At 33.7% G+C, this 51,435-nt stretch overlaps 6 protein-coding genes across 9 annotated transcripts; 5 read left to right on the plus strand and 1 right to left on the minus strand.

The window, feature by feature from the left end:
- The first annotated feature begins 5,210 nt into the window (after positions 1–5,210).
- LOC110695363 (RING-H2 finger protein ATL78-like) lies at positions 5,211–6,948 on the plus strand. Its single transcript, XM_021872608.1, has one exon. The coding sequence runs from the start codon at positions 5,689–5,691 to the stop codon at positions 6,457–6,459; it is 771 nt and encodes a 256-aa protein (XP_021728300.1). The 5' UTR covers positions 5,211–5,688; the 3' UTR covers positions 6,460–6,948.
- A 5,830-nt stretch (positions 6,949–12,778) lies between these two features.
- On the plus strand, positions 12,779–20,289 carry LOC110695194 (RING-H2 finger protein ATL78-like). The gene is made up of 2 exons (XM_021872413.1): positions 12,779–13,772; positions 20,058–20,289. Exon 1 carries the CDS (start codon positions 13,022–13,024, stop codon positions 13,769–13,771), a length of 750 nt encoding a protein of 249 aa, XP_021728105.1. The 5' UTR covers positions 12,779–13,021; the 3' UTR covers position 13,772; positions 20,058–20,289.
- Positions 19,144–20,245, plus strand: LOC110695193 (RING-H2 finger protein ATL78-like). Its single transcript, XM_021872412.1, has one exon. The coding sequence runs from the start codon at positions 19,295–19,297 to the stop codon at positions 20,054–20,056; it is 762 nt and encodes a 253-aa protein (XP_021728104.1). The 5' UTR covers positions 19,144–19,294; the 3' UTR covers positions 20,057–20,245.
- A 6,642-nt stretch (positions 20,290–26,931) lies between the features above and the next one.
- On the plus strand, positions 26,932–28,330 carry LOC110695329. The gene is made up of 3 exons (XM_021872583.1): positions 26,932–26,948; positions 27,005–27,126; positions 27,789–28,330. The coding sequence occupies exons 1-3, from the start codon at positions 26,932–26,934 to the stop codon at positions 28,328–28,330; spliced, it is 681 nt and encodes a 226-aa protein (XP_021728275.1).
- Positions 28,331–35,177: 6,847 nt separating this feature from the next.
- LOC110695195 (RING-H2 finger protein ATL78-like) lies at positions 35,178–36,496 on the plus strand. Its single transcript, XM_021872414.1, has one exon. It carries the CDS (start codon positions 35,442–35,444, stop codon positions 36,144–36,146), a length of 705 nt encoding a protein of 234 aa, XP_021728106.1. The 5' UTR covers positions 35,178–35,441; the 3' UTR covers positions 36,147–36,496.
- Positions 36,497–38,576: 2,080 nt separating this feature from the next.
- Positions 38,577–46,428, minus strand: LOC110695196. 4 transcript variants are annotated; one of them, XR_002506034.1, is made up of 6 exons: positions 45,755–46,428; positions 45,556–45,655; positions 44,312–44,997; positions 44,116–44,215; positions 43,093–43,459; positions 38,577–38,947 (listed from the first exon to the last, which is right to left on the minus strand). XR_002506034.1 is itself a non-coding variant. In XM_021872415.1 (5 exons), exons 1-5 carry the CDS (start codon positions 46,357–46,359, stop codon positions 43,166–43,168), a joined length of 1,785 nt encoding a protein of 594 aa, XP_021728107.1. In that variant the 5' UTR covers positions 46,360–46,428; the 3' UTR covers positions 42,852–43,165. The 4 variants fall into 4 exon arrangements, 1 of the variants encoding a protein (XP_021728107.1); XR_002506035.1 differs by lacking the exon at positions 38,577–38,947 and adding an exon at positions 39,037–39,360; XR_002506033.1 differs by lacking the exon at positions 38,577–38,947 and adding an exon at positions 39,772–41,608.
- Positions 46,429–51,435: the final 5,007 nt, after the last annotated feature.

Below are 51,435 nucleotides of genomic sequence, written 5' to 3' on the forward strand. Positions count from 1 at the left end.
ACAAATAACATTTGCTATCCGTAATGGCCGCATATGTAACGCCCGTCGCCCATTACGGATAGGCCCGTTTTGCCCGTTACGGATAGCATTTATTCCACTAGTGATCATAGTGTATATCATTATATTCTTTAAATGTATACGAGTAAAATGGTAACTTTATGCTACAATAAGATCACCAGCACAGGACACTTCATAATCCCCAAAAATATCCCCATCAAAAACCCTTGAGCAGGCAGAACACGGTGTCGAGACGGAGAACAAAGGAACACGCAACCGGTAGCAAAGAACACAACGGTAAGCCTTACCATTCATAGTCTAACTCAAACCCGAGATTAGGACTGCTCGCAAACATAGTGCCGAACATCACCCCCTGAATAAACATCTAATCCTCCATAAGCAAAAGGAAAGGTGGCAAGTCGCCATTGCCAATCACCAATACCAGGCCCCAAAGCAGTAGTAATGCGCTCTAAAGAAACCCGAAGGGTCACATCAAAAGATAGCTGGGCCGCTTCAAAAAGACGAGGGGGACAAGTGTGCATAACAAAGTAGAGTTTTGAAACCCCAATACACGCACGAAGTAGTAACAACTCACATTGGGGATCATCAAGCTTAGCGACAACATCCATTAGCACTATGATGTTCGACACTCTCTGCGAAACAAGCTCACCACAGAAAAAGGAATCCGCACTGATAGGACCACCTAGCAACTTAACACCATGCATAGGACGAGCAATATTAGGTGGAAAGACACCTATGAGACGACTATGTGGGTCCTCTATGGGCCAGAAAATTTCTGTTTTCTCTACGTTTACATGGAGGTCGAGACGAGGTCCCTCCACCAAAATCAACTCCATAACCTTTCCTACCACCAAGGTGTCACCAATAATAGTGCCGTCATCCAAATACCAAGCCTGCAAACATAAGTCAAAAGAATCCTTGATTCAACACACTAACGGATGGAGAACAAAGAAAAAATCAAAGGGCTAAGAGGATCACCCTATTGTACTCCTTGACATGAACATAAGGTATGATCCCCATAAAACAACCTGGCTGGATTAGAGTAATAGAATTCAACCCAACATGAGAGAGCTGGCAACAGAGACGAACCTTACGCAACAAAGCCGTACGATCAACCAAATTGAAGGCATTCTGGAAATCCACCAGCAACATAGAGAGGCCAACATCACCACCACGATCCCCAACCAAACGATTAACAACAAGCCTCATCGCCCGCCGGCACCCCACCCCAAACTGAAGAGCTCCTAAATAGCTTCCCAGACGTGGATCAATTAAAGCAGCCCCAACCTTTGAAACCAAACGCCTCCAAACGGTACTCACAGCAACAGGCCGAATACCACCACCAGGCTTAATTAACAAGTGGCGTGAGAGGAGCACTAGCAATATATTCTCCCAAGTCCTAACTCAGCAGGACATTTCCCAACGAGAAAGAGATTAACCACCTGCGTAATAGAGTCCACCAACTCATCTGAAACATCAACTGCAACACCACTCAAAGCAATCCATAAGGTGTTGAGCACGTAAGCCTACCACATGAAGTACCAAGCGGAAAACCCCTAATCTGGTCCAAAACAACAGCAGGAGTAGCAATAAGGTGATGATTAACGGGGATATCCGCTAAGGTAGAAGCTGGAAAGGCAGGGTGCTTAGCTTGTAAAACTGCAAGAGTAGCATCACTGTAAGGGGCAAGACCAGAAGACGAAAGAACCCTGACTGCAGCAGTGTAATGTCCGTCACAAATCTTTCTCTTACATTGCTTAATATTACGCTCAGACAAATCATGGTCCTCATCAGCATCCTATAAAGGTGGAGACAAATCAGCCAACGTGTCCCGCACAAGTTGAAAAGAACCACCAGGCTCACACCAAGAACGAACAGCAGTGGTGATACTCTCTTCTTGTCGTTGTCGCCTGATAGCCGAAGTACACTCACGGTTACTCCACAAAGAAAAGGTTTTAAGGACATAAAGAGGCAATGCAAGCAATTGAACCTAGCAAGAGATGTCATTCGGCTTGCAAATCACCTTATCAAGCGCTCCTTTGAGAACCCGAGAAAAATCTAAGCGATACTTAGGAGAGATAGATTTCACCGAACAAAACCGCTTAGATAGTAAACTATCAAGGAGAGCAACATTAAAAGCAAAATGAGGTCAAAGTTGATCAAATCCATCCGGTCCCTTGTACATAAAATTGCAAATGATTCTAAGATATCTAAACTTCCAATTTTCCTAATGTAACGGGTTTATTTTTAATCATCTCATTTTTATTGATGTTTAAAAAAAATCACTTCAAATTTTATTTAAGGGAAATTTTGCCAGCTAGGACAGGCTTTCACGGGGCCCAATCTTATGGGGTTTAAAACATTATTTCTCCACTTAAGTTGGTCTACAAAACAATGTGAATCAGCTAGCTGTTACACTTTTAATCCTTTTTTCTTATGATTCTCACATCCACAATCAATTATATACGAAGTACATATTTTTGTTGTTTTAAAAAAAAAAGTACATATTTTTGTTTGTTACCCTTTTTTTTTTTTTAAATTTTTTATTTATTTATTTTTTAAATATAAATATTCCAAATAAATAAAATATTACAATATTTTCTCAAAATGAATACACAAATTCTCGATTAATGCGGACTTTTATTGAGTTATTGTAAAACGGGTTAAAGTTACCCTAAAATATTAAGAGTTACCTTTATATGCTGTAAAAGTTACTATTTTTCTAACATTAATTTTACCCTTAAAAACACTTGTAATGTATTAGATTAATCATAATAGCCTTCATAACATGTATTTATTAGAAATTACACACTAAAATACAATAAAACCCATTACAAATTAAAAGTTACGGAGTACCATTAAAGGAATTAAAGTTAATATAAAAATTATTAAAATTACCCTTAAAATGACCGTCTTATAATAAAATTAACGTGAGTCCGTCTTATACAAGACTTAGTGCAACTAAGAAATAACCCGGCCATGGCCATACTATTTACTGTCCATGAACTGATAAATATCTTAATTTGTCTTGGAAAATATGATGATAAAATTTAAGAGCAATCGTACCAAGAAAAGGATCGTGCTTTTGGGAGCCCGCAGATTTGATGTCTTTAATTTTATTCCAAACACCAACCAAAACTTTGTACCTATAATCTTGTATAATGATTAATCATACTTGTTTGAATTGTTTAATGTTTCTTTAAGAGGGTGGTAAATTGCACTACTCTCTTAACTTGGCTAAATTTAATCATTTAATTCAGTAAATCAACAATTGAAGCTTAATACTTTATCCAGTACTTCTATCACTTTAAGATGGTTGATCTATAAATATCTTGTGATACGGAGTATTAGTGAAAGATATTAATAAGCTGCATGCTCTATTAATATATAAATATCTTATGATGCCGAGTACAAGTGCAAGATATTAAGCTGCTGATATAACTTTAATTTTACTACACAACTAGAAGATAAAATCATGTACATATATTAGTTTAAGATACGATCGTAAAACTTTATGAGAAGGGAGTTAATGGACAAGAAGAAAAGAGAAGCACGTTTTTGAGGGAAGATTGAGCTTTAAAAGTTCTTAACTACTGTATTAAATTTATTTAAAATGCCTCTAAAAGTAATTTGTAAAATGAATTTAAACAGATTTCAGCTAGTATATTGGATCGATTTTTCAGTTCGATTGGCTCATCTTTTGCTAATTTGGTTTTGGTCATCTTGTTTTAGACTTTTAGCTATGACTTGATTAATTGGGTAGTTTAAGTCAAGTCAATACCGTTTTGGGTTAATTTAAGTAATTTTACTTTGGATACAATTCAAATGTAGTCAACTAATTTCAATTTAGACCAATATTTGGTTCAATTCGGTTAAGTCAAGTAAGGTCAATTTAGACCGGCCCGGGCCAGCTTTGTCACATATGAGCTATAATAATAGTGGGTCTTAAGATTCATTGCTTGTTGACCTAGGTCAGCCGACTATTATTGTACTATTCCAATCTCTAAAATCTATACTATATTTTATGAGTCACTAATAATACTACTCATATAACGCTTGATGAATCTGAGTGTGTTTTTTGTTATTATAAATTAGATGGCCTTCATTTTATCATTTAACTAGTTTTTGGGTCCGGGCGATGCCTCAGATTATTACATGAAATTGATCGTTAATATACGTCATAATTTATGATTCAATTTTCTTGTAATTAAATTTGTTGTTCATATTGTCATTTGCTACACATTAATATTTTGTATTCAAAAGATTGTATAAAAAAATCACATATCTTGGTGGTAAGACACTTAGTTGTAGAATTAAATGTTGCAAGTTCAAATCTCGTGGAAAACTTTTTTTTAATTATAAGTGCATGACATATAATGAAAACAAATGGAAGGGGAGCCACTTGGCATTATGAGTAGTTGAGTGGGTGACGTAACATAGTGAGGAGAGTTTACGTGACACGTGAACGTTGTTAAAAACGCCTTTTAATATATTAGTATAGATTTTATACTCCTATCAACACTACGTTGAAAAACTCTTTTATCAAAGAAATACTCCCATTAGTATCTTCTAAAAATAAAGACCCCCCACTTAGCACTTTTTATATATAAACTTGTTAATATATCCAAACACTTGAAAAGGACTAACAAGGTGGTTGCTTACAATATAGGACGTATAGTTTGTATTAACAATAGCAAGTATTCTTAATTAATGTAATTAAGTATCCTATAAAAGAGCAGGCAAGTTGATAGGGTATAAGTAATTGTGAGATCCAGCTACTATTTGCATGGCTTAATGCAACGTCTTTTTGAATTGAACTTGTGGTGTAGGATGCAAGAATTAAATACGAGGTGATCTTTTGCTTTTACTCTTAAACACCATGTATAACCTAACATCTTATACTAGTAGATTTATATCAACTAGCTTGAAACTTGCTAGGCTTGTCACTCACTTTCATTTTCTTAACCACTAGATTTATACAATAACGGCAATAAGCTTATCATCACTTTTTCTAGATCATTGGATCGGACACGTACAATCAATTTCTCGTCGTGTAATAAAACTTATCTGATTGGAATAACTTGATTCTGATAAATAACATATATTAGAACGAAATTAAAATAAAATGAACATAAATTATTCAAAATAGTTTTTTTTTTTTTTTTTTTTTTTTTTTTTTTTTTTTTTTTTTTTGGGTCGATTCTCTTGTCCACAAAATTTTGTGAATGGTCAGTGTTGTAGTTCTAAGTTAAATAAATCAAGAAAGCACATAGCTATAGGAAGTACGAAGTAAAAATCTAGAGCCTTAAACCTGTTACGTAAGTAGAATTTCGATCACATCATCAACAACAATCTATAGCATGCCGATCATCAACTCGAATAAATATAACTTCCTACATACAAACTTATATATAACCAACTATTATACAACAAAGTACTTAATTACATAAAAAAAAGTATACAAAGTACTTAATTAAATAATAAGGTAAAGAATGCAAATAAGATATATATACTATATAGGATCTACAAAATCTATACTCCACTTTTTATAACTTTAGCCCTCTATATATTCATCTTCCAACACAACCACAATTCCACATCCAACTCTATCCTCATCTCCCACAACAATAATACATACATACTCTCTCTTTTCATTTGCAAACCAAAAACATGTTTCCTTCAACTTCCTTTTCTTCTACTCCCCAAGAAATCATTACTAACCTTCACTATTCTAGAAGATTACTACTTCACTCCCCATTCCACCCTTCACCACCTACAACAGAAGCACCAACACCAACCTACCAAGTCCTAGACCCGAGTTCAAGCCATGGCAACCCTGGCTTTGATTCTAACATAGTCATGATCCTTGCGGTCTTGGTGTGCGCATTAATATGTTCATTCTGCATAAACACCATCATAAGGTTTGTAATCAAGTGCTCTTTTATGATTACAGGAGAGCCTAGTTATTACCTAAACACAATTAATCATGATCAAAAGAAGAAAAGTTGCAATGGTTTGGACAAAAGGGCATTAAAGACATTTCCAGTGGTGAAGTACTCAAGTGAGGTGCAAATTCAAGGGTTGGGTACAGAGTGTGTGATATGTTTATCAGAGTTTAAGGGTGGAGAAAAAGTTAGGATATTACCAAAATGCCATCATGGTTTCCATGTTAAGTGCATTGATAAATGGCTTAGTTCTAACTCCTCTTGCCCTACTTGTAGACAATCTTTAGTTGAAACTTGTAAAAAGATTATTGGTGGTGATGATCATCAAACTGCCTCATCATCATCATCATCATCATCAACCACAGCTTCTTCATCATTATCGTCGTCGACATCAACAACAACACCATCGTCTAGGGAGATGATTGTAGTGAGCATTGTGCCACTTGAAAGGGAAGATTTGGTGAGAAATTACAGGAGTGAAGTTGCTCAAAGCTAGACAAATTCTGTAGTTCGTTTATTTTATAGATTTTTGTTAATTAAAAGAGTAAAAAATTAGGGAGATTTTAACAATTTTATGATTAATTAATCTGTTTAGTTGTGCACATTATAGATATTATTATAACGATGAGTAGTTCTTAATTATTGTTCATCTTGCAAGTGTACAAACAAAAGAGCGATAATTTATTTGTCCATAACCTCCTTTAAATAATTGTCAATATTATTGGCTTATTCCTTTTTCAAATTATAACTTGACTTGCCGTATCAATATTTCTAGTCACACCATTTACCAATATAATTATAATCTTCTCCTATGGTGAACTGTAACATATGAAATTTAACTTGAATTGAATGACCTTACATATATTGACGCACTAACTTATCCAATTCCTGATTCCTACACCCGGGTGAACCATGAGCATGGTGCACTTGGCCCAAAACGACACCCCTTTCTTCATTAAACGCAGGTCGCATTTAAACCTCAAAATAAAAAAAAATAAAAAAAAACGATGAATATTGTGTAGAAATAGGAAGAACGCGAGATTTTTAGGTATATTCATTAAATTTCAGAAAGGAATCAACCAAATCCCACATTAATTGATACAATCTTTTCAAAAAAATTAAGATTCCAGAATAATTTTTTTTTTCAAAATTATTTGCTTCAAAATATTTCAAGATTTTATTTTTAAAATTCAAATTCAAAATTCAAATTCAAAAAATCATTTTCATATTTAAAATTTCAGTTACCAATATTTTATTTGATTTTCTTAAATATAAAAAGTCTCTACCAAAATCAATCATATTCTTTCAACAATTTTTTTTTTATGTAATTATAATAATATTCGTTATAATAATAATGGTCATGTGTAATTCTGGTGATGTTCTTTATATATATATTATAATGTTCTTTATCAGAAAATATGATTTACTTTATTTTTGTATGTAAAGTACAATTAATTATTAGCACTATTTTTCTTCCATATGTCCACTATTAATTATGATCTTTATTAGATCTTTTGATAAAATATTTTAAATGTCCATGTTCTCTAACTGTAATTGTAATGTACATTTATTGTCACATAATATCCATTGCTTATTCTGAAAATGTTCTTTAAATTTTTGTTTGCACCATCCTTGTTAAATTTAAATATTTTAATTTAAGTAGTGCTTATTACATAATATAATCATGTTCTTTATAAATGTTATAGATGTTCTTTGGATCTGAAAACCAATCATCAATATATGATGTCCAAAAAGAATATCTCCATCAACCATCTTGATCCTGAAAAAAAAAAATGTACACACTTATTTAATGTTATTAACATAAAAAAATATAAATTTAAATAATATTGAAGACGGATAGTTTAATAATTAAAAATGACGTAAAAACTAATTTTCAAATATATGTGCTATATCACTCAATACCCAAAAGAACATAAGAGTTAAAACACACGAACATGAACATAGAAGACCATATTATTCATGTAAAAAGAACATAGTTCATATTATTGAAACACAAAGAACATTTTACCTTAAGGAACATAATTTGTAATATAAAGAAATACAGTTTAGACTCAAAGAACATATTAATTGGGCTTAAAGAACATATTCCATTACAATTAACAAATTGAATGCGTGATAAAGGAACATTCATCATAATTAGAAGAACATCATCTTCAACCTTTGAAAATAATACCAAAAAAAAAAAAAAAAAAAAAAACTCCAATTTCCTTTGATTATGAAATAATCCACAAATTAACAAATGAAAAGATAATCGATTAACCAATTTACCTTCATTTTCGTTTACGATATCCTCGAATTCACCTTCATTGTTGATATCATCATCATCATCACCAACAAATCTAGCATCAGAATCATGGCGAAATTTGGATTAATAAACCATTATTAACTTCTTCTACGGAGAATTCTATCGATCGGTCGACAAATTTCTCTTGTATTTTTCTCTCTCTGTAATTTTCTCTCTCTAAAATTTTAGAATCTCTGTAATGTTCTCTCTCTAAAATGTTTAAAAAATGAAAAATGTCAATTAAGGATAATTATCAAAAACTGAAAGCTATTTAAACGGAAAAAACTCCTTGAAATTAAGCTAGAATTTTTTTTTCCAATAATTTGATTCCAGCAATTTAGTTACGCCACATCATCAGGTGCACCATGAGCATGGTGCACCCTGGTGTATTATACAAATTTCACTAACCTATCTAATTTTATTTCCCTTTTAAATAATTTTTTACAAAATATGTTGTTTTGGGTAGATCAATCAATAAATCTGCACACTTCAATGGTCAAACTAAGCAAGCAATAATATGTAGCCAGGGAGAATTTCAAGCTACAACTACACCCAGGTTGTCTGAATCAATAATTGCTCATGTCTTCAATGACAATAACAAAGTCCCGTTGCTAATTTTAGATTTCATGTTAGTATAATTACTATGCCAATATGATCTAAATATACCAACAAGATTGTTGGTATTTTTTGACTTTATGTTGATACAATTACTATACCAACATGAGGTATAAATGTACCAACAGATACTTGTTATTATCATTCATAACAATAGTAATTATGGGCATGGACTTCCTCAACTGCACCTCTAGATCGGGGTTGTAATAGGTTACAACAATTATCAACAGTGTTCTTTATGAGTACAATGTAAATTTAATGCTACAATAAGATGTAGATTATGCTTAAGTATGGAATTGGACTATCAATGACATCAAATAGGTCATATATGAAAACTTGAAATGTTGCTTAATATATACTTCTATCTCATTCCACATAAAAAGCTAAGCTTTTATGTTGTGAGGGTGGGGGTGGCTTAATGGAACTTCTAGATCATTAATTCATACTATTACTAGCATTATTTAAGTTAAATAGATAAACAATCGCTTTTAAGACATCAATAGATATAAACTAATTTCAATAAAAAACAATGATCCTAATCAATTATACTGATAACATATACAAGTATTTTTTTTAAGAAAAAAGCATATCTGAGTTGAGTTAATTGTCTCACAATGAATTACGAGTAGTAAAAAATAATAACCAACATTTAAGTGTTGTGAGCTGCTTCACGTTTTAATATTAGCGGATTTCAGAATATGATGAAACTTTATTATGATTGTGTATTGCTAGATTGTTCAGGTGATTTTCCTCGAATAAGATGTTTCAAAATTCACACCCACTTTTCTATTTGTATTTGGAAATAAGAAATGTAATATTCCATAACAATTACTCAATTAACATTCAAAATACAATAAAATCTCAAAATAATATCCAAATCTAACGGGCTTCATATTTAAGGGCACTTTTGCCAACTAGACACACATGGGGCCCACCCCTAAGGCGCTTAAAAATGCAATTACATACAGTTATATTTTTCCACTTAAGTCGGTCTACAAAATAATGTAAATTAGCTAGCTGTTGAAGCCATACATCCACAATCAACTATCCTTTATCCTATTTTAATTTCAAAAATAAAAATATACATAAAAGTTGAGACAATTTTTTTCTTAAATCTAAAAAATAAAATTGTGACGGAATAAAATAAAATTAACCTATCACCAGTATGGAGTAGTAAAATAAGAAAATTTACTATCTGTAAACGAATAGAGGTCTTTCTCTGATAAAATATTTAAGAGCAATTGTACCAAGAATAGAATCAGGCTTTTGGGAACAGGCAGATTTGATGTCGTTAATTTTCTTCTAAACACCAATCAATACGCGACGCTGTAACTATAATCTTGTTTAATGATACTTGTTTGAATAGTTTAATGTTTCTTCAAGAGAGTTGTAAGTTGCACTCTCTTGTCTTGGCAATGAATAATGAGGCTTAATTTAATAGCTTATCCGGTACTTTATCACTTTAAGAGCGTTAATACATAAATATCTTTCTAATACGTTACGGTCCTTAATTAGTGCAAGATATTAATTAAGCTGCTTTTGATATATAAATATCTTATGATGACATTGAGTATTAGTGCAAGATATTAAGCTCCTGATAGGGCAGATACATATATAGATCTTACTACACAAATTGAAGATAAAATCATGAATATATATTAGTTTAAGATAGGAAAGTAAGATTTAGATGTCTTGATGATCGATATATAGATCTTACTACACTAAGCTTTAGAAGTTCTTGATGATTGAGTTTAAAATGCCTTAGCCTTTAAACTAATTTTTAAACATAAATTTAAATTATAGATGTCAGCTATACTATAATTTCAAGTTGGATCGGCTCGGGTTTGGTCAACTTTATTCTATCCATCTTATTTGTTGTATGGTTTGAGTGGAGTCAATTTACAATGAGCTTTCCTGTCAAAAAAAAAAAAAAAAAAAAAAAAAAATTTACAACGAGCTTGGTCAATTTCATTTCAATTTAGTTTGGGTCATCATCATCTTGTTTTGGTACAATTCAAGTTTGGTCATACCAATTTTAATTTGAGCCGCTTTTTGATTTATGTCAAGATAGGTTTAGGTCGTTTTCAATTATGTTCATTAGATAGATCAAGTCAATTTAGATTGGGTCAAATTAAATTTGCGTTATGATTATAAGCGGTATTCAAATTTTTTTTTTTCTTGCCGACCAAGGTCGTTTAACTATTACAATCTCTAAAACTATATAATTTTAACAGTGTATTTTATAAACCTCTAATATAAGTTGAATGTAATTACTCGAGAACGAATAGATATATAATTTCGTTGTCGCAAATTAGATGGCCTTCATTTTCTCGTATATCATTTGTACTTCAACACTATGTATAAAAACTCTTTTGTAAAAGCAATATATTTAATACTCCCACTTAGTAGTATTTTATCTGAAAATAAACTTATTAATATATCCAAACATTTGAAAAGGACTAACAAGATGCTTGCTTACAATATACTACGTATGTTTTATATCAAATCAATAGCAAGTATTCTTAATTAATGTAATTAAGTATATGTCTTAATTAAAAAAACCGCCAAGTTGATAGGGTACAACCGTACAAGTAATTGAATTGTGAGATCCAGCTACTAATTGCATGCCTTAATGCAACGTCTTTTTGAATCGAACTTGTGGTGTGGAATGCTAATTAGCTAGCAAATTAAATAAGAGGTGATCATTTGCTTTTACTCTTAAACATCTTGTTTAACCTACATGCATGTTATAGTTAGTTTATGTCAACTTGAAACTTGCTAAGCTTAATTATATTGTGAGTCACTTTAGTACTTAATTAACCACTGAATTGGACATTTGGATCAATAATCGTAAGAAGCTTATCTTCTCTTTTCAAGTAATATAACTGATCCAATCAGAATGATTCGTTTCGAACCAATAACATCTTTATTAGGACTATTACTCTTATAAATTGTCACCTTACTTGACCTTCATTTAGTAAAACTAGGGCTTGCATATATTTAAAGGAAAATTATAAGGTGAGGACAAATTGAAATTAAATTTTATAAAACTATGCATGGTATATAGAGATTTATTTTGATGATAGTGAAAAAGAGAATTAATACTACTACTATTACTACTAATAATAATAAGTATTGCAAGTAAGGTTGATGGAAGTGTAAATAATAATGAGAGGCTTATGTGGATCGACAGAAATATCTTATAACATTGTAACAATGTAACACTTATAATATTTATATCACTCAGATAGGTATGGATGTTGAAAATGTACTCGCTGTGGTATTTTTAGATGGGTATGAATATGATGGCCGTATGGAGAAGGGCTTATTTGCACCCACACTGTACCGTCCATTTGTCATCCTTACAAACAACTTATAAAATGAAACCGATTTCACTTTCGTTTGACCCGTCAAATAATAACTGCGTGTTTGGCCCGGTTAGAATGTTTAATTATACTATAATACCTACTTAAAGCTCGATTAACGACACAAGTGTATAGCATAATCTTAACTAAATTTTCTCATTTGTACTCGTGTCGGCCAGCCTACTAAACAAGTGTAAAGTACACACTCTCAGGTCAAAATGTCAAATTACATACCAACTATTCCACTATTGATCTACCACTTAGCAAACCGTTAGTGAAGCAGTGTTCTTGACTTCTGGTAGATATGAGTGTAAATTATTATTATAAATAACTAAAAAAATAATTCATATACCTGTAAAAACACAATATTTATATTGTACGTAAGAAGGTCCTATTAGACCAAATTTTAATTTCTCACACATGAGTCTGACACGACTTGTCTCTATCTCATTCTTTTTTCCTAGGTACAACTTATATATGACCAGCTAGTATTAAAAGTACTTAATTAACATCATAGTATACAAAATACTTAATTTAAATATTAGTAAAAGGTAAAGAAAGCCAAGGATAAAGTACATATCCTTGCCAACAACAAACACATAGAATGCAAATAAGATACAGGTAGAGGATCCACAAAATCTATACTTTTGTAACTTTAGGCCACTATATATTCATCTTCCAACACAACCACAATTGCACATTATCCAACTCTATCCACTCCTCCCACAACAATAGTACTCCCTCTTTTCTTTAGCAAAATCCAAAAAATAAACATGTTTCCTTCAACCTCCTTTTCTTCTATTCCCCAAGAAATCATTACTAACCTTCATTATTCTAGAAGATTACTACTTCACTCCCCCTTTCACCCTTCACCACCTACTATAGAAGCATCAACACCAACCTACCAAGTCCTAGACCCGAATTCGAGCCATGGCAACCCCGGCTTTGATGCTAACATAGTCATGATCCTCGCGGTCTTGATAAGCGCATTAATATGTTCCTTCTGTATAAACGCCTTCATTAGGTTTGTGATCAAGTGCTCAAGCAGGATAACCGGCGAGCCTAATTACTACCTAAACATAATTAGCCATGATCAAAAGAAGAAAAGTTGTAACGGTTTGGATAAGAAGGCATTAAAGACATTTCCAGTGGTGAAATACTCAAAGGAGGTAAAAATTCAAGGGTTGGACACTGAGTGTGTGATATGTTTATCGGAGTTTAAGGGTGGTGAAAAAGTTAGGATATTACCAAAATGCCATCATGGTTTCCATGTTAATTGCATTGATAAGTGGCTTAGTTCTAACTCCTCTTGCCCTACTTGTAGGCAATCTTTAGTTGAAACTTGTCAAAAGATTATTGGTTGTGGTGATGATCATCAAACTACCTCATCATCATCATTGTCGTCGTCTTCGACGTCATCAACAACATCATCATCATCTAGGGAGATGATAGTCGTGAGTATCGTGCCACTTGAAAGGGAAGATTTGGTGCGAAATTACAGGAGTGAAGTTGCTCAAAGTTAACCAAATTCTAGGAATACCGAGTAATTTTGTAGGATTTTCATGATTTAAAGAGTAGGGAGATTTTAACAAAATTTTTAACTTGTTTAGTAATGCACATGATAGATATTTCGGAGCGAGTAATTATTAATACTAATTAGATATTCCATGCTTTGGCCATTTGATCTGTCTTCAATTTACGTAATTAAAATAATTGTCTATATTATTGGATTAATCCTTTTTCGAGAGCATGTTCGATGATTAACTAAGATGGACCACTTATTACTTGACTTGTCATATCCACATTTCTAGCTACACCTTTTTTCAAATATAATTAATATTCTCTGATCCATTGTTAAGCTAGTATATACTTGTATAACACATGAAACATAAATGACGCTACATATATATATATTGATACATATTGTATGTGAGTTCGTTGGATAACATTATTGAGAAAGAAAAAAACTAACGAATTGAAATAAGTCTAGTGAATTGCTCCACTTATTATTAGCAGATTATATTTATGATATATTGATGAGATTGTGTATTACTAGATCGATAAAGGGTTTTATAAGTTAAAATGTGCAAATTTGAAATATCTAACCTTTTATATTTAATTAACGGGCTTAAATTCAATTTTATTTTATTTTATTTTTATAAAAGTGCTTATTTAATATAAGGGCACTTTTGCCAACTAGGAAATACTCACATGGGGCCTACCCTATGGGTTTAAAACAATGCAATTACAAGTAATAATTTTCCACTTAAGTTGGTCTACTTAATCGTAGTGAATTGGCTAGCTGTCGAAGCCGTGCTGTAGTTTCAATCCTTTTATATCTCTTAGATTCTCAGTCCTCAAACAAATATCCACTTCATTTTTTTTAATAGAGTTTTTAATTTTTTTTAAAATATTTTGTTTATTTTAAAATAATAGAGAAGCACTAAAATTACGGCAAATTTCTCTTAAAATCTAAAATATATGTACTACTCCGTATTTATGAACGGATAAAGAATTTTTTTTTTGCCAAGTAATAGCGATAATTAATAATAATGGAGAGATAATCGAAAACTGTTCGAATTACATGGATCCGTACACCATTCATGACTCATGAGGAGCTGAATCTTCTATTGATATCTGACATTGGACCAAAACAAGCAAAATATAAATGATAAGATGATAAGTAAAATGTCACTTTTTACTACAGTTGAGTTCTAATACATGCCCAACGTGTTATTTACATATATCAATTTCATTCGACTTTTGTTAGTAATGCATTTTCATGTGATTAAAGAACAAAACTTTCTTGTACCCATTAATTTCCCCTCCATTCACAAGCTATTGCTATTTGCGATGGCAAATTCTTTGTGCTTTCACTGCCCTACAACTTTCTATTTCGACACTAATAGGCCATATTATGTTAATGTGTTACTCTTTAAAGTATGCATTTTTCTTTATACTACTACATAATTTTCTTTTTATGTAACATGTAAGGCGGCTACATATCTAGACGTCTAGACTCAAAATTACTTCTGGAGCATTTTTTAGGGAAACTTTGTGAGCAACTTCTTACTATGAAGTACTTTTTCGTATTTGTTCACTCTTATGAACAAATATCTCTAAAAGTGTTTTTTTTCTTTTTTTTTTTTTTTTTTTGTCAGTTTTGAAAAACCTACTTAATTATTTCATATCTTGATTCTAAAATTTTATACTACCTTTTTGGATCCCTCTTACTATACACAATAATGTTGTGGCCTGGATAAATTTAGGGATATGATCTTTCATTTCCGTTTAATTAATTAAATGCGTTAAATATGTCTTCTAGAAAACATTCCCGTACATTTTGAAGATGTACACTCCTTGATTAGGCAAACCCATAAGTTGTTTATTAAAATTTAAAGTTAATCGATCATTGTAGATGGTTGTTAATTTGTTATTGCAACAATAGTTAATAATTATTTCTTAGACACTACAGTAAGCCCCCACAAATATGATTAAACTAACATTTGAACAAACTTGATTTTGGTTAATAAGCATCTGAGATCCGCCCTACAAGTTCAAGGCATGCAGCAAATAAAACAATGTATAATTGCAATTGTACCAAGAAAAGAATCGTGCTTTTGAGAAACACCAATCAAAACTTTGTAATAATAATCTTGTATAATGATACTTGTTTGGATAGTTTAATGTTCGTTTCTCTTAAAAGGCTGTAACTTGCATTATTATCTTAATATCTTGGCTAATCTTAATCATTTAACTAATCAAAATAACAAATGAAGCTTATCCAGTACTCCGTACTTATATCACTTTAATTAAGAGAATAAGAGGGTTAATATATAGTTATCTTTTGATACGGAGTATTGGTGCAAGATATTAAGCTGCTCTATATCTTGTTGTACGAAGTATATAAGTGCAAGATATTAAACTTTACAGTAAGGGAAACAGTGGACAAAATGAAAAGAGCACTGTACTTTTTTTTGTTACCACTATAAGAAAATTCTAGGCTTTAAAAGCTCTTATTGTTACAAACACTTTTAGTATAATAATGTTGCTTATAACTTTTACTAAGTTGATTAAGGTATAGTTTGTTGATATAATGCTCATCATTTTTGTATTAGCTGTACTTTAGGGGGCATGAATGTTTTATCCATATTTTTAATGGGTATACTTAAATTAGAGGTGGCAAATGGGCTATTTGATTTGATTTTGGTCGGGTTCATTATGATCGGTTTGTATCTACCGATGAGGAGGCTTTCGAGTACAGGTTATATTCAGGTTAGAATTGAAGACTTTTTGTTTGGGTACGGGAAGGGTTGGACCAATAATTTTGAGCCTATGGAATTTAACTTAATACATACCTTCTAAAAATAAACACCCCCAATTAGTACTTTCTAAGAATAAATAAACTTGCTAAAAAATCCAAACACTTGAAAAGGACTAACAAGGTGCTTGCTTACAATATACTACGTATGGTTTAGATTAACAATAGCAAGTATTCTTAATTAATGTAATTGTAATTGAGTATCCTAAAAATAAAATTAAAAGAAATTGTGAGATCCAGCTACTAATTGCATGGCTTAATGCAATTACTCCGTAACTATTTTAACGTACTATAAAAACGTCTTTTGGATTGGACATGTGGTGTAGGATGCAAGCAAATACGAGGTGATCTTTTGCCTTTATACTCTTAAGCACCTTGTCGTATAACCAAACATCTTATAGTTTAATTTTTTGTCAACTTGAAATTTGCAAGTCTTGTCACTCATCTTAATAACCACTAACTGCGCGCAAGAAGCTTATCCTTACTCTTTATTTTTTTTGCTCATAGGCTGCTTGTGACAAAACTGATCCAACCAAAATGACTCGATTCAAACCATATAAAATGAAGTCGAATTATATAAATAATATGAACTCGAATTATATAAAATTAAAAATAAAAACCAAATATATTAATATAAATACAGTATAATATTGTTTTATATTCACCGACTTTTCAATTATATGAACGAAAATATATGGAGCGTGTACTTGTTATGGGGTATCATGAAGATATACTGGGGGTGTTTGGCAATTGGCTTTTTGCCTAACTTTTGGCTTTTGGCTTTTTAGTTTGGTCAAACAGCCAAAAAAGATGTTTGGTAGTTGGCTTTTTTTGTTGGCTTTTAAGCTGACTTTTCCACCAAAAGCCAAAAGCTAATAGGAGTAGCTTTTTCTATTGGTTTTTGGCTTGTTGGCCCACTTCATCACTAATAAACAACTAACAACCATTAATAATTTTACCAAACACTTTCGTAAACAGTCGGCTTAAACAACTAATTTAAATAGTCAATCCATACAGCTAATACTTTCAACTAGTCAAACAAGCCAACAACCAACAGCCACCAACTAACCTCTGATTGCCAAACAACCCCACTATGAACCATCAATATTCACAATAGTATAATACATGACACAAGTCACACAACACATGGACAACCATGAACTATACTCACCCAACCAACTCATAAAAATCAAACCCATTTCATTCTTTCGGTTGACCCGTCAAATTTTAACTCCGTAATTGGGCCCAGTTTGATTATAATACCCACTTAATCTTTATTTTTTGAGGAGCAGTTCCCACTTAATCTTAATTAACACACAAGTGTGCAGCATAAATAATCTTAACCAAATTGCACTTTTTCTACACTTGTCAGTCTACTAATCAAGGATCTTAATCTAAAATATTACAGAGTAGAATTATGCTCTTCTTTTTTTTGTTTGACAAGTGTAGAGACTGAAGAGTGAGAAATGTAAAAAAGAAAAACAAACATGTTTACAAGTGTAAAGTTCACATTTTAAATTTAAATTAAAAACAGATCTAACTGTTATTATTAGTGAAGAAAGTAGTGCTCTAGTAGGCTAGTAGCTACGGAACGAGGTATTAGAGGACTTTTTTAATTTTTGAAATATCTGCAGAAAGCAAAAATCATATACAAGTACAATGGTTGTCATAATCGAGTAAGGTTTGGTTACTTAATTGGGCATTTTTATTTGTAGAACGGGGTATCTAGAGAAAGACAATTTATTTACTACGAGCTGAGTACATATTTTTGAAATATCTGCATAAGTGCATAATATGTATAATGGGTATCATCAAGCAAGACTTGGTATAGTTAATTCGCGATTTGCCTTGTAATTTTGAGGTCACAAGGTTGATTTCTCCCAACCCTCTATGCTTGAGGGTGATGATTCCTTACCCATCCACCTCATTTCCAATTGTTCAATTCGTAAAAGTTGGACAAAAAAAAAAAGTGAGCATTAAGGCTTGATTAGGGTCTTTCTCCTTACCTTTAAAAAACTACATTGCATGTTACATGTACAACATGATTAGACAATCAGTAACTTTGTAAGCGCATGGTTTTTATTAGTTTAACTACACCATTTATTGTTGTATGAAACACATTTTGCTATACAAATTTTAATAGGCTATTACTCTCATTTAGGGTAATAGTTATCCTACCTAGGATGAGAGTGGGTTAACATTAATTATCCTCATATGAGGGTTCGTAAAACTTCCTCCACCTCTAATCACTATTGAGGTATATATTTTTTCTACTTTGACTTGTATTACTTCGTCCCTTAATACATTACTCCACTTTAAGTATGGCCTAACAATCTACAGAGTATCATCCATTTGAAAAACTAAACTTCCTACTTAAAAAGCATACAAGTGTATACGACCAGCTAATATACAAACATCTAATAAGCATCAAAATTTTATACAAAGTACTTAATTAAATAATAAGGCCAGGTAAATTATACCAAGGAAACACACATCCTTGCTGTTTACATATCCTAGCCAACAACAAACATATACAAGTAGATTACAAATAAGATATATATATTCATATACAAGTATATAGGATCTACAAAATCTATACTTTTTGTAACTTTAGCCCACTATATATTCATCTTCCAACACAACCACAATTCCACATCCAACTCTATCCACTCCTCCCACAACAACAATAATACATACTCTCTCTTTTCTCTTACAAGCCAAAAACATGTTTCCTTCAACTTCCTTTTCTTCTATTCCCCAAGAAATCATCACCAACCTTCACTATTCTAGAAGATTACTACTTCACTCCCCCTTCCACCCTTCACCACCTACTACACAAGCACCTACTCCAACCTACCAAGTCCTAGACCCGGATTCGGGCCATGGCAACTCCGGCCTTGATGCTAACATAGTCATGATCCTCGCGGTATTGGTATGTGCTTTAATATGCTCTTTATGCATAAACACCTTCATAAGGTGTGTGATCAAGTGCTCAAGTATGATTACCGGCGAGCCTAATTACTATCTAAACATAATTAGTCATGATCAAAAGAAGAAAAGTTGTAACGGTTTGAATAAGAAGGCATTAAAGACATTTCCAGTGGTGAAATACTCAAAGGAGGTAAAAATTCAAGGGTTGGACACTGAGTGTGTGATATGTTTATCGGAGTTTAAGGGTGGTGAAAAAGTTAGGATATTACCAAAATGCCATCATGGTTTCCATGTTAAGTGCATTGATAAATGGCTTGGTTCTAACTCCTCTTGCCCTACTTGTAGGCAATCTTTAGTTGAAACTTGTCAAAAGATTATTGGTTGTGGTGATGATCATCAAACTACCTCATCGTCGGAATCATCATCGTTGTCGACTACAACAACAACAACAACAGCAACAACATCATCAACTAGTGACATGGTTGTAGTGAGTATTGTGCCACTTGAAAGGGAGGATTTGGTGAGAGATTACAGGAGTGAAGTTGCTCAAAGTTAACCAAATTCTAGAACGGAGTAGTAGTTTTGTAGGTTTTTCATCAATTTTCAGAGTGAATTTTTTGGGAAATTTTCAATTTCATGTTTACTCTGTATTGTTGTACAAATGATAGATATTAGTCTTTGATTGTTCATCTTGCAAGTGTATAAACGTAACTGAGGAGCAATTAATCAACAAATTCCTTGTTTAGCCATTTGTTTTGTCCTCAATAATTGTTTAAATTATTGGACTCATTCTTTTTGTCAAAGTTTCTTTCAAAAGTTCTATAGCATAACATTATTGATTGTCAGCAGGGTACTTGATAATAAAGTATGTTAAAGACTACAATAAGATCTAGACTCATACTAAAATAAGGGGATTATGGAATTTTAGTATCAAAGTGGTCTTATTTGAAAATTTGGATGGTTGCTTAATGTTTCTCATCCCCCCTAGAAGGTGGGGATATCTAAGATGTACTTTTACGATCACTTTATAAACATCTATACACATATATGAATTTTATTTCATTTGAAATACACATATCTTAATCATGCAAAATTGACTGGTGAAAAGATTATTACTTTATAATAGACACTATCTTAATACACAAATAAATCAAACTCAAATAACTCTACGTCTAGTAGTAGTTAAAACAACTCCCATTGAGAAAATTTTATTTACCATTTGTCACAAATATCTCCCCAAATTTTGTAAAGACAGTCAAATCTATTGGTCATATTTACATGAAAAATCAAACTTATGCCTAAAATTACCAAACTTCCAACAACAAAAAAAAAAAAAAAAAAAAAAAAAAAAAAAAATTAAAAAACCATTTATGGGTACTTTTCCACCTAGGATGGTTCACATGGGTCCCATCCCATGGGCTAAAAACAATGCATTTACAAGTAGCACTTTTCCACTTAAGTTGGTCTGTAAAATTAGCTAGTTGTCAAAGCCATACTACATTTTCAATCATTTTCTTGTATGATTCTCAAATCCTTAATCAATTGTCCACTTCTATATTTAGTTTAGTACTAATACATTGTTTTTTGCATAAATCAATGTCATTCTACTTTGTTATTGATTGGTCTCTACCTTGTTTAGTGCCCTTAATCATGCATTTGTGCTTCCTAAAAGAAGGATTAAAGAATAAAACTCTCTTTTGTCCATTCATTTCTCCCCATTCACAAGCTATTGCTATTTGCGATGGCATATTCCACTGCCCTACAACTTTCTATTTGAACAGTAATAGTCCAAATTAAGTTAATATGTTACTCTTCAAAGTATGCTTTTTTCATATTTTATGCTACAGTATAGTATAAAAAATATACTAGTATGACAAAAATATACTTCCTATTTCATTAACTTGTAATTTCTTATATCAGATCTGTGTAAGATGATTACCTAGAAACTTTTAAATTGTGTAACAAATACAAGTATATATGGTTAGCTGCTAGTTGTTTGTTATTGATTTGGTTAAAATTATTGATATCATAATTCATAACTGAAGTATACATTTAAATTATTTAATCATCAAAGAAAAGTTTCTCTTAGTTTTTGACAAGAAATTAAAGTTGCCTTTTTGCCAAAATAAAACAAAAGGTTTTGCTTTATTATTTTGGCAAAATTGTCCGCAATATTTTGAAGTATGGTTTAGGTGCAATGAGCACCCTTAACTTTGCGTAGTAGCCAAAACACCACCAAATATAGTGTTAGGTGCAATGCGTGCCATAAATGAAAATTTCCGGCAACTTATTTCACTAGGAGGAGGTGAATCTTCACTCTCTAGAATAGTTATGTAGTCTTCCATCCACTTAGCACGCATGGATTCACCTCCTTCGATGAAATAAGTGGCCGGAAATTTTCATTTAAGGCACACGTCGCACCTAACACCATAGTTGGTGGTGTTTTGGCTACTACGCATAGGTCAGGGTGCTCAGTGTACCTGAGCCATACTTCAGGATATTGCGGGTCAATTTTGCCTATTAATTTCTTATAAATCTATCAAAAAATTATAATATTTTCATCGGTCGAGTTTTACCAATCTAGGTATTTATTGGCTACTAAAAGCGAGTGATACCTCCATATTGTAAACTTCTAATTTCTTATTACCAATATGTGAGATGACTCAACTTGAAACTTTAGATTGTGTATCAAATATAATTGTTAGCTGCTAGTTGTTTGCTATTGATTTGCTTAGAATTATTGGTAACATAGTATCTGAAGTACTTTTTATCAAAGATAATTTTCACTTAGTTATTGAAAGGGAAGTAAAGTTACCCTTTTTCTAAAAGAACAAAAAGTGCCACTAAATATTTATTTTTAATTAGGTGATAAAATAATAATCTTGTCACCAATTAAGTTTTGCAAGTTTAGATAGTTATATTGGCTACTAAAATTGGATGATGCCCCCATATCCTATTGGCATGGTACGTACATCTCTTATAGAGCTTAACAAAGCTAAGGTGTACTTGAATTAACCCATACCAAACTCTAAACAGTTACTTTTAGAGATTTTTAGTTTCCTTCTACCCCACTCCCTTCTTAAAAATAAACGTACGTTAGAAGCTGCAAACAATTGTTGCTCATACTCAGACACTTAATGTAATTTGTTTTTGTTTGTTTTTTTTTTCTTTTTTTTTTTTTTAAAAAAAAAAAAACGGATTTGATCCCTTTATTTTCTTTTTAATATACCCATTTAGTGTACACTCCTACTTCTAATAAAGTTTATAGTAGGTGAAAATATGGTTAAAATAAGATTGTAAAATGTGTTTGGCAAAGATAAGATAAATTAGGAGTCATCACATCAAATGATACACCACCTTACAATATAAAAGACGAGACGGAGGGAGTATGTCACTCGATAGTTACAAGACTAAACAGTAAGCCAACAAAAAGGAGTATGAGTAAATAGCTGGCGAGAAAAATCCCTATTTGATGGTGGCTGAGGTACTTTTTGAAGATAACATTTAGTAGTAAATCCTACTGTCTTTGATAAGGACAAACCTAGATGTTGCTTTAAAGTTACAATTAAATAATTTATTAATGGTTATTTTAGTAAGTAATTGCAACATTAGTCAATAAATTAATCATAACAAGTTTTCTTAGATATGTGCTACTAAGCACCCACAAATTAAAGACGATTAAACAAAGTTAACCAGTGTTAAAAAGCATATATATCCATGCTACTTGAAGGCAGAAAATGAAACAAAAATTAAAAACAAATCTTGTACCAAGAAAAGAATCGTGCTTTGGGAAACAGTTTGATATGATGTCTATATTATTCTTCCAAGCACCAAGCAAAACTTTGCAACTATCTTGTACATTTTAATGTTAATTTAAGAGGGTTGTAAATTTCACTCCTAATTGGCTAGTCTTAATCATTTAACTAATTAAGTTGATCGACAAATGAAGCTAATCCTCACTTTTAATTACTCCTAGGCACGCCTTTTGTTTTCAAAAATATCTTGTGATATGATAGGGGATATAGATCTAATCACGTAGGTTAAACATAACAACAAGATTAATACTTCCTCCGTTTTTCTTTTATTGCGTCATAAAGACTTTTACACTACTTTCATAACCTTGTTTGACCATTTTTTGTGATTTATCAGTAATGACAAATATGGTCATGTAGGATCTAGTTAGATTCGTCTCCAAATCTACTTTTCAAATATCAACTTTTAATAATTTGTACAAAAGTGTAATTAAAGATATTAATATCCAAAGTAATGCAGTGACAAGCATGAAACCCTTCATGGTGCAAAAAAAAAAAAAAAAAAAACACGGAGGAAGTAAGTCATGTATATAGATGAATACGTAGATCAATTAGTTTAATAAAATATCAACTTTTTGAAGGGAACGAACATCGCGCTTTAAAAGTTATTAATCATAGAGTACATGTTAAATGCCTTTTAATCACGAAATTTATGAAATCCAATAAACAATAAGAACTAGCAATTTCAAACTAATCTTAAGGCCAATTTAGAAATTTCAAAAGGAAATCAGGAAACATCGAAAATAAAATGGAAAAATTACGAGGACATGACATGGAATAATCTTTTTATTTATTTATAAAAGTAACAAGAAATATATAAAGTGCTAGTAAGAAACATCCCCACTTAGTAGTACTTTTATTGATGAAATTTATAACATATCCAAGACTTTGAAAATGACTAGTTAGCAAGATGTTTGATTACACAAATCATTCCCCCAATGGTTAGCACTAATTAATAACAATATTTGATTTGTATCAACATTAGCAAGTTTCCTTAATTAATTCATGTATATAATTACTTGTGAACCCTAATGTAAGCATCCACAATGGAGCAACCAATCTAATTGAATATAAGTAATGTGAGATCCAGCAAATTACATGGTTAATGCAACAATTTTAACGTACAAAATTGTACATCTTATCTCTATGAATTGAGTTTGTGGTCCGTAGGAAACAAGCAGATACGAGGTGATATGATCTTTTTCTCACTAAACACCATGTAAAACCTAATATGTTGTACTGTTATAATTTATGCCAACTTGAGACTTGCAAGGATTGTGACTTATCTGAACCATTTGATTAGAACAATGATTGCAAGAAGCTTATCTTCACTTTTATGCTTATTGGTTACATGTTGTATAGGATGACATAGATCTACGTATTTCACTAATCACTAAATACGTGTTAGCTACTTGATCTACGTATTTCACTAATCACTAAATACGTGTTAGCTACTTTTATAAGAGAAATTTTAATTTATGTTGATCTTGAGAAATGCAGAGATAAAGATTAGGCTACGTTAATGACCAAGAGATTTATTTATACTACACTCAAAACGAAAATTAAATAGGGTCAAAAATTGGTCTAAATAAAAAATTATAACCCAAACACAATCCAACTTTAATGACCTAGTTTAGACCAAATTGTATCAAAAAATGGAGAAATAATGATAATGCAACTACATTAATTTGTTCGAATGCTAAACTAATCAACAATAAGCCCCAAAATTGATGAAATTCGAATTGAACATGGATCAGATACTCAAATCACTGAATATACTCAATATGAATGATCCGATCCGTTTATCATTTTTACTACTAGAGTTTTAAGTTTCTCTAGATAACTAAAAGATGCTAAAATTCACAAAATAGTAGAATATTAATAAAATTACGTGCATGTCAATTAGTGTTTGATTATACTTTGTATTTCCACTTTATTGCATGCAATATTGCAATGCCATATCATTTTTCCTTCACTAAAAAAGAATGGAATCCCAAATCCTTTTGTTTTATCCGTCCCTTGCTCCCCAATACCCCTGACCCCTCTATGTATTTCGGCAACCTTAAAATTGTCCTTGTTGGACTCTTCTCCACCTCCAATATTTCTCACTCGCTCCTGCAGTCCTGCCCATTGTAGTCGATCTACTCCATATATAGTGGTATACTAATTTATATCTTCTTGTTTCATTCTTTCTCATCCGCTTTATAATATATTTTTTTAGTTATACTCCCTACATTTCATAATACCTGCTAATCTTGACTTCTACGTGGTATAACAATATTTATGTGTTTGCTTACCGCATTCTTTCATTAATATATGAACAACAAATTTTGTTGATGGTAGATTGTTAAATTAATCTTTAATAATATACAGAGTATATATTTTCAATGTAAATTATTATATTATTTTAATATATAATCAAAAATAGTAATGAGCAATGTTAAATTAAAAGATAATATTGTCAAATGTGCTCAATCAAAATGGTTAAGAAATTATCTGGGAGCAGTTTAGAAGCGATGCCATTAGTTTAGGGGTGTTTAATTCTTGTATTGAGGATTTAGATCTCTTAAGGGATGATTATAAGTGCCGAATGACTATTATTATCTAATGAAATCACCCCTCCCTATTCCATTCAAAGACAAAAAAGAAATAGTTAAGAAATCAGTTTATTGGTCATTTCACATACTCACATACTCAAACATCTTTAAGAAATCAGCTATTTATCTTTTTAAAAAGGAAAAAAAAAAAAAAAAAAAAAAAAAAAAAAAAAAAAAAGCAATCAGCTATTTACCAAACACTTCTATACAACAGTCTGTCTTGTGTACGGCTGACCACACCGTGTGGATGCTTGTAAAAACAAAACAAAGTAACCCCTATAATATTGACCGAGTAACCCCTGTAATACTGACCAAGTAACCCCTTTAACATTGACCAGAGTAACCCATGTAACACTGACCGAGTAACCCATATAACGAAGTAACCCATATGATGGCTGGCCACACAGTGTGTGGTTAGCCACATATAAGAATTTGTGTTTTTACAATCAACTATTAAAATAAGTTAGTTGAATCAGTTAATACAACCAAGCTAACACAATCAGCTTTATCTTTCAACTTTTCACCAAACACGACCAATAGTTTTTCAAAAGTCCTAAGGAAATTATGTGACATTATAACCTGAAAGGAGAGAAAATTAGATGAATATCCAGGGTGGTCTTCGCATAATTTAGCACATTGACTTTCACCTTACGGAATTGCCGACCAGATGGAGTATAAATTTATGACTGGCTAAACATGACCACGACCAATACCACTGTCATAACTCAATAATCTATTTTATCATTATACAAATGCCCAACTTCTAAAATGCCATCACAAGGTAAAAGGAATTGACGTATACTACCCTATTCTTACAATTGTAGAAGGGCTATCTCTAATTAACCTTCGACTATTGAACTCGATCGGCATCATAATAGGCGAAGAAGAATGTGTTATACAGCCCAATCACTATAGGAAACACGAGCACGAGCCAAGCAAAGAGATAGGAAAAAGAAGCAATCTAAGTCTGACATACGAGTATCTAAGAGCATCTTTAAAGGTGAACATTTTAATAGTTCACAATGAGTGAACAAATAAGGTGGTGGCTTAATGGCAAACTCTTTAATTGTTCATGTTGAGTGGTCTCGATTGCAGGAGCAAGCACTTGCATGAATTAATTCGCTGTGGGCCCCACCAATATTTTGGACTGATATTCATGCAAAACGACGTTGTTTTGCTGTTTCATGTTGCAAAACGACGTCGTTTTGCTGTTAAAGGTCAGAAAAAAAAATAGAAATCAGCGGCTGGGAGCGCGCCACTTGGCCCAGCCGCTGCTTGACACGTGTGTACTGTTTTAAATATATCCGTTGTAATTTTACAACGGATATATTTTACAAAATACAAATCAAAAAAAAAAAAAATTACCAACGACTCTATTTTTTTCCCCTCTATAAATAGACACCCATATTGATATACTTTTTTCAACTTTGAAAATTCATTTTTTTCTACTATATTTTTCTCTTCAAAAATCCCCTTTATAATTACCAATATTATCATTATTTATACCAATATTAATATTATTATTGTTATTATTATTTTTAATTATTATCATTAATATTATTATTATCGTTACTATTATTTTTATTATTATCGTTATTATTATTATTTTTGTTATTATCGTTATTATTATTATTATTATCGTTATTATTATTATTATTATTATCGTTATTATTATTATTATTATTATTATCGTTATTATTATTTTTATTATTATTGTTATTATTATTATTATTATTATTAAATTTTTATTTTTTCCAAATATAAATTATAATTATGGATGCTAATACCAACCCCAAAACAAATAGAAAGAAGAAAAAATGCTAATACCAACCCCAAAACAACGATATTAATGTGCTTCATCGATCCCCTGTGTTCGAAGACCTCTTAGAGGGTCGAACACCTCCTGTGAACTTCGTAGTCAATGGTCATCATTATACGAATGGGTATTATCTTACTGATGGAATCTACCCTAGATGGGCTTCTTTTGTGAAATCCATTACGAGTCCACAAACTCGTCAGGATCGTTTATTCGCAAAACACCAGGAAGCTGCAAGGAAAGACGTTGAACGCGCATTTGGGGTCCTTCAAGCTCGTTTTGCCATTATTAAAAAGCCGTCTTTGGCGTGGGATACCGACATACTCCACAATATCATGCTCGCCTGCATCATAATACATAATATGATCGTTGAAGATGAACGAGAGACGTATCAAAATAACGTTAATACCAATGAGTTTATGAATGCTGGAGGCAACGCTAATGAGGACACTACCGAGTACCGTACTGATCGTATTGTGGATATCGGCTTATACTTGTCTCGTAGAACAGAGATTGAGGATCAACAGACTCATTTGCAGCTAAAAAACGACTTGGTCGAACATATATGGAATAAATTTGGTAACAACGAAAACTTAGGCAACTAGGTTTACAACAAATGGTTATCCCTAAGGACATCTTACAAAACGATGTGTAGTTGTTTTTTTTTTTAAATAAAATGTACTAGATTATAGTTGTAGAACTGTAATCACGATTTGTACCTCTTTTTTTTTTTGTTAATTAAAATTAGCTGCGTTGTTGTTTAAAAAATATTAATCACAAGAATTAGTTTTTTAAAAAGCTGATAAAAAAATGCGATAATTTCTTAATTAGTAATCACGATTAAAATATTAAATACGTCAATTAATTACATTGACATCGGGTTAATAAATTATAATTATGAAACAAAAAAGATTATATTTACAAAAATAAAATAAGGTGGGGTAGGGAGTATTGATGATGAACCATTGTTTAGTGTTCATTGTTAAGAGTGAATATTGTAAATGGTTTGTTGGGTTGATGTGGATGAGAGAGAAATGGTGATAGTGACCCATGAACCATTTTTTTGTGTTCACCAATAATGATGCTCTAAGAAACAATCTAGTGAGTAAAAAGTACGGAATAAAATCTTAGTTTTACAATAACTGCACTACATAGCGAATAGCGCAATACTCACACAGTCACACGACTACATGATATAGAACACATAGAAGTCCTAGCTAAAAACAAGTCCATAAAACACGCGCAACACCTTTAAATTATACCCGTAGTTCCTAGAATAGCCAATAATGGTATGCATGTTCTGAAGAAGTATATAGGAGTCTGACGAGTGATACCACATCTTTAATTGCCCCCCCAAAACGAGAAGCATCATTTCCTGTTTGGTATATGAAATCCAATATGATCCAAAGGGGTCCCTTCTTTTATACATGGAAATAACTTTACAGATCCTTACTCGATATACATGAATCTATGACTTCTAAAGGGGTGACAAAAGAAAGCTTCATTAACTTAACACCTTACTAAAACCATATAATTTTTCATTTCAACAATTCAAAGCAACTTCATAATTGCGAATTACACTAATTTCATGTAATTCCACTTCCTAACTCTCTAAATGTTGTTATACAAGTTCGAGACTTGTTATGAATCTGTCCACTCTATTGCTTCCTTCACACCCAAAAAAATGCTACTTATCTTATTCTTTCGCGCTCTCAGACTAATCTTAGTTGAATCTGTGAGGAAAAAAGGTAATGAATTGATCTCAAAACTTGCAATAGCCATAACAAATCTCTATATGAAATCGGCCCCAGAAAATACCTCTTAAACTTGTAAGTGCAGTAGTATTCTATAGCTGTTTTTCTCTCATCTTAAGCAAATCAGTTTAGCTCAAAAGTCCTAGGTTACATTTGAGTATTCCTACTTATAAATGGAATGCGAAACTGGTGAAAAGGCATATAAATCTGGCCATATTACCCAATTATATTTCTCTCCTCTTCTCCAATATTGAAAACACTTGTATGTGCATGATTGTAGGTGTATGCATACTCATCATAAGTCACTTAACAAATACAATTATAGTGTAGAGTCAAGACATGAACCTTAAACAACAGAATAGAACCTCCATGTGATCAATCAAAATCTACATATCCTGTTAAGCAGAAAATGTTCAAGTTTCAGAAAAAACCACTTGACGTTAAAACTTGCAAACAAAAAACAATACATGCAAAGTAAAGAACTATACATGTGCAAAACAGCAGCCGTGCAGCTCACTTCTTCGAGAGGCACCAATCGTACGGGGACCCACACACAAAAAAGGGGTGTGCCCTCTAGATTGAGTTTCGTCTTTTTTTAAATACGACATATATAAATTTCTCTCTCTCCAAATTAAAGATTGATTTTCGTGTGTTACATCAAAGGTAGATTGCAAAGTTATCAAAACAAAATTGAAAAGGTAGACAAGACCACAAGGGTTAATGGAAGTTATGGGACATTACCCTTTCACTTTTCCTTTAAACTTAGCCTATCCTGCCTTGTTTGCTTTCTCACTATCACAACTTAAAGGAGTAATCCCCAACACCCTTTCTATTCTGGTGGTTGCATCAACTTTTAAGAGGGATCATCTTACAATATCTAGCCCAAAAAATGTACCTCAACTTATTAAAAAGAATAAATAAAACTGTTGAAATTGTTGGGAGTAATTCCATACTAAGTTGAACAAGAATTTGTGTAATATACTCATGAACCAAAGTAGATTCACATACATGCATGGGCGGCCCTAGGTAGCAAATCCAATTTGCACATAAGGCGTAACAATCTAGGCATTGTCCGAAAATAATATCAAAATTTAGTGTCTCCAATTTATAACTAATTTATCAATTTGGTTTGAGAATTAAGATTGACCTATTGACTGAAAGCCCTCCTACCAGTACCATCCTTTCGAGAGGGGTTTAATTTGATTCTCACTCGTAACAAGTCTAATTTACCAAGCCGCCTTACAGCAATTACTAAAATGGGCACTCAATTGAGAAGCCACAAAGACTAATTATACTTGAGGATCAAAATAAGTTGAAAGTGCTTTTTTTTTTTTAAGGAAAATTGGAAGTGCTATAATTTGGTGGAAATTGACAGAAAGGTTGACATAAACTTGGTAAAGTGATAATAGTGTATAAAAGTTTGTGGGATACTGACAACAGTGAGAAGCTCTGTGTTTTAATTTCTGTATTTTGCATGCAAAAGCTTACATAGACCTATTTGATTATTATAGAATAGACAGATACTCATTCAATTAATTCTAGCTTGCCATTAGCATAACATCCAACTTCAAGAACAGGTTGTAAATTAAGTACTTCCAATATGAATTTTGCATTGACAAGATTTAATTAAACATCATCTCAAAACTTACAAAATCATAAATATAAAACAGCCAATAATCTTAGTGACAACATTGGGCTATAAATTACTGAATATGAAGAAAGAAGAGCACCATTTGTTGTCTCATTCTTATTACTACTTGATATTTTTTTGTTGTACTTGTAATATGAAAGGAAGCCTCTTTAGTACAACCATATAATGGATCGTTTGGGACCTAAAGGAAGGTAACTATCATGTGTCACATAAATCTTTTAAAGAATTGCAAGTTTTACCACCAACTCGCAATAATCTTAGTACTAGTAACAAATTTTCTTTCATGTGATGATAAGATCACTCTACCAACACCATTTCAACGTCACTTTATGTATTCTACAAGTAGCCATTTAGTTTTACCCTCAAGATTTATAATTAATTACTCCGTAACAAATTTTCGTTTACAAGGTGTAGTTCGTTATTCTTACGAAATAAGGTCAAGACTATCTCCAAATTCTAAATCCGAATAGCAATTACACCCGTTACTATTATTCTACAAAGTTCTAATCATAGTGTAATGTTATATTCTGTGATTTCCGTCTACTTCACATTAATTGTAATTGAAACTTAAACCCACCCCCACCCTACAAGCGCACCAAAAACCTCTCACAAAGTTCTACACTATATAAGAACAAATTATTAAATTTCCATGTTATAAGACAAAAGAAATTGAACATCAAATTAAATGCATCAACATTAGAAATGCCACATCTATTCTTGCCTCTCATAAAATTCTACATATATAAGAACAAACTATTAAATTCCCATGTTGTATGACAAAAAAAAGTTAAACATCAAATTAAATGCATTAACATTAAAACATCCACATATCTATATCTTTGTGATTCTGAAACTCTTCTATATCATTCTTTTCTCCCTTCTTCCGACCAGCATGCCCTTCCTCATCTCTCTTTATGCAACTTGTGGAACCCTCTCTTTGCCATCACATAGAAATTCCATTAATATCATGGTCGTCCAAACACCATGCTTCCTTACCTTTCCTTAAACATCCCATCGAAAACAAAGTAAATAACACTCTGTTGAGTAACAGCAGAACACCACAAGCTCCTTGCCCTATACAGTATACTGCAATACATGTGACAAACGTCTCCCAATCCGGCCAAACACCCTCACCATCACATTCAAATGTCTACGAATTTTAGACTATATTATCACAATTAATTAACTCTTAATCAAACGTTAGCCAGGCCTATCCTAGAAACTAAGAAGAGATAAAAAGTTGTATCATTGCAACTTGCTAGTTACGAAATGTAGCAACAAAGTAACCATCAACTTTCCAGCCATAATTTTCTTTCAAAGCTGTAATGCACAAATGCAAAACTAATCATGGTTTCATCTTTAGCAAAACATAAGAATCATGTCGACTTTTAATGCAGCAAATTAAAAGTTTTATCCTCAAAAGTTCCTTTAAATCATGTTATCAAATCTCATGGAATAGAAGGTAATGCTGAGTAAAGTCAGTTTGTTGGTGAACTTCCGTCGAGTGGGTTGCCTGATCCACAAGATCTTATCTTTGCCACCATAATAATCAAAATAGAAAGTGATAAGACGATAGATAAGTCTAGTAACTATCAGTCTATCATATGTCTACTTGATTAACTCGTGTAATTCCATATTAAAAAGTACAAGCGAAATACTCTCTCTATCTTATAACATAACTATAACTCTGAATTAAAGAACAAATAGGACGAACATTTTGAAACAGATAGAGTACTATGTATTACCTAAAATATTATCAGTCAAATGTCAACTTAGTACCTTCCTTACCTAAGGTCATATCACTAGTTCACTACCCGTTACTTTGTATCGCTCTCAAGCTTTTGGCCGGTGAGATTTATACTTTATGGCGGCCAAATTATCCGTTCAAATTGTAAAGCAAGAATTTTGGTAGGACTAATAAATGGAAAGAAATTGACTGACATGCTATTTCACAACCAAATACAATGTATAACCTCTGCTTAGGCACTTGAGTTAGGCTCTGAAAGAGCAAAAAAAAATATTGAAAACAAGATATTTTCTGAGTTTGTTCAAAAGTTAAGCTTTTAACCTAGCAGATTATCTTAGGAACAAAGTAGTACAACTAGGTATGTATTACTTTTTACCATCCAAAATTTACCCCTCACTTTGACCGCTTTCCGCCACCATGCCAACCACCTCACCTTACCACCACCACCACCCATACATACCCTTTTGTTCAAAGGTTTATTTGTTCAAGATTCTCATGTTTGTTTTGCGGGAAAGGGAATAGAGGGTGGAATTAGGAATGAAAATAGAATGATTCGTTCTTTTGTTTTTATCACCCAAGGGGTAGGCAAAAGTAATGGTAAATTAGCTTATAATGAACCAAAAGAAAAGAAGATTAGCAAGAGTATATTTGTAGTTTTATCATCTATTCATAATTTATGTACCCTCGTCACAAAACAAATAAGAGATTGTCACTATTTTATTGTGTGTTCTATATCAACAACTCTCAAGATATTTAAGTAACACTATCATTAATTCTCAAATTATTGTCTTCATAAAGTATAAACCAAACAACATATTATTATTATTTATTTATTAAAAATTTCTCGATTATTAACTCTCAATCTCTATCCAACTCTTAGAACGCCCCACAAATACTATTTGGGCTTAAGAAAAAACTAGAATACATCCAAATTTCGAAAATGGGCTCATAAAGCATAGCAATCTTTCAACTACCAAGAAAGAACTCTTGTTGAAGTCCAAATCACAAAAGGAAATTTCTTCATAATCTGGCTAGGCAAAGAGGGACCCAAATAGTATTGAGATAGATATTGTTCATCATAATTGAAAATTTCCACATGGCAACAATTTCTCTAAAAGAAAGTGGGCATGATACATCTTGATTACAAAATCCATTAATACCTTTAGTGGGTGGGCTACCCTAGCTGGTGGAATATTCTAACCGTTTAATATTTGATTATAAGGAGGTCTAATAAATCAGAAACTTTCTTATCATTATATCATCAACACTCGTGGTATAATTTCATATCACAGTGTAAAAACTCATCAAAATCTTATAAATTTTTACTACATTGGTGGTATAAACTATATCATTTGATGGTATATACCATCACATGGTAAACATTTGCTTTGGTCCCCGTGAAACATGAACCAATCAGGTCACGTCATGTGGCCCAGTTATCATGTATCTTTTTTTTCAATTGTATTTTAAGAAAAAATTATAAAGTAAAAAATTATGGAAAAATTACCATTGTTCATAATTTTTCAAGACCTACACATAGACACCCATATTGATATAGTTTTATATATTTTTCGAATTCGCTTTTTACTACCTAAATTGCTTATTTTATTTAATTAACTTTACAAATATTAATTAGTTATTTCCCATAATAAACTGAAATATAATTATAATTAAATTAAGTGTATAATTAATATATATATATATATATATATAGGAGAAAGAAAGTGTGGTGGTAAACTTTTTTAATACCATGGGAGGGATGATTTTTGGAGAAAATATATTGTATTGTGGATCAGTGAGAAAGTGATATAGGGAGAGAAATGGTATAAATTTATATATCATGAGTGATGATGGTCTTAGACTCTTAGCAATGACTATAATTTCAAGGAAAAAATATAAATGAATAGTGTATTTGTTACCACTAGTCACTACCTTGTACAAAAAAACAATAAGTATACTTTAATACACTAATCCAAGACTTTTATACTCTACTATGTAATTTCTTGTACATTTGTCGATACATAATCATGAAACTAATCCAATATTATTTTACAAGTTTGAGGTTGTAAATTAGTGTCACCGCTCCCAATTTTGTATCACTGAATTCTAGGGATCAAATCTCATAAAACACATTTGAGGGATTCTTACCCAAAAAAAAAAATCCTACATCATTTTATCGACAACAGTTGTATATATACTCAATTTAAAAAAATTAGTCAAACTATATAAAAAAAATACAAAAATAAAAATATAAAATACTCCGTATAAAATATTAAATCTAACACATGCAAAATTATGTTTTAACCTTTAGAGTGGGAGCAATAGTAAACTCTCGGATATGTATGAAATGTATCCATCAAACCTCAATCATTTTTTTTTATTCTTTATTTTTTTAATTCTTTTTTTTTTTCAAAGGTTAAAAATCATTTAATCTTAATGTGCCTAAGGTCACATGACCAAGCCCTTGCCTCTGTGGTCTATATATACTCATCCATAACACAGGCACTAAGGACGGCTAATCCTGCAAACTTCAAACACACACACACACAACAAAGAAAAAAACCATGTCACCATCCACACTCTCTCCTCTACTATACCAACAACTAATGAACCTTCAATCCTCAAGAAGGTTGCTACAGCACCACCCTCTTTACCACCCTCCGCCTACAGCCGCTACGCCTCCACCTCCACCCATGGCTAACAACCCTGTAGACCCCACAGAGCCTTACAGCGGAACTAATGGCTTTGATGCAAATGTAGTAATGGTACTATCAGTCCTCTTGTGTGCCTTAATCTGCTCACTAGGACTAAATTCCATAATCAAGTGTGCTCTACGATGCTCGAATTTCATGCCTACTGAATCTAATGACAGCAGTAACGACCCAAGCTCAGAAGATACAGGCATCAAGAAGAAAGCTTTAAAGACTTTTGCTGTAGTAAATTACTCACCGAACCTGAAGCTCCCCGGTCTTGGTACCGAATGTGTTATATGCTTGTCAGACTTCGCCCCAGGAGAAAAGTTGAGGCTACTGCCTAAATGCCAACACGGATTCCATATCAAATGTATTGATAAGTGGCTCAATACTCACTCTTCATGCCCAACCTGCAGGCACTGCTTGATTGAAACATGTCAGAAGATCGTTGGCTGTGATCAGGCTGCTAGCTCGTCGCAGCCTGATCCACAGCCACTTCCACCTCAGGCAACTATCATAAATATAGCACCATTAGAACGTGAAGATTTGGTAAGAAGTTATAGAGCTAATAGTTAGTGCTAGCATCCTTAGTTCAATTCGTCGAAACAAAAACTTGTACATTAGTAAGGTCAAGCCCTCGGAAACAGAGTAAATCATGTAACAAGTTTATCAATAGCATCCAATTAAGATTTGTATAGTCAGGAACTATTGGTAGCTTCAAGTACATGTTTCAAGTAGCATATTGTACGATTTGCAACAACAATGACAATGTTTCAGTACCGATCCTGCGTGCAGGATCTGAGTAAGTCCAACTTACAGAGTCTTATCCTAAGTTCTTAACCACTAAAAGCTTAAAAAAGCAATTATCAAAGGAAAAAGACAAGCATGTAATGTGGCAGACGAAAATAGAAATCAAATTTATGTAATTTAGAAAGGAAAACCACGTGTTAAAAGTCAATGGAAAACAATTTTATCTCCATATGTGTTTTTTTCATAAAGTTTCATCCCCACTCATCAATAACACACATAAAATGATAATGGAAATGTAAGAAGAAAGCACACACATTAGAATGTAAAGTTGCATTCATTCTTACCATGAATTATAAAATTACAGGAAATTTTATACCATTAACATCATCTTTTACTACCAATCAGCCGGGACGAAAATGGAAGTATGTGTTAAGGTGTTTCTTAGTTAAAATATTAACATCAGTCCAGCAGATATAATAGCAGTTCTGTTAAACAATGCAGCAATGTAATGTTACAAATGCAGAATACATAGTAAATCATGAGGCCTTAAAAAATTAGAAAGTCAAATTGAGTGATATATACTATATAGTTAATAACTGCTATAACAGGAAGCAAACATAATGAATTTAGGACCACACCCAGGAATATAAAACAATGGGCAACATAAGAAAGATATATAAAAACAAGTGAACAGCTAAAGTGTGAACACTAAAATGTCCACTTCACTGGACATGCAGCCACTAAGTAGGCCACGTAATGTCGCGATTAGCTATAATTAAACGAAATTAAAGGCGAAATGGATGGAAATTAACCACAAACATAAAATACTACAAGAGATATAGTTTAGAGCATTATTGACAACATGTCAACGGCATTTCCCATAAACTTCCTGTGAATATGGAATTAGTTAATAATATCAACGTTCACATGAAACCACTTACATTAAATTAAACAAGCATTTGAAGCCTCAAATGCCATTTCAAGCTTGCCAACAAGGATTCCAAGTCAAAAGGCAACCGAAAAGATATGAGTATGCTATACATTAATATATATATACCAAGTGCAGGATAACTTCAGCTTCCAACAGGTCCTTCAAGAAAGGCGATTCGAGGTCGGATGGCATAAGGAGAAAAGACTAAGAAAAGAAGTTGAGCTAAAACATGTGGAAGGTGAGGATGAACCCACTATACGTATACCAAAAGGATGAATTTGTAACATAGTAGTAGACTAGTAGTACTCAACTGAGCCAAGTCACTCTGAAGCTTAACTGATTACAATAATAGCAATCAAATAAGGGGGGTTTCATAAACAATAACATGCACAATTGCACGTGGGCCAACAACACAAGGAAAGCAATAGCATTAAGAAGAAAGTAAGAAGCATAACCTGGTTTAATGCTAGAGCTGACACTGACAAAACCCATTAATCTTTTGACACTGATTCAAGTCACTTTAAAGTTTAACCCTTATCACTAGAGAGCCTAATTTACTTGTATCAATTGCCCTTTCCTTTTTCTCCCCCTCTTTATCTATAGAGTGGAAAACCAACTACGACTTTCAATTAGGCCAGGAACAGCTTCAACCATATAAGTCAAAAAATGTAAAGAATAAAAAGGAACGAAATGGCATTATAACTCTCTAAATGACACGTCAACTTTGTTTGCAAGTGGAGCTTATGTGCAATTTTAAAATTGATTAAAGGAAGTGCAAATGGAGATTTACACATATTGAACTCCGTTAAAACTTGGTAGTAAGTATATAATGTTAACTTTCCAACTAGAAACACTGAAGAAATTGCTAAAACTGAGATTGTATATGAGGATCATTTACTTGCAGGTTATACGACCAAATTACTTTTTCTCCATCGCAGCTCTCACCAATACCAGTCCGATGATGCAAGTAAAATGGGACGATAATATTTTTAAATTTCACGAAAGAGACGGAGGAGGAGCTTTGAATAACCCCCAAACAGCAAGACTTTGAATGGAAAGCAGCAGACACTTCAGATTGAAAAAAAATACTAGTACATTTATCTTATCAAACAAATTGCTTAGATGGTCCCTTAGCAGCCACTATGTTAGTTTAAATAAATCGATAAATAAGTAAAATTGACACACACGAAAATGCCATGCACTATACAATATTTTTTAAACAGAGGCTCTAACTAGACAGATGATATGCATGATGTTCATAACTATCAGGGAACATCCAGGAAATGAGTACAACAACTATACGAATTCGGAAAGCCAGGAAGAAGTGAAGCAGGAAAGGAGAAGCTAGAACAAAAAGGAAATGCCACGAAACGTAAACCAAAGTCCAGGCATTACAGAAGCCATCATCCCAACAGAAGTTCGACCATCACTTATTATACACAATGATATAATCACACCTAACCAAAAGCATGTTATTTTCAGATTCTCAGAATTCTGCAATCAAAAAGCAGAGATATCATGACTAAACTTGGAAATTTTCCTACTCCTAGATTTGTAGTTTCTCTGTGTTCCGTAAGTGGCATGAGGATTTCGTCTTTCATTGATGTACGCAATTCCATCACTTCTGCGCTGGAAAGAGTATAGGATAACCAGAACAGGAATTCAGAAAATATCCTCAGACTACTTGGCTGGAAATCTGGAATAAGACAGCAACAAAATGTACCACTGATGTAATATGTGGTTATTGAAAGTTTAGGATTGATCAAGTATTATCTTGTTGAAACAAAGAGCCTAAAAAGACGTACTTTTTGCCCAATAACAACCGTCAGATGAAGAAAAAGGTTCCAATCACAATTCACAACAAATCATCTCATAGCTTTATTCGATCACATCACATCGTTTTCTATCTTTTCTATTGTACAAATACTACGTAAAAAGCATCAAGGAGGCCAAAAAAATGTCAGTGTGAGTCTAAATATTGCAAGACATCGATCTCATGTTCTTGAGAAATTTACCACTAGGGGTATCTTCAACTGGATAATAGATTCCACCTTTCATTCCAACCAAAGTACCAGGCTACCAGCATCCAATCCTGCCCTCTGACACTTCCTAATCAAGGAAGAAAATAGATGAAATTCCTATGTACACAAACAAGTCTAACATCCCAAAATGATTGTTCCTGTTCCAGATTCCAGTTTAGTGTGTGCAACATAATCTGATGTTCATGTGTATCAACTTCATTATATTTAAACCTGGCTACATTGTCCACAGTTTAGGAATTCCTTTTGGATATAGAATTAATCTACTGTACATACAGCACTACTGATCAGCTGTATCACACATCTAACAAAAACATGGCAACCAAATCCTCATTAACTAGAAGCACGAGTATATTCCAACCACGGGGGTTCAAAGAAACACTATTCTCATCAAACATCTAGCAACCAAATCCTCATGTGTGCTCGTGCATTATAAGATCAGGGAACACGGACATTCATCCAGCCTCTAAGATGGAGCAAATGCCTTGAAGATCGAGTCATATGTTAACATTGAAATGTTAAGGATGTATACAAAATGAGTGGAATTTTGGTTTTACAAACTTAATGGGATCACCAACAAGACAAGACAACAAGGAAAGCTGAATAAAGATAAAAACAACAATTGAGATGACACTACGTACACATCTGATAAATAAATGGGTTACATATCCTTCATAAAGAAGACGATGAGCACAACTTTTGCAATGCCTTGTGACACTCCGCATAGTTCTCAAATCGGACCAAAACACTGCTACAGTACATGTTTCCTTTTGAATGTACTGTCTACACTAGTACCAAGTACTAAAAACACATTGACCTTTTAACAGCTAGCTAATAATCAAGACATTACAACACTATATAAGCTCACAAAAAATAGAAGGTCCACTCAACAACATGAAAGTAAACTAGTAACAGTACCTAGGAATACATAATATTCATATTATTGCATTAGATAATACGAAGTACTACACAGACCCTCATCCTAAAAAATCCTTTCCGAGTCCTCTTTCACTCATTTCGGTCAATTACATAGACCCTCTAGTCACAGCCTCACAGGCCTTACATTATATATTTATATGACAAAAAAAGAAATTTCTGTTTAATTTCCTAGTTTAATATCTCTACTGCAAATTACTTTATAATTTTATGGCCCAAACATTTTATTCTAATACCTAGTCTATTACTTCGTAACTATAGTCCGAATCCACAAAGTAGGCTATGATCCTCATAAAGTCATAAAAATCTATAAATAATCTACAATTCTACATAACTATATAATGACATGTGTGATTTGATAAATTATTATTTTTTTATTTTTTTTTAATATACGAGAAAAACAAATAATATCCACCCGCCTTAAATCGCCAAAACACAGAATCAATTGATTGAATAGATATAAGGTCCTAAACTCTTCACATGTTATGACAGCATATATATCTCCATCTAAAAGCTCGGTGCAACCTATTAACATTGAAATGTTATGAATATATCCAAAATGAGAGGAATTTCGGTTTTCCAAACAGTATGGGATCAACAACAAGGCAACAAGGAGAGCTAGAGAAAGATCAAAACAACAATAAAAATAAATAAAATAAAATTGACAGTACACATCTGATATATAAAAGGGTTACATATCTTTCGTAAAGCAGACAATGAGCACAACTTTTTCAATGCCTTGTGACACTCTTCATAGTTCTCAAATCGGACCAAAACATTGCTTCAGTACATGTTTTCTTTCCAATGTCTACACTAGTAACAGACACTCTACACTAGTTACAAGTACTAAAGAAACATTGACCTTTCAACAGCTAGCTAATAATCAAGCCATTACAACACTATTAGCTCAAAAAAATAGAAGCTCCATTCAACAGCATAATACTGTAGTAAACTAGTAATAGTACCTTTTTTCGATGTGAACTAGTAATAGTACCTAGGAATACATAATATTCATAGTATTATTGCATCAGATATACAAAGTACTACATAGACCCTCATCCTAAAAAATCCTTTGGAGTCCTCTTTAACACATCTCAGTCAATTACATAGACCCTCTAGTCACAGTGTCACGGTCCGGGATTTCGGGCCCCGAAACGTGCGGCGCGCTCTAGCCTTTTGGTGGCAAGAACGCTAGCCTTGTGCGGAAGTAGGGCTTGTGAGCACAAAGCAACACAAGCGGACAATTAAATCTCAGGATCACTCACGTCTATTTGGGCGACGGAGTGCGGGTGGTCGGTGCTTGTGACGGCCGACACTGCAAGGCAGGCGCAAACGGGTCCGAACCACGAGTTCTTAGTGCATCAAGTTGGTGTGGAGGGGAGCTATTATGTAAGTAAGACACAATATCTATAAAGATCTAACAACAAACAAGCATAAAAGCAAGGCAACACTTGGTAGAAGGTTTAAGATTTCATTAATCATTCACCCTCTAAAGACCTTTAATTCGATAGAACACTCCCCTGACAATAACACAATAATGGAATCTAAAACCTAGAAAACTTAAAGTAAACTCTAGGAAACCATCTAAAGTGCATCTAATACATCAAAAAGAGTTGGATTCTAACACACAGCAATACATTATGAATTAATAAAAAGAAACAATAATAAGTTTAATTCCTAGTTTAATATCTCTACTGCAAACTATATTATAAATTTATGACCAAAACTTTAAATTCGAATTCCTAGTCTATTACTTCGTATTTATAGTTTGAATCCACAATGTAGGCTAAGTTCTTCATAAAAATCTATAAATAATCTACAATTCTACAAAACTATACAATGACATATGTCATATTGGTGAAAAGATTTACTGCCAAATTAATTTTTTCTTTTAATAAACGAGAATAAATAAATCAAAGAGTAAGACACTTGGAAAAAAATACTTAATTTAAATGAGGTATTACATTAAAAGCAAATATTCAAACAAAGTCCTACATATATGATAAATCCTTTTGTCATTTTTTTATACTAGTATATATAAATAAAACCCTTTTATCATATTATGTAAAAATTATAATGTATATATTTTCGAGATTTTATGAGATAAACTATTCATTCAAAAATAATGGAATCATGTCATAAGGGTAAAAAATGCAGAGGGAAAATTTTTAAAATAATTATTTAAAATGGCAATTTATATCGATACAACCTAGTTACTATAAAATACTGCTTGATTTTTACCCAAATTAATTTTGACAAAATTATATCAAGAAAATATTAAACATTATAATCATGAAAATAAATAAAACATGATATGGGTAGTTAAATTTTAAGATACTATGTAAAGCTATGATATTCAATATATAAAATTAATACTAGTACAACACTTTCATTTTAAAAATTGGATGCTTCACTATTTATTTTATTTAAAAATGTATGATTTTGAAAATAATAATGGTATATATTTATTTGAAAAAAAAAATGGCCATATTAACCAAAGAAAGTATTGTCTTAATTTTTTTTTTTTTAAACAAAAAGTTTTCTAAGATAATAAAGGAATAAATTCTATGTTGCAAAATGTTTACTACTCAGTAAAAACAAACCTCATACAAAAACAATTTATACTTTTTTCTTTTTTTTTTTTAGGATTTTTTTGATAATTAAAACTTTACCTTTGTCAAACTTTGACAATATCATAATAACCACCTCATAAAGCGCTTTTTTTTTATTTTATTCTTTTTTTACCCTCTTTTGTTTGACAAATCTTTTGAGGTTACTACCAGTTAACGTTAAACACCTATTAAACCTTAATTTTTTTTTAACTTATATTTTACTATCGCATAAAAAGTTCTAGAACGAGGAGTACCTAACTAAATTCATCAGAACTTAGTGAGAGTAACCATGCCACCATTATATCTTGAATAGTCTTCAATTCTTCCTCAAGCATTTCCACTTGAAGCTAAAGAGACAGAGAAGCTTTTAACTGTCTTCAATTCCTTCTCAAGCATTTCCACTCGAAGCTGAAGAGGCAGAGAAGCTTTAACAGTATTCAATTCCTTCTCAAGCATTTCCACTCGAAGTTGGAGAGGCAGAGAGGAGCTCTCTATTGTCGGATCCTGCTTAGAGGACAATCCTACAGAGTCCTTACATGACTCATTGCAGGTTAGCTCTTCTTGAGAGATGTCAGAGTCCTTCAGAGTCAATTCATAATCAACCGTTTTTGAATCCCCATTCTGCACATCAAGGTCCACAAGATTTCTCACTTTCTCAAACTGAGGTAAAATCACAAGCAATGATATTTGAGATGACTATAAACATCTACGATTCAAGTATATGAAAAATCAAGTTGGAGGCTTCAACAATGTACATACAGGGAATTGAACATATTCTTTTTAAAATCACTGTCCAGCTAAGGCAACAAGGGTAACCTTATCATAGAGGTCTTCAGGTTGACAAAATTTATGTAAGCGTGGTGCCCTGGATTGGAATTAGAGTGGAATCAAGTATAGGGAGTAAGGACTGATAGCTTTATTATGAAACAGGTCTTTTGTAACTGATTTGGCTTTATCGATTTCTGGGGGTGTGGTTATGCAACAGGATAGCTCAACAAGCCACAATGAACTATGGAGAAACATCCTTGTAGAAACATACGGGAATTCCAGATGTTACTGGAGCATGGGCACAACAAAAAGTCTATATTCTTAGGAACAGAGACAAGAGTTGCGGTTAAAATAATCATGGGTGTCTGATAGAGTAAATCTAAATGCAGAGGTCATAGAAGTAAACTCAAATCCAATAGACTTGCAATAGCCATATACTCCAATTCAATAAAGTTGCAACAGTCATATACTCTAATTCAATAGACTTGTTTGCGATAAGAAAGATGTACCTTTTTTAGAGAATGCAAGCACAGTTTTTGCAATGCTTTACGGCATTGTTCATAGTCCTCGAATATGACAAAGAAATCGTTCCAGATCGCATAAAGATCCCTACACGTATGAATTTAACAAAGAGATGAAAGAAATACAACCACAAGTAGTTGATATTATTACATCAAAAAAAGGAAATAGTAGAGCGATGATTACCTAACATTCCCAATACTATTCAACAGTTTCCAGATTGATGACTTATCAGCAAGCCATTCAGACGGAAAGCCCTTCAGAATAATAGTCGGCGGCAAGCCCTCACATGGTTGGATAAGGTTGACAAATTTGAGGGGATCCTCAAACGGTTTAATGAAAGCTAAAACCGAAAAATATCCGGATCCGGAGGCGGTAAAAAGCTTGGAACGCAGTTCGTTGATGATAGATTGTCTGGCATTGTAGAATTTTTGATCAGGATCATGACCAGGGAATTCATCAATAAAGCTCAAATCTCGGATGTAGAAGAACCCTGGATCCCCAATTGTAATAAATCTCTTATACTTGATAGGATCATGATATTCGTAACCCGTAGAAACCACCGGAAAGCTTGATTCGAGGTGAATGTCTTTGGTCGATATACGATAACCGATGACATGCTCCACCGAAGATGCAATTTTTTCAACCATTGAACAAGGGTTGTAAAAAGGATCTCCCTTAGGGTGAACATTGAAATCTATTCGCATGCGAGGGACTAGCATCAGATCTTTATCTGTATCTTCATGTGGGTTTTGGTTATTCGAGGACACTCCTGCAGAGCCATTACATGATTCGTTGCAGGTGAACACTTCATGAGAGATGTCCCAGTCCTTCAGAGTCAATTCATAATCAACCATTCTTGAATCCCCATTCTGCACATCAAAGTCCACAAGATGATTTATTCACTTTCAAGTATATGGCTTTAAATGTCACACTCCAAGTATATGAAAAATCAAGTTGGAGGCTTCAACAATGTACATACAGGGGAATTGAACATATTCTTTTTAAAATCACTGTCCAGCTAAGGCAAAAAGGGTAACCTTATCATAACATGTCTTCAGGTTGACTAAATTTATGTGAGCGTGGTTTCCTAGATTGGAATTAGTGTGGAATCAAGTATAAGGAGAAAGGACTGATAGCTTCATTCAGAAACAGGTCTTTTGCAACTGATTTGGCTCTATTGATTTCTGGGGGTGTGGTTATGCAACAGGATAGCTCAACAAGCCACAACGAATGATGAAAAAACATACGGGAATTCCAGATGTGACTGGAGCATGGGCACAACTAGAAGTCTATATTCTTAGGAACAGAGACAAAAGTTGCAGTTATAATAATCCTGGGTTTCTAATAGTCATATACTCCAATTCAATAGAGTTGCAATAGTCATATACTCTAATTCAATAGACTTGCTTGCAATAAGAAAGGTATACCTTCTTTAGAGAATGCAAGCACAGTTTTTGTAATGCTTTATGGCATTGTTCATAGTCCTGGAATATGACCAAGACATCGTTCCCGCTCACATCAAGATCCCTACACGTATGAATTTAACAAAGAGATGAAAGAAATACAACCACAAGTAGTTAATATTATTATTATGTCAAACAAAAGAAATTGTAGAGCGATGATTACCTAACATTGCCAATACTATTCAACAGTTTCCAGATTGATGACTTATCAGCAAGCCATTCAGACGGAAAGCCCTTCAGAATAATAGTCGGCGGCAAGCCATCACATGGTTGGATAAGGTTGACAAATTTGAGGGGATCCTCAGACGTTTTAACGAAGGCGAAAACCGAAAAAATTCCGGATAGTTTTCCGGCGGTGAAAATCTTGGAGCGCAGTTCGTCGATGATAGATTGTCTGGCATTGTAGAATTTTTGATCGGGATTATCACCAGGGAATTGATGAATAAAGCTCAAATCTCGGATGTAGAAGAACCCTGGATCCCCAAATCCATCTCTGATCGGTTCCCAACGCTTGAAATCAGTAAAAACAGGTGATTTGTAGTGAATATCTTGTTCCGATAAACGATAACCGATGATATCCTTCAACGCCCCTGTGATGATTTTTAGCATTGTACAAGGGTTGTAATGGAAAGTTCCACCTTTATAGACAAGATTGAAATCTAGTCGCATGCGAGGAACTAGCACCAGATCATTATCTGTATCTTCATCTGGTTTTCGGTTTCGATTTTGATTTAGGTTAGGGTTAGGGTTAGGGTTCCAATCCGCCATTTTTCAGATAGAAAGAGAAAGAGGAGAAAGAGGGCCTATTCCCGTTTGATTGACGAGATAATAATCCGGAGAACTTCTGTTTAGTAATAATAAACCAATGATGTATGACAGTTCGGGCATAATACAAAATTAAGCCTTATTAGTAAACTATTTACCAATCTAGACGCGTGGCCAAACTATTTACGAAACTAAGCTTCTGAGGTAAAACGCTGCCTCGGTCAGCGTTTTACTTTGGTTATTATTTTTTATTATAAAATTTCGTATTTTGTGAAATACAAATTTTAAAAAAAAAATTGGAAATACAGTAAAACGCTGATTGAGTCAACGGTTTATACATAAGAATAAAACGTTGCCTCAGTCAGCGTTTTATCTGTATACATAACAGAGAAAAACGCTGACTGAGTCAGCGTTTTATTACTCAGCATAAAACGCTGCCTCAGTCAGCGTTTTATCTGCTGGCTGAAGGCAGCAACAGCAGGCCCCCAGCAGCAGCCTGTGCACATCCACCAACACCACCACCCTCCTCCTCCACATCCTCCACCACCCTCCTCCTCCACATCCACCACCACCATCACCCTCCTCCTCCACATCCAACGCCTGCAGTAATTAAGGATGAGTTAGTTGAATGATATACAAATTTAAAATTGATAAAAATAAGTTAATCAAATACACTTACATATCCCCTGATCACGTCAAAGGATGGATGGTAATGTGCGGATGGCGGTGTGTAGCTGGGGTTGATGAAACGCCGTGTAATCCGCATGTACCACTCCATGTATGGATCGTATGGATCCATAACGCCGTAGATGGGGTCACCAGTGACGACGAACTCCAACCGTCGATGCCACAAGTCAATGTACTGGGCATGCTCCGTCCGCCAGTTCCTGTCGCTCTTTCCCCGACGGTCAATGCGGTGCAGCCGGGCACTAGTGTCACACTGCTGGGGGACAGTCTGTCGTAGTCCAAACTGTCGCATGACTCGATCTGGTAGGTGACCCTCGACGACCTCAAAACAGATCAGGGGGACCCTAGAACGCCACTGCGCCTGATGATCTAGCAGATGTGGAGGCATGGCAGCAACTAAATCAGCTTCATACGGGTCCCATGTCATCTGCGATAACACATAAAAAGTAACATAATAAACAGGTTAGTGCATATTAAATATGTTAAGAGTATACATAATAAATAACAATTTCATAAACAAATTAAAGATTTCACCTGATCCTCGGTCAGTCGATCAAGGGCGTCTCGGTAGTACGGCAGGCCCCTCGCCGCATGCGCATATGTCAGCTTGGGGACCGCCTATCTGCAAGCGTACGCCTCGTCAGCGGAAGGCCGTGGTGGAGGAATGTACCGCTCATACTGCTGGTCCTGATCCTGCTGCCCCTGACGATGTATAGCAGGCCTACCTGGCCTGCCTACATGGATGTGCTCCCAAGACCAATATTGGACATCAAACACAAAAAACTAGGTTAATTGTAAACTAAGTAAGAACTTTCCGAATTAAATTGTTAATAGATAGGTAGGTTACCTGAAGCAAAAATAACGGTCCGCTGATCTCACGAGAACCCCGGCGGGATGCTCTACACAAATGGCGATACAACATCGCCAGACAAGCACTGCCCCAGCTGTAGCCACGAATATGCTCCCAGTCGTGGTCTACCAGCTGCAGGTAAATGATCTGTAAATGGCTGCCACTCTTGCCACCGAACAACACACCCGAGAAGAGCAGAAAAAGGTACGCTCGAGCATGTCTCGCTATAGTGGCCTCATCAGCACCATCAGGCAACACACGAAAAGTGTTGCGTATCCAGCCGGTCCTCAATCCGCCGCCCCTGATATCGTCCGGTCCTGGCTGAACCCCGAGAACCTGAGCTACATAGCCGGGGGGATCGGCCAACGCAGATCCAGACACCGGACTCCCATGAATGGGAAGCCGTGTGAGTATCGCCACGTCTCGCAACGTCACGGTCGCCTCCCCAACAGGTAGATGGAAGGAGTGCGTCTCCTGCCTCCATCTCTCCACAAGCGCAGTAACAAGCGCTGGGTCGACCTCTCTGAACGCCATCCGATGTATACCCATGAAGCCAGCGTACTCCACAAAAGGCAGAATGCGGGGATCGATAACCCAATCGCCAAGGAACGCGACAGTGTAGTGTCTGCATGTCAGTATGCCCGCCGGATCAACCGACTGACTCCAAATGTCAACGCTACGATGTGTGTCCTGTAGTGTAAGGACAGAAGGGTCGGTGGGTCCGGGTGTCCTATCTCGGGTGTCCATGGTATCTGTTCATAAACAGTTATAATCCAACAATTAAAAAGTAAAAATTACATATAAGCGATAACAAAATACAGAATTTCAAATCTCATACTTCAATCTAAAAATCCAACTGTTACAATCATTTGAAATGTAGAAATACAATCACCGTACTATTCTACTACATCACTCTAGATGACAGACATACAATGTTTAAAACCTTCAACACAAGGGCCGAAGGTCCAAAATACTCGTTCAAACACTTCCATGTTGCTGTAATAAACATCGTCTACCAGAGCTTTGTGTTTCCATACAACAACGGTTCCCGGGTTTGACTGTTTGAGTGCTTCCATGAAGTGCGGAAGTCGGCCATAAGAACTCTCCCAATCTCCAAATACTTCAGCTATGGCTTTCTCCCTAGCATACCATGCTCTTCGATAAGTAACGTCGAACTGAAAATGTTCGGAAATGAGTTCCTGTATAAATTCAACTTTCAAGCATGGATCTTTCTGCACAAAAGACTTCACAAAATCGGAAATTAAGGATGAATCCAAGTGTGCATGATCTGTAGATAACACTTCAGTGACACGGGTGTCCCGGTGCGGGCCTTTGTATGTGACTATGGTAAAGGTATCTGAGTGCTCACTTTTTTTGGTGCCTCGTAGCGACCAACCACAATTCTTCTTGCACCGCAGATGAAGGACCTTCTCATTCGAGGTCACTGTGGTGTAGAATTGGTTCCTCTGTATAGAATACTTCTTCACCATTTCCTGAAGCAGTTTCTTAGATTCAAAGAACATACCCTTCTCAAACTCCCCCCCGATCACAAATGTTGTATGACTACCTGATTCGGCCCAATATTGATCAACCTCATAATTCTCATTTACTTGACTTAACCAAGGAATAGGAGTTCTAACCATGGCCTCCCCACCTTCCATGTCTGTAGAATCAACATCCATGTTATCCAGAATTGGTTCCTCCTCTTCGCTCTCAGCCTCATCATTTGTTTCCCGGAGCGCATCATACAGAGACAACTCGTTATTCACCATATGTTGTAGATTTTCAAGATGATTCACCAATGGTTGAGACGGTGATGTATGATCATCATGCTGCGTAGGTGAATAACTTTGGAGTTGCATGGGAGAAGATATAATTGTGTTCGATGTCGAAGGCCCAGATTAGCCAAACATTGTCGTGGATGTTCCACCATATACAGGTGAAGCTATATGTGAACTCAACGGCATCTGGAACCGATCGTCATGAAGCAGTCTGCTGAAGGACCCCATCCCATATTCAGTTGATGGAATGTCTTGTGAGGGCATTCGGAAGGACTCTGTGTAACCGGAAAAATAGGTAGCTTGTTGATCTGGTCGAGTACTTTGTTGCGTACACGTAGACACTATTTCTACATATATCTCATGTGGATAACCCCTCATTAAAACAGCGTTCCTCAAAGCTTTCAAATGTCTATCGTTAGAATAAGGTAACACTTGAACCGCATTATTAGTCTCAAACCTCATTTGAATGTTAAGTTGTACATTCATTCGGTTTAAGCCAATAATGCTATGAACCTCGTTCATCAGATCGTTGAAAGTCATGTCTGGTCCAAGTGGCAATGGTTCCATATTTCCACCACTATACTGGACATTCGGTCCATCAGACACAAATTCACCCCCCCATCGGCATAACAAAGCTGCGTTTTGTGCAGCCATATTCTATACAACAACCAAAAACACATCTTAATTGCATGCAATCTCCACCAATTCGCACAATAACAACCAAGAAATTCACACTACAAACATAATTAACCATATTCACATAACAACCAAAACAAAGTACACAACGAACATATTCACACTATAACAACCAACATATTCTACATAACATAATTTTCGTAATTAAACAACAATGTAGGCTACTTTATCAAATAAAAACAACAATTTCATCAACATTATCAACAATTTCATCAACATTTTCAACAATTTTATCAAACATTTCCACAATTTCATCATAAACTTTCTTACTAAACTAACATCCATTTAGGGCTTTTATACTAAACAATTATCAAATTACAACAAACTAACTTAGAATTATCAACATAATTATCAATTTACATCAAACTAACCTAGAATAATCAACAACATTATCAAATTAAAACAATGTAGTATATAATTCAAACTAACCTAGGTTTTTAAAATTTAAAAACAAATAAGTGAGAAGTACTAACAATGAGATTATAAAGAAGAGGAGAGGCGCGGCGACAGCAGGCGGTAGGCGGCGGTGGTGGTGGAAGGCGGCGGCAGCGACGGCGACGGCAAGGCTTTGAGGAAGCGTGAATGCGTTGCGTGGGGAAGAGTGAGTTTGAGTTTTTAGTTTTGAGGAAGAGCGAATGCTCTGCGAAAAAATATACCAGGCAAAATCGCTGACTGAGGCAGCGTGTTTCTTTTAATAATGAAACGCTGACTCAGTCAGCGTTTTTCCCTGTAATACACAAAAACGCTGACTGAGTCAGCGTTTTCTGTATTTCCAATTTTTTTTTTTACTTTGTATTTCACAAAATACGAAATTTTTAAAAAAAAATTAACAAAATAGAGTAAAACGCTGACCGAGTCAGCGTTTTACCTCAGAAGCTTAGTTTCGTAAATAGTTTGGCCACGCAACTAGATTCGTAAATAGTTTGCCAATTAAACTTACATTCGTAAAAAATCCTGACAGTTCATATGTGGCGTAACTTGGGGCATCGCCCGAGACCTACAAACTAGTGAGAGATTAAATATGGTCTAAATATTCATATGTGGCGTCATGTCATCATCTATGTG

The sequence above is a fragment of the Chenopodium quinoa genome, unplaced genomic scaffold, assembly GCF_001683475.1.
Source record: "Chenopodium quinoa cultivar QQ74 unplaced genomic scaffold, ASM168347v1, whole genome shotgun sequence".
Classification (NCBI taxonomy): Eukaryota; Viridiplantae; Streptophyta; class Magnoliopsida; order Caryophyllales; family Amaranthaceae; genus Chenopodium; species Chenopodium quinoa.

Excerpts from the sequence above, each read along its gene's own strand:
- LOC110695363 (XM_021872608.1), top strand. The coding sequence starts at position 5,689 with ATGTTTCCTTCAACTTCCTTTTCTTCTACTCCCCAAGAAATCATTACT.
- LOC110695194 (XM_021872413.1), top strand. The coding sequence starts at position 13,022 with ATGTTTCCTTCAACCTCCTTTTCTTCTATTCCCCAAGAAATCATTACT.
- LOC110695193 (XM_021872412.1), top strand. The coding sequence starts at position 19,295 with ATGTTTCCTTCAACTTCCTTTTCTTCTATTCCCCAAGAAATCATCACC.
- LOC110695329 (XM_021872583.1), top strand. Across the intron at positions 27,127-27,788 it reads ACGTCGTTTTGCTGTTAAAG|ACCTCTTAGAGGGTCGAACA; the intron begins GTCAGAAAAAAA and ends CTGTGTTCGAAG.
- LOC110695195 (XM_021872414.1), top strand. The coding sequence starts at position 35,442 with ATGTCACCATCCACACTCTCTCCTCTACTATACCAACAACTAATGAAC.
- LOC110695196 (XM_021872415.1), bottom strand. The coding sequence starts at position 46,359 with ATGGCGGATTGGAACCCTAACCCTAACCCTAACCTAAATCAAAATCGA. Across the intron at positions 45,656-45,754 it reads AATAGTATTGGCAATGTTAG|GGATCTTGATGTGAGCGGGA; the intron begins GTAATCATCGCT and ends TCATACGTGTAG. Across the intron at positions 44,998-45,555 it reads GCTTGCATTCTCTAAAGAAG|AATGGGGATTCAAGAATGGT; the intron begins GTATACCTTTCT and ends TTTGATGTGCAG.